We start from the raw sequence: 72,089 nt of genomic DNA on the forward strand, positions 1-72,089 counted from the left end.
AGGAGTTAAGATATTTAAGTTTTCTAACATTCTATCCATCTTTTTCATTTGCTTCTTATTTATTTTATGATTAAATTTATCCAGTGCTGAGGGAAAGTTTGACGTTTCTCATTTGTATACTTTCCTTTAAAATTTTGATGCCATTCCATTTGCTCTATACATTTTTAGTTCTGATATTACTTCATTGTCTATAGTGCCTTTTAGCAACATATAGTTTCTGGACTTACCTCCTTTTAATTAAATTTGTTTTTCCTTATCTGAGATTATGATTGCTATTCCTATCTTTTTTTTTAACTACCTACAGCAGTCTTTTAATTGTATTAAAGGTAACAGCTTTTTGTTTACATGGTTTTAATTATTTATTCAGTATTTTATTTTTCCCAATTGGATGTTAAAACCATTTTAACATTATTTTTAAATCCTAAATTCAATTCTCTTCTTCCTTCTTTTCCTTTTTATTGAGAAAGCAAGCAATTTTATATATGGTATACATATGTAGTCATGTAATATATATTTCATGTAAAACACAGACTAAAAAAGCTAGAAAAATAAAATTTAAAAACAGGATTGCTTGATCTTGATCTGTATTCAAATTCTATCAATTCATACTCTGAGAATGATAAATTTTAGCCAAAAGTCCTTCAGATTTATCTTGAATCACTGTTGCTAAAAATAACTAAGTCATTCATAGTTGATCACCATACAGTATTGCTGTGACTGAGTATGATGTTTTCCTGGTTCTTCTCATTTCACATTATATCAGTTCATCAAAGCTTTTATAGTTATTCTTCCACTGAAAACATCCTCCTCATATACTACAACTTGTTTAGCTATTTATCAATTGGTAGGTATTCTCCCAAGTCCTATTTTATTGCCACCGGCAAAGAGCTGCTATAAATATTTTTGGTCTTTTAAGTCTTTTTTTTTCTTTTTTATATTTGTGGAGATATAATCTATTAGTATTGATACTTTTAGAAAAAGGAAAACTTTAAGAGAAAGGGAAAGCAAGGAATAGAATTAACTCACATTGTAAAACTTGGTCTTTTATTCTCTGGAATATCATATTCCAAGTCCTCCAATCCTTTCATGGAGAAGTTTCTAAAACTTGTATGATTTGAATTATAACTCCATGATATCTCTATCTACCTATCTACATATCCATCTATCTATCTATCATCTCTATATAAATATTTTTGCTTCTGTTTGTAATAATTTCTCCTTAACCTAAAAGCTATGGAATTTGGCAATAATACTCCTGAGAGTTTTGGTTTAGGGAGATCTCCTAGGAGGTGATTGGTGGGTTTTTTTTTAATTTTCTGTGTTTTTATTCTGAAATATTAACCAAGTTTTTAATAATTGATAATTTCTTGAAAAATTATGTCTCAGCTCTTTTTAATCATGAATGTAGCAGTTTTTATTTTGTTGTCTTCTGCATTTGTGTTTTGATCTTCCCTGTAATTATAGTATCCTTCCAGTGTCAAGATCTTTTGATGTTTGCACCTTTTTTCAGTCTATTTCTTGAATCTTAATTCTGTAATAAAGCTTGGCTCTCCTCCTAGCATGGAGAGAATACTGTCCTACCTTACAGATTTTTTAATGTCTGTTTTCAGAATTAGTTTTGGGAGTCTTTAAGCTAAAGTAATATTATCTAAGTAGCGGTGTGTTTATTCATCTCTTGGCTTTTGTTATGTTCCATGAGTTTCACAAACATTCTTATATGCCCTGGATCTATGTCCAAGATCATCATTTATCTGAAGTAACAAACTCTAGTGTGCTCCTGCTCTTTCTCACTGTGGGAGTACAACCTGAAACTGAGTATGAGCAATGAGGTACAGTCCTAACTGTAATGAGTATGCCTTAAATCCAAATCACTGGCTCTCACTGATTGGGCAATAATAAAACTCAGCAGAAGCCTCTATTGATTTTTTCTTGGATTTTGATAGATCAGAGTGAGGGTAAATAGCAATTATTTCTGTTCTGGACAGAAATCCTGAAGATTATTCCCTTCTAGTTTGGTTATTTTTTCAATAGGCAAACTAGGCATTCTCTTTGTCTCATTTCTTAATTAACCTTAAATTACTGAATGGATGTTGCCTCAGACAAACCTAGACCTGAGAAAAATCCTTAAGATAAAAAGACCAAGCTCCTCTATTATAGCTAGTGTCATATCCAGACATTCTGATCTATATATTGCCACTGGATTCAGATGACCCTGAAGAGTAAGAGTAATGACTTTGCACAGTTTTTTCTCACTTAAATACACATTCACAACTAAAATCATCACCCTTCTGATGTTATTGGTCCTCTCTGAGAATGAAGGATAAACAAAACAACAATTTGTCAACTTCTGGATGTTAAGGATCTATTGTATTTAGTATTTTTGAACCTCTTTTATCAAGAGATCAATTCTCTTTTAATAATTGTCTTGAAAGCTCACATTTTAGAAGAAAAAAGACCTCTACCATTATTATTTGATTTTTATTTTGTTCTTCTTAAAATTTTTTTATCTCCTCTAGAAATTCCTAGTGTCCTTGTATGTGATTTACATTTTTCTTTGAGGTTTTGCTTATGTTTTGAAGTTATTGATTCTGAGTATATGTCTTGCATTTCTCTGTCACCATATAAGTTATTGTTAGGTTCTTCTTATTCGCTCATTTTCCAATGTATTGATTTATTATGAACTTTATGTTGCTATTGACTCTACTCACCTGACCTAGTTTTTATGTGCTGCTACTTTTTCAATCAGTTCTCTGAAGTTGTAATTTTTTGGTGCTTCTATGGCAAATCGTTCTACATTTGCTTACTGACTTCCTTGTCTGCACTCTAGTCCTTATCCAGGTAAAGAAGCTGCACCATTGTCATCAAAAATACTTCTACAATCAAACTCCGATCCAGAATTTGGTAATGGTTAATAATGTTGTTAAATAGTGCCTGGTCTCATGGCCAATGGTAGCACAGGGATCACCTGTAATTTCTCTTTGAATAAGTATCCAGGGCTCCATTGAGTACTTCTGGTACTGTTTCTGTTGCTGCTGCTATAACCTTTGTTTTCAAGGTTCACCACTGGTGCTCTCCTGACTAGACTTAAGTTTCTGTATACCTCTATTTAAGTCTTCTTAACATTCCCTAAGGTACAAAAATGATTCACTGTCACTTTTTTATTTATATCATGAATTCAGTTTGACAGATGTCTCTTTGTGTATATGCACACATTCATGTCTATATATTCATGCAATACATACATGAATACACATAGCCATACATATAATCTTCAACTTGAAATTCCCTATATAAATTAAATCAGAAAACCAGTCTCTGTCCCCATTTTCTTTTTTTTCCTTTGACATATGTTAAGAAAAAAAAATTAAAAATAGCTGTCAATAATTCCTCAAGACTCTCATTTGAAATATCCACAATTGTGGATAGATTACTGGATCTGTAATCAGAAAGATTTGAGTTCAAATCCATCTATGACACTTGTTAGCACACCCCACTGACCCAAAGCAAGTCACTTGGACATTCTCAATTTTGAGTTCTTAAATTTGTAAAAAAAAAAACAATAATAATTACAGGTATTTCGGGAAGATATAATGAGATACTTTATATATAAACCTTTGTTAAAGTATTAAATACATATTAGTGGAAATTTTAATCAGTATAAGATATCATGATATATTATTATCATCTGAACATACTCTTACTTGTTTTGTCCATGTCTTCTACAGAGAGAATTTTTATAATTGCTCTAAATATTAATATTAATAAGTATATTTGAATATAATTGATTTCTTTTAATCATATACATTTTGATTTAAACTTTTGGGGTTTTTTTTGGTAACAATAATAAAAAGAGAGTAAAACATTGCCTTACAAATGCAAAAAAGTCATTTTATTTTCTAGTCCATTCATTTTTTCAATCATCTCTTTCGCAGTGGGAATTCTTATTAATTTTAAATGAAAGAAGTAAGATTGTTCAACAAGGCTTTGCAAAACATTAGAAAAGTAATATTTATCTTCTTTCAAGAAATTGTCTTTGACTATTTATGTTAATTTATTTGTATATTCTTATTTATGATGTGGTAAAAGGCTTGTAAGAGAATTAACATTTAAGTTCTTAACTTGTGTTATGGAATGCGTTGGGAATCTATTAAAGTTTCTGGGCCTCTTCCAAGAAAATTTTTAAAAAATACTTAAATCAAAATGTATAGGATTAAGAAGGAAATCAATTATGTTTAAATGTAGTTATTAAAATTCAAAACAACACTAATTAGAAACAAGTTCTCAAGTGCCAATGCACTAAAATATAACATAGTTTATGAAGGAATTTGGGACTAGCATATGATTAGAAAGCTGAATGTTCTAATATTATTACCATGTAAACAGGCAAAGATTAAAAGTATTGTTTGAAAATTTATTTTAATACAAATCATTGGGATAAGCCATTAAAGTCATCCAGGAAGAATTATCCTTAACTGTTTTTTTTTTCCCTACTTCATTTATTTTATTTAGTTTTCAAACATTATTCCATCTATCTCCACACTCAGTGTCAAACATATTTGAATTCAATTTGGAGAAGAATGAATTCCTATTTACACCACTCTGAACACCAGAACCTAAACAATGAGAAAATGAAGCTTCATTGGAACCTCTCATTGGCCAATCAGTGAGAGCCAGAATTATTTTGGTTTAAAGGCATATTAAAGTAGCTCCATTTATAGTTAGAATATTTGTTTTTCATATTACTATAAATAGCTATGATTACTTCATCTGAAAAATGTATTGTTTAAAACATTTATTAATTCAGAAATGTATCTTTTATTTTATTTATTTTTTTAACAAATTTGACTCAGTTCTCTATATATTTGAAAAATGAGGCTCTTAACAATGAAATTTGCTTCATTTTTTTTCCACAAATACTTTTGTTAATTGTATTTCCCCCATTTATTCTGGTCCCTCTCTCCTTTCATCCTATTGCACCCCCAAAATATTTTGGTACTTACTTCCAATTGGTCCTCCCTTCTAATAGACCCCCCATCCTTCTACTACAATTGCCCTATAGTGTAAGATGTATTTCTATTCCAAAATTAAGTATGTATGTAATTCCCTCAGTGAGCCAATTATGATAAGAGAAAGGTTCACTAATTCCCCCCTCCTCTCATCCCCTCTACTGTAAAATCTTTTTCTTGCCTATTTTGTATGTTATCACTTACCCCATTCTACATATCCTTTCCCCTTTCTCCTACTATATTTCTGTTTCACCCTTAATTTTATTTTTCTACATGCCATCCCTTCACATTCAAGTAACACCTTCTGTATAGCTATTCTTTCTAAGTGTCTTGATAAAGAGAAAGTTCTTATGAGTTACAAGTATCATTTTCTATTGTATAAAGGCAAACATTTTAACTTTAATGACTTTCTTATGATTTTCCTTTTCTGTTTATCCTTTTTATTCTTCTTTAGAGATCTGCTATAAAAAATCAAATTTTGTATTCTTAACAATAATGCTTGAAAATCTTTTATTTCATTGAGTATCTATTTTTCCTTCTGAAGGATTATACTCAGTTTTTCTGGGTAGATGATTCTTCATTGTTATCCTAACTCCTTTGCCCTCTAGAATATCTTGTTCCAAGCCCTCTGATCTTTTAATGTAGAAGCTACTAAATCTCACTTTATCCCGACTGTAGCTTCATAATACTTAGATTGTTTCTTTCTGACTGCTTTCAATATTTTCTCCTTGACTTGGAAACTCTGGAATTTGGCTATGACATTCTTAAGTGTTTTCTTTGGGGAAATCTCCTTCAAAAGGTTGTCAATTTCCCATTTATTCTTTGGTTCTAAAATATCAGGGCAATTTTCCTTAACAATATTTTGAAAGATGATATCTAGATTCTTTTTTTATCATCATTTTCAGGTAATTCAATAATTTTTAAAATGTATAACTTAGATCTATTTTCCAAGTCACTTTTTCCCCCAGTGATATAGTTTACAGTCTTCTTCCCTCTCCCTCCCCATTCTTTTGGTTTTGCTTTATCTTTTGATGATCTCTCATACAATTATTAGCTTCCATTTACTCAATTCTAATTTTTAAGGAGTTATTTTCTTCAGTGAACTTCTGTGCCTCTTTTCCTATTTGTCCAATTCTAGTTTCAAAGGAGTTCTTTTTTTCAGTGAATTTTTTCTATTTGGCAAATTCTGATTTTTAAGTCATTCTTCTCCTCATTGTGTTTGTGTACTTTCTTTACCATGTAGCCCAGTCTCTTTTTAAAGTGTCTTTTCTTCTAAATGTTTCTTTTTCTTTTGTTTTTCATAATTTTTTGCAGCACTTTCATTTCTCTTCTCAATTTTTTTCTCAATTTCTCTTACATGATTTCCAAAATTCATTTTGAGCACTCATATGGTTTGAGAAAAGTTCATATTTTTCTTGCAAGCTTTGGATGGAGGATCTTTGACTTTATTATTTTCTGGGTGCATTTTGATCTTCTTTGACATTTCAGTAACTATGACAAGAATTTTTTTTTTCATTTTGCTCATTTTCCAGCTTATTACTTCATTTTGAACTCTTTATTAAAATAGGGCTCTGCTTCCTGGATAAAGAGTTCACTGTTCCAAATTACAGGAATTTTGTGCAGCTGTTTTCGGAGATACTTCTTAGGGACCTGTAAATTTTCAATTTTTCCAATGTGGTATGATATATATGTTTACTACTCTTATGATCTATGTTTTATTCTGTGAGTGATCAACAAGCATTCTTTTCTGTCCTAGAACTCTGGGAAGGAACCCATTCATCTGTGCAAACAGGCTTTAGTTTGCTAATACTCTTCCTCATCCTGGGATTCTTACCCAGATCAAGATCTTATTTAGAGTATGGACAAACAATAGAGTCCTCACTCAATGATAGAAAAGAGACCCCTATAATTCCCTTCTGACCAGTTGTTGTATCCCCTTACCATATATGGACTGAGAGTTCTGGAAGCTACCATTGCTGCTGAAAATGATGACTCAGTGGGTCCTAAGAGCTGTTCCTGGTTTTCTGGTGTTGAGATAGACTGCTCCACTCTCACTTTGGAGTAACAAATCTTTCCTATGGACCATATAATTTAACCTTGATATTTTTTTTTTTTAATTTAATAGCCTTTTATTTACAGGATATATACATGGGTAACTTTACAGCATTAACAATTGCCAAACCTCTTGTTCCAATTTTTCACCTCTTACCCCCCCCCTCCCCTAAATGGCAGGATGACCAGTAGATGTTAAATATATTAAAATATAACTTAGATACATAATAAGTATACATGACCAAAACATTATTTTACTGTACAAAAAGAATCAGACTCTGAATTATTGTACAATTAGCTTGTGAAGGAAATCAAAAATGCAGGTGTGCATAAATATAGGGATTGGGAATTCAATGTAATGGTTTTTAGTCATCTCCCAGAGTTCTTTTTCTGGGTATAGCTGGTTCAGTTCATTACTGCTCCATTAGAAATGATTTGGTTGATCTCGTTGCTGAGGATGGCCTGATCCATCAGAACTGGTCATCATCTAGTATTGTTGTTGAAGTATATAATGATCTCCTGGTCCTGCTCATTTCACTCAGCATCAGTTCATGTAAGTCTCTCCAGGCCTTTCTGAAATCATCCTGTTGGTCATTTCTTACAGAACAGTAATATTCCATAATTTTCATATACCACAATTTATTCAGCCATTCTCCAACTGATGGACATCCATTCAGTTTCCAGTTTCTAGCCACTACAAAAGGGCTGCCACAAACATTCGTGCACATAGAGGTCCCTTTCCCTTCTTTATAATCTCTTTGGGATATAATCCAGTAGTAACACTGCTGGATCAAAGGGTATGCACAGTTTGATAACTTTTGAGGCATAGTTCAAACTACTCTCAAAATGGTTGGATTCGTTCACAACTCCACCAACAATGAATCAATGTCCCAGTTTTCCCACATCCCTCCAACAATCCATCATTTTTTTCCTGTCATCTTAGCCAATCTGACAGGTGTGTAGTGAGTATCTTAGAGTTGTCTTAATTTGCATTTCTCTGATTAATAATGACTTGGAGCATCTTTTCATATGACTAGAAATAGTTTCAATTTCTTCATCTGAGAATTGTCTGATTCATATCCTTTGACCATTTTCAATTGGAGAATGGCTTGATTTTTATAAATTAGGTTAATTCTCTATATATTTTGGAAATGAGGCCTTTATCAGAACCTTTGACTGTAAAAATATTTTCCCAGTTTATTTGCTTCCCTTCTAATCTTGTCTGCATTAGTTTTGTTTGTACAAAAACTTTTCAGTTTGGTATAATCAAAATTTTCTATTTTGTGATCAGTAATGATCTCTAGTTCTCTTTGGTCATAAAGACCTTCCCTTCCACAGGTCTGAGATGTAAACTATCCTATGTTCCTCTAATTTATTAATGATTTCATTCTTTATGCCTAGGTCATGAACCCATTTTGACCTTATCTTGGTGTACGGCGTTAAGTATGGATCAATGCCTAGTTTCTGCCATATTAGTTTCCAATTTTCCCAGCAATTTTTATCAAACAGTAAGTTCTTATCCAAAAGCTGGGATCTTTGGGTTTGTCAAAGACTAGGTTGCTATATTTGTTGACTGTTTTATCCCTTGAACCTACTCTATTCCACTGATCAACTAATCTATTCCTTAGCCAATACCAAATAGTTTTGGTAACTGCTGCTCTATAATATAATTTTAGATCTGGTACAGCTAAGCCACCATCATTTGATTTTTTTTCATTAATTCCCTTGAAATTCTTGACCTTTTGTTTTCCATATGAACTCTGTTGTATTATTTTTCTAGGTCATTAAAATAGTTTTTGGGAGTCTGATTGGTATAGCGCTAAATAAATAGATTAGTTTAGGTAATATTGTCATCTTTATTATATTTGCTCGCCCTATCCAAGAGCATTTAATATTTTTCCAATTGGTTAGATCAGACTTAGTTTGTGTGAAAAGTGGTCTGTAATTTTGCTCATAAAGTTTCTGATTTTCCCTTGGCAGATAGATTCCTAAATATTTTATATTATCAGTAGTTACTTTAAATGGAATTTCTCTTTGTAACTCTGACTGTTGGATTTTGTTAGTGATATATAAGAATGCTGATGACTTATGTGGGTTTATTTTATAACCAGCAACGTTGCTAAAGTTGTGGATTATTTCTAATAACTTTTTAGCAGAATCTCTGGGGTTCTCTAAGTATACCATCATGTCATCGGCAAAGAGTGATAATTTGGCTTCCTCATTGCCTATTCTTATTCCTTTAATCTCTTTCTCAGCTCTTATTGCTATAGCTAGCGTTTCTAATACAATATTAAATAGTAACGGTGATAGTGGGCAACCTTGTTTCACTCCAGATCTTATTGGGAATGGTTGCAGTTTGTCTCCATTACATATGATGCTTACTGATGGTTTTAAATAGATGCTGCTGATTATTTTAAGGAAAAGTCCATTTATTCCTATACTCTCAAGTGTTTTTAATAGGAATGGATGTTGGATTTTATCAAATGCTTTTTCTGCATCTATTGAGATGATCATATGGTTTTTGTTAATTTGGTTATTAACATGGCCAATTATATTGATAGTTTTCCTAATATTGAACCAGCCCTGCATTCCTGGTATAAATCCTACTTGATCATAGTGTATTATCTTGGAGATGATTTTCTGTAGTCTTTTGCTAATATCTTATTTAAGATTTTAGCATCAATATTCATTAGGGAGATTGGTCTATAATTTTCTTTCTCTGTTTTCAGCCTACCTGGTTTAGGTATCAGTACCATGTCTGTGTCACAGAAGAATTTGGTAGGACTCCTTCATTCCCTATTTTATCAAATAATTTATATAGCATTGGGGCCAATTGTTCTTTAAATGTTTGGTAAAATTCACATGTAAATCCATCTGGTCCTGGGGATTTTTTCTTAGGAGTTGTTTAATTGCCTGTTCTATTTCTTTTTCTGAAATGGGACTATTCAAGCAATTTACTTCCTCCTCTGTTAATCTGGGAAGTCTATATTTTTGGAGGTAGTCATCCATTTCACTTAGGTTATCAAATTTATTGGCATAAAGTTGAGCAAAATAACTCCTTATTATTTCTCTAATTTCCTCTTCCTTGGTGGAAAGTTCTCCCTTTTCATTTTTAAGACTACTAATTTCATTTCCTCCCTCCTTTTTCTAATCAGATTTACCAAAGGCTTATCTATTTTATTGGCTTTTCATAGAACCAACTCTTAGTTTTATTAATTAGTTCAATAGATTTTTTACTTTCAATATTTTTAATTTCTCCTTTTAATTTTAAATTTCCAATTTAGTATTTGATTGGGGGTTTTAATTTGGTCTTTTTTAGTTTTTTAGTTGCAAGCCCAATTCATTAATCTTTTCTTTCTCTGTTTTATTCAAGTAAGCCTCTAAGGATATAAAATTCCCTCTTATTACCGCTTTGGCTGCATCCACAAATTTGGTATGATGTCTCATCATTGTCATTATCTTGAGTGAAATTATTAATTGTATCTATAATTTGCTCTTCACCCAATCATTCTTTAAGATGAGATTGTTTAGTTTCCAATTACTTTTGGTCTATTTCCCCTAATTTTTGTTGAATGTAGTTTTATTGCATCATGATCTGAAAAGAAAGCATTTACTATTTCTGCTTTCTTGCATTTAATTTTGAGGTCTTTATGTCCTAATATATGGTCAATTTTGAATAGGTTCCATGAACTGCTGGAGAAGAAAGTATATTCCTTCTATCTCCATTCAATTTTCTCCAAAGATCCAACATACCTAATTTTTCTAATATTCTGTTTACTTCTTTAATTTCTTTCTTATTTGTTTTGTGGTTTGGATTTGTCTAATTCTGGAGTGCAAGGTTGAGATCTCCTACTATTACAGTTTTGTTGTCTATTCTTCTTGCAACTCTCTTAACTTCTTCTTTAGGAAGCTGAGTGCCATACCACTTGGTGCATATATGTTTAATATTGATATTGCTTCGTTGTTTATGCTACCCTTTAGCAGGATGTAGTTTCCTTCCTTATCTCTTTTAATTAGATCAATTTTTACTTTTGCTTGATCTGAGATAAGGATGGCTACCCTACTTTTTGACTTCACCTGAAGCATAATAGATTTTGCTCCAGCCTTTTACCTTTACTCTATAGGTATCCCCTGCTTTAAATGTGTTTCTTGTAAACAACATATTGTAGGGTTCTGACTTTTGATCCAGTCTGCTATCTGCCTCCTCTTTATAGGGGAGTTCATCCCATTCACATTTACGGTTAGAATTACTAAATCTGTATTTCCTGCCATCCTAATAACCCCAGATTGTGCTTTACTTATTCTTGCCTCCCCCACCCTCTTTCCCCTTTTAAACTTATGTACCTCTCTTGTATCATGATACTTATCCTCTTTGTAATCCCTCCCTCCCCTTTGAGGTCTTTCCCCTTCCTTCCCTTATTACTCTTTTTCTTTTCCTTTCCTCTCCCCGTTTTTAATGGGGAGAGAGAATTTTCTCTAAAACAAATGTCAATTATTTTTCCTTTGAGCCAACTCTGATGAGAGTAAGATTCACACAATGTTCCTCCCCCTCTCTAAATTCCCTCAGATATGATAAGTTTCCTTAGCCTCTTTGTGGGATGTGGTTTCCCTCTTTTTATTCCTCTTTCCCACCTTATTCTGCCATCATCCCTTTTCCATATCTACTTCCCTTTTTTATGTTATATCAGTACTATCAAATTTTATATGTATTTTTTTTTGTATATCCACAATAGAAATACAATTCTCAAGAGTTATTTTTACCTTTTTCTGCATCTCTTGAGTTCTATTCTTGGAGATCAAATTTTTGTTTAGTTCTGGTTTTTCTTCAGAAACAAATGGAATTCATTTGTTTCATTAAATGTCCATCTTCTTCCCTGGAAGAAAATGCTCAGCTTAGCTGGGTAGTTTATTCTTGGCTGCATCCCAAGTTCTTGTGCCTTTCGGAATATCATATTCTAGGCCCTTCATTCCTTTAATGTAGAGGCAGCCAGATCTTGGGTGATCCTTATTGTGTGTACCTCAGTATTTAAATGGTTTTTTGGCTGCTTGTAAAATTTTTTCCTTAATCTGATGGTTCTGAAATTTTGCCACAATATTCCTTGGGGTTTTTATTTTAGGGTTTCTTTCAGAAGGTGTTCGATGAATTCTTTCAATGCCTATTTTACCTTCTGATTCTATTACATCTGGGCAGTTCTCTTTGATGATTTCTTGTAAAATAGTATCTAGGCTGTTTTTTTCATCATAGTTTTCGGAAAGTCCAATAATCCTCAGATTATCTCTCCTAGATCTATTTTCCAAGTCTGCCATTTTCACAAGTAGATAATTCATGGTTTTTTCCAGTTTGTCATTTTTTTGGTTTTGCTTGACTGATTCTTGCTGTCTCAGTGCATCATTAGTTTCAATTTGTTCAGTTCTAATTTTTAAAGAATTATTTTCTTCATTAGCTTTTTTACTTCTTTCTGTATATGTCCAATTGAGTTTTTGAATGTATTGTTTTGGTCTGTGAATTTTTTCCATTTCACTAATTTTTTTTAGTGAATTATTTTCTTTTCAATTCACAGATCCTACTTTCTGAGTGAATTCTTTATTTTTCCAATTCACAATTCTTACTTTCCTGTGATTTTTTTATTTTTCCAATTCACCAATTTGCACTTCCTGGGAATTTTTTAACTTTTCCAATTCGTATTTCAGGAAGTTGTTGCTCTCTTGTAAGGCTTCTCTTTCCTTTCCCCATTTATCTTCTAACTCTCTTTTGAGACTTTTAATGGCCTCTTCTATGAGAGCATTATGTACAGGAGGACAGTCTGATGCATTTTTGCTGTTTGAGGTCTCTTCAGGTTTGCTGACCTGCTCTTTTTCTGCATAGAAGCTGTCGATCGTTCTTTTCATCTTTTTATTCATGTTTTAAAGCCTTTAGGGTCGGTCTCCTAGGCAAGGGGGTTACCAGCCTCCTCTGCAGAGCAGGGAAAGATTTAAACCGATTTCCGGCTCCGAGGTATGGGAGTGCTCTGGGTGAGAGTTTTCCCTTCCCCCAACAGGAAGTGGATTCAGCACTGGCCGAGCTATCAAACTGCTTAGTAGGGCTGATTGGGTTAGCGATTGCCCTCGGCTAGAGACTAAGGGGTGAAAGTGTCACTGCCCCAGGCCGGAGCCTCTTGTGGGACTGTGAGTTTAGCAGCTGACCGCGGACCACAGACCACGACCGAACTCGCCAGAGTCCCGACCCAGGACGCAGACCGCCCTGGAAGCTCTGCCCCACGTGTCTCTGCCCAATGCACAGATTACGGCTCCTGGAGCAAGTCCTCCTGCCATGGGACTCAAACTGCCAGGAAAGCTCCGTACTGCGAGTTGGAGGCTGCTCGCATGCTGAATCTGTGCCTCACCTGCAGTTTGAAACTCTCTCAAGGGAAAGCCTAAGTTTCTGCTCCGTCTGTGCTGAGATCTCCCTGGCACCACTCAACCTTTTGGAGACTGCATTTCTGGCGAGGAGTCCTAATTTCTATCCTGTTACAGATTCCCTGGCAGTCAACACTATTTTTGGGAGCTGCGATTAATATCTTGATAAAGGCCGGTAGAGAGAGCTTAGAAAGTCGCGTGTTCTATCTCCCATTCTTGAGCATCCGCCTAACCTTGATATTTATTGCGGAGTCTCGAAATATTGATACAGCAGATGCTAGATTCAATTACTTAGAAGGTCTATTACTAGTGTCTATCTCAGGATCTGGGACTCCTGCGCCATAACTCTCTTGTACATATGTCATCTGAAGTTGAAGAGACTTCACAGCTATCTATTCCAAGTTCTTCTGAGATAGAAAACTATTTTTACTCTTGATGGTCTAGAATTTGTTTAGAGTCATTATTTTAAAATATTTGGAGGGGTTTGGGAAATAACTCAAGTGGATTTCTCCCTTTACTCTGCTATCTTGATGTCATTTCTCTATGAAAAACTATAAACACTAAACAGAACATTTAGTATTTATTCATGGAAGTATTACAAGTTTACAGAATCAAAGGAATAAAATACAAAGAAAGACAAAGTTTTCTTTCTTTCCTTCTTTCCTGATACTAGATGCAAAGTGATGGAATATGGAACATTAGATGAAATTTTTCAGTGCTCCATTTCGTTCAATACTGAAATCTTACTTCTTTCACATGAAGAGATGTACACAGCTTTTTAGAATGAATTACTCAAAATCAAGTATTTCAGGACAATTCCATTTTACCAACTCTTCTTGCTATGATTCCTGAATCTCAGAAATGATTCACCTTGTTTTTTCCGGACAATAGCCATGAAATTCTTTCAAATACTCTTCCCTTTGCCATTCTGAGCAAGAGAAGCCTTTTCATAAGAGGTAATTTTCCTGGCATGGCAACTTTCACATATAATTGAAAGTAAAGCTTTTAATGACAACTCATTAAAATATGTAATTCAGGTCAATTTACATTGAAATTACACAAACATTTCAAATGCATGCTATTCAGAGTTACATAAACAAAGTAGCAAATCTGGAAAGTTAATTTAATAAATTTTTTTTTCTCCATTGCCATTATAAATGAAATCACCTCATGTGCACTAGTTTAAATATTTTGGAAATATTTTCATTCCCTTCCATCCTCTAAATCTACTAAATTGTTAGAAATATAGATTTTATCACTGTTAGTACTCTTTCTAAAATATAATTTATTAATAAATTAATAAGAATTTCTGAATGATTCAACTAGTATGAGCCATAGAATTAGGCACTGAGAACATAGCACAAAGGAAAAAAAAAAACTGTGCTTTCAAGAAGCTTATATTTTACTAATGGGAAATCAAACAATTAATCAATGAACAGATATACACTTATTAAATATTTTCTCTGCCTTTGGCTCTGAGGACTAAAGGTTGGTAGTTTTTATTTTTCTTTGTATCGCCTGCATCACAGAGAGTCCCTGCAATTAAATAAATGCTTGATAAGTTGCACTGAATTGGAATTAATTTAAATGTATAGAATAGAATAGCTTTAAAAATTCATAAGGCAATATGAAACTTCAATAACATACTCAACATCTAAAAAATGCAAATAAGTTATCCATGCAAAATGCCAAATTCGTCAAGTACTTACTAAAATTTACTAACGCCATTAAGTGGACCTTATAAATACAATACTAACATTAATGATAGTTATAGAGCAACTTTACTCTCAAAATATTAACATGAGAAGAAAACAGAACATAGTTTGGTTTTCTACCAGAAGATGATTTTGATCCTTTTAAAAAAATTCAACAATTGCATTTTCATTCTTGAATTCAGAGGAAATCAAAGTATCATTCTTAGTCTAATGAAGAGAGAGAGCTAATTTTAATGCTTTTTTTCTCTCCTATAATGTATTCTTTCCTTGAGGATGATTGTGTCATGGCAATGCCTCAAAATGTATCTATCATTCAACCTAATAACAAAACATTGAGGAACATAGAAAAAACTGAATGGGCAATCTGAGACATACTTCCATAAAGCCCCACTGTAGACTTTTCTATGGATTTATAATCATTTGAGAAAAAGAGATATTTCCTGAAGCTTTTAAGTGAACATGTTCTGCCTCCAATTTGAAAGATCAAAGAGTATTTGTAAAAGAGCAATAAAATCCTATGGATTTTTTTCTCCTTTTTACACACTACCCCTATACTTTTTATAATCTGGGATATTTCCTTCTTGGGGTTCACTGTAATACTGAAAAATCACTGTTGCGCTAACTATAATTATCTATAGAATGTTCAGGAATCCTGATGATTTCTGGTCACTGTGTATAAATGAAAAGTGAAATAAACATTTTAGGTTCTATAATGAGGAAAATACAACATATTTCAAGCTTGAGTAATTTAATACTCTTCAGGCATCTCTGATTCTCTCCATGTGGATAGATACCTGTTTTTATAAGAATGCTAATTATTATTTTCCCTTCCTTCCAGCCTTGAAATTTATCATAATTTTTGAAAAGTGTTTAGTGTATGCAAATATTTCACTCTAAGCTGAAACTAGGAATGAGTTTCTTCACACTTGGCCAGGGTAGTCATCAGAAAACACACATGGGTTTCTCCAGTTGAGTCACGCTAAGCTTTGGTACTATTTGCTAGAATTTGGGTTCAGGTAGAATGCATTCAAGAGCCCAGGGTCACATACAAAATGCAATAAGACATCAGAGAAAGAATCAAGACCTATTAGTAAAGCCCCTTCTCTTTATCATCATTTTACTTATCATCATCATAATGGTTGTCATTATTATGAATATTCATAATATCCCTGGAAGGCACCTTAGAGAACATGTTTCAATTTCTACATTTCAATTTTATTTTAAGGTAATTCTATTTTTCCAAATACATGCAAAGATAGTCTTCAACATTCACCTTTGCAAAACCTTATGTTGCAGATTTTTCTATCTCTCCTCTCCCCTCCCCTCTATAGTAAGCAGTCTTAAAAATGGAAAATATGTACAATTCATCTAAACTATTTTCATACTTTTTTTGTCACGCTGAGCAAGAAAAATCAGATCATCAATTCTGATGAACATGGCCCTCTTCAACATTGAGATGATTCAAACCAGTTCCACTTTTGCAGTGATGAAGAGAATCATCTACACCCAGAGAGGGAACTATGGGAAATGACAGTGGAATACAACATAGCATTCTCACTCTCTCTGTTGTTATTTGCTTGCCTTTAGTTTTCTTTTTCAGTTTTTCATTTTATTCCTTCTTGGTCTGATTTTTCTTATGCAACAAGATAACTGTATAAATATTTATACATACACACACACATATATATATACATATATATTGGATTTAACATGTATTACCTGCCAACTAGGGGAGGGGTTTAGGAGAAGGAGGGGAAAATTTGGAACAAAAGGTTTAGCAAGGGTCAATGTTGGAAAAATTATCCATGCACATGCTTTGCAAATAAAAAAAAACTTTAATAAAAAATAATTATCATAAAAAAGAAAAATGAGATCAAAAGGGGAAAACCAACCATGAGAAGAGGAAAAACAAACCAACAGGCAAACAACAATTAAAACAAAAGGTGAAAATACTATGATTTGATTCACATTCAGTCTTCATAGTTCTCTCTCTGGATATGAATGACACGTTCCTTCACAAGTCTATTGAAACTGCCTTGATTCACCTCCTTGTTGAAAAGAACCAAGTCCCTCTCAGTTGATCATCGTATAATCTTCTTGTTACTGTGTCCAAGGTTCTCTTCCTTCTGCTCACTTCACTTCACTTCACATCAGTTCAGGTGAGACTTTCTAGGCTTTTCTAGTATCATTATTTCTTATAAAACAATAATATTCCATCATATTAATATACCATAACTTATTCAGTCATTCCTCAACTGGGAACCATCCACTTAATTTAAAATTCCTTGCCACTGAAAGGATTGCTACAAACATTTTTGCACATATGAGTCCTTTCCCCCCTTTTTTTATGATCTCTTTGGGATGCAGACTCAGTAGGGACACAGGTGGATCAACAAGTATGAATAGTTTTATATCCCTTTGGGCATAGTTTCAAATTGCTCTTCAGAATGAATAGATCATTTTACAACTCCACTAACAATCCAGGAGAGTCACAGTTTTCCCACATCCCCTGCAACACTCATCATTGTATTTTCCTGTCACATTAGCATTTATCTAATCAATAGTGATCTGGAGCATTTTTCATATGACTAGAAATGGCCATATCCTTTGACCATTTATCAATTGTGGAATGGTTCATATTTTTACAAATTTGAGTCAATTCTCTATATATTTTTAAAATGAGGCCATTTTCAGAAACACTGGCAGTTATTCTCTCGCATCCTCCACCAGCTTTGTACTTCCCTTCTAATCTTGGCTCCAATAGTTTTGTTTGTGGAAAAAACTTTTTAAAAAATTTAATGTAATAGAAATCATTCACTTTGTATGTCATAATGTTCTTTAGTTCTTCTTTGGCCATAAAGTCCTACCTTCTCCAGAAATCTCAGAGGTAGACTGTCACTTGTTCTCCTAATTTGCATATAGTATCCGCCTTTATGTCTAAATCATCATGAACCCATTTCAACCTTATCTTGATACAATGTGTTGGTCAATGCCTAGTTTCTACCATACTATTTTCCAGTTTTCCTAGAATTTTTTTTAGTGAGTTCTTATCCCAGAAGCTGGTATCTTTGAGTTTATCAAATACTAACTTACTATAGTCATTGATTACTGTATTTTGTGGACCTAACCTGTTCCACTGGTCTACTACTCTATAGTTTTGAGGACTACTTCTTTATAATATAGTTGTAGATTTGATACAGCTAGACCACCTTAGTGGTCTAAATTTTAAAATTATTCCCATGACATTGTTGACCTTTTGTTCTTCCAAATTAATTTTGTTAAAATTTTTTCCAGCTTTATAAAGTAATTTCTGACAGTTTGACTGATAGGACACTGAATAAGAAGATAAATTTATGTAGAATTATCATTTAATTATATTATCTCAACTTACCGTACTTGATATTTTCCAATTGATTAGATCTAACATTTTTTGGTATGTGAAAAGTATTTTATAATTGTCTTCATATAGTTTCTGGATTTCTCTTGGCAAATAGATTCCCAAATATTTTATATTATCTTGTTATTTTAAATGGAATTTTTCTTTCTATCTTTTGCTGTTGGACTTTGTTACATATAAAAATGTGAATAATTTATGTGGATTTATTTTAAATTCTGCAACTTTGTTAATGTTATTAATTTTTTCTTGCAGTTTCTTAATTAATTGTCCATGTTTCTCTAAGTATATCATCATATCATATGCAAAAGTTGAAAATTTGGTTCCCTCATTACCTACTTTAATTTCTTCAATTTATTTTTCTCCTATTGCTGAAACTAACATTGCTAGTACAATATTAAATAGTAGTGGTAATAAGGGTCAGCATTGTGTCATCCCTGATCTTTTTGGGATGTTTATCCCTGTTACATATAATTCTTGCTAATGGTTTTAGATAGATGCTACTTATTTTTTTAAACAAAAAACTTCATTTATTCCAATGCTTTCTAATGTTTTTAATAGGCATAAATATATTTTGTCACAAGCTTTTTATGAATCTATTGAGATAATCATATGATTTCTATTAGTTACTGATATGGTCAATGATGGTAATAGTTGAAACAGCTCTACATTCCTGCTATTAGCCCCACTTGTTCATAGTGTATTATCCCCCCTGATAAGTTGCTGTAATCTCTTTCCTAATATTTTATTTAATTTTTTTACATCAATATTCATTAGGGAAGTTGGTCTGTAATTTTCTTTCTTTGTTTTGGTTCTTCCTGTTTAGATATCAGTAACAAATATTTAGTAGAATTCACTTGTAAATCCATCTGGCCCTGGAGATTTTTTCTTAGGGAGTTCACTGATGACTTCTTCAATTTGTTTTTTCTAGATGGGACTATTTAAGTCATTTATTTCTTCTTCTGTTAACCTGGGCAATTTATACTTTTTTGGTAAATATTTATCCACTTCAGTTAGACTGTCAAATTTGTTGCCACAAAATTGAGCAAAATATCTCCTAATTATTGCTTTAATTTATTTTTCATTGGTGGCAAGTTCTTTTCATTTTTAATGCTGACAATTTTTTTTTAATTTTCTTTTTCTAATCAAATTAGCCAAAGGTTTATATATTTTGTTGGATATTTTCATAAAAACAAATGTTAGTTTTATTAATTAGTTTGATAGTCTTTGTTTCATTTTTTAATATCTCCTTTGAGTTTCATAATTTGGGGGCTTTAAATTTATTCTTTTTCTAGCTTTTTAAATTGCATGCCCAATTCATTAATCCCCTCTTAATTTTATGTATGTAACTACTTAGAGATATAAAATTTCCCCTAAGAACTGCTTTGGCTGCCACCCATATGTTTTGATATGTTATCTCATTATGGAAATTTCCTTGAATTAAATTATCAATTGTTCTGGTGATTAGTTGTTTAGCCACTAGATTATTTAATTTCCAATTACTTTTTGGTTTATTTTTCCATGGCCCTTTATTACATGTAATTTTTATTCCATCATTATAAAAAGGTTGGATTTACCATTTCTGTCTTTCTGCATATGATTTTGAAGTTTCTATGCTCTTTTGCATAGTCAGTTTTTGTATAGGTATAAAATATCACTGAGAAAAAACATTCTTTCATAGGACAACACTGATTGTGCTGGGATGGACAGTGCTGCAGGCTTTCTCTCTCTGTGCTGAATAGCCTGGCCAAATCCCACCTGTTATATTGGTGTTCTGAGGCTCACAATTTTTCTTCTATAGTTGTGTTGGTGGTCCCACAATTGGTCTGCTAATCTACTGGCATTCTGAATCAGGACAGAATAGCCAATGCTGCCGTATTTTGGCTATTAGCCTCCTGCTGGATTCCCAACTTCAGGTCTTCTTGCTTGGGATCTACTTATACCATGCCTGCCCTGGGCTGCATGTCCCCTTTTTCAATTGTGATAGACCTTTTCTGAAGTCTTTCTAAGATATTTTATGCTGGAAAATTATTACACTTTGAATGTTGATGGATTCTGTCACTCCAAAAACCATTCAGAGGCTTGAGCTAGAGTTGCTTCTGAGGGAAGATGGGGAGAGCTCAGGCAATGTTCTGTTTCCTCTTTACCATCTTGGTTCTGTCAGTGTCTTTATTTTATGAATGAGAAAACTGAATTCCAGTATCATTGAGGAGATTAATAATGTCATAATGATTTGTAAAGGGCTGAAACTCTTAAAAGGTATGCTTGAATCAGACAACCCAGAACTTAAGGCTAATTACCTTTTGGACAATGACTCTATTAGCATATATTTGGAATTGCTCTTCTCTCACAGTTAATGCTGGCTCAATATTTGGGGTTAAGAGAGTCGTAGGGAAGGATTAGGGGGTGGGATGAGAGAGGCGAGAAAACCTCACTTTTCAGCAGGATGGGGAAGAGAAAAGTTGATGGTGGACCTGTGGCAATTTGTCTGTCTCCTTCATTTCTCCCCCTAAAGACCAAGGACTTTTCCTTATCCTGACTCCAGCTGTTCCTGAGGCCTCCAGGGAGCTAGCCTGGACTTTACAATGAGCCAATACAGAATTTGAACCCTGGCCCCTTTACTCCAGAACCAATTTTTGCTAGAATATACACTAAGAAATCTCATAGTAATCACTCTTCATGCAATGGTGGTCAATGTAATTTTTTGAAGACTATACTGTAAGGATACAAATTCTAAGAGACCAAAGTAAGTTGAAATTATTTTAACAATGGGCCTAGACAATAGCAATTAATCAACCAAATACCTTTTAGTTTCCATAAACTGTGCTATACTCGGAAGATTCAAATATAAAAAATAAAATAATCAATACACCAAAGCAATACACATATCCACACTGACACACATGCATATACATGCTGATGCATGCACATGCACTACATTTAGGGATAAAGATATACATAGATATAAATGCGGACATCTACATGCACACATACACATGTACATATATATATATATATATATATATGTATACACTGCAATACAATATATATATGTATATATGCACATGAACACATATATGCATATATATGTGTGTATATGTATTTGTGCACGTGTGTACAACATACACACACACACACACACACACACACACACCTGTCCGACAAAGTACTTTGAAAAAGAAATACAAAGACCAATCTGATATTCATCATCACTTTGACCAAATAGTGAAGAAGTTTTGGACCACAGCATCACATGAACTCTTTTGAATGGAGGTCTAGAGGACAAAGCAAAAACATCCTCCCAAAGCCTCCAATATGAAAGCACTCATTTGCTAGTCATTTCTTATTATCTATACTCCTAAAACTTGACGCTTTCCTTCCATTTATAACTTCCTGTTCTTTGCTGTCTTCCTTCATTAGACCCCTAGAGTATAGCAAGCTACTTGAAGACAAGGGTTATCTTTTCTCTTGTCTATATCTCTAGACCTACATAAGGTGCCTGGTGCAAGGTTGGTGTTTAATAAATATTTACGAAGATGAATTAAATTAAGCTAGACACCTACTAAAATTTAATGGGATTATGATATGTACAAATAGACTGATTACCCAAAACAATGGCATCATGTGCATTTGAAGCATAATTGTAGTAATCTATTACCAAAGACTGTCATTCTTCTAATGCTCTTGCACAGAATAGAAACTTAATAATTATCCATTTATATGAATGATATTTATGGATATGGAAATTCAGACATCATAACATTAAGGTCACTTATGTGTTTTATTTATGCTCACTTCTTTCTCCACTTGACCATATCACTTAATCTGAGAAAATATAAAGGCTTCTTTCTTTAAAAGTATTTCCATAAATTAATTTACATCCAGAAATTATGTACATATTTAATTAGTTTTAAAGACAATCTATCATAGGTATAAAATTGGCTCCATTTGTCATTATCTTCCTACTGTTTATTATTCTAGCCTAAACAAAAGAATAGAAGTACTCCTTTGTGTTCCTCTTTCCTATTTCCAACATATAATTGGCAAATAATCTCAAGGTGTTTTATTTACTGCCATCATTCATTAATAGATTCTATATAATAATTTATAACCAAGAAGCTCACAATTTCCAGGAATATTTCCAAGAAATACCTATCACCTATATATACCCAAACAGTTGTCTACCCATTTTAATGTATTATTTGCATATTCTCTAAATGCAGTTAAGTAAATCTATATGTTTATTCCATGTTTATAAATTTGTACTAAAAAATCTACAGAATTACAGAATCTCAAAGTCAGAGAAAAAGTACTCTATACCAGCTCCTCCTTGAGGAGGAATCTTTTATCTCAATTGCATTGATGAAAGGTAGTATACTCATTCAGCATCCCTCTGATGACCTATCAGATGGAATATCTTACAGTTAGATTTATCTTACAGTTAGGTAGCTCTATGTTAGGAAATTTGAACTTAAATATAATGAAATATATTTCCCTAGACAGAACATTAAGTTTTTTTTTTTAATTCTATTGTGATTCAATTCCTGGTAACTAAGTAAAACAAGCCTAAACTAAACCCACACCACACATCACACAACAGTAGGTAGGAACTATCAGAACTATCTTATCTTCTTCACTTCTGAAGACCTCCAATTTCTGTAACTGATATTTATTTGATATGGTCTTGAGTTCCTTCTTCAACCTTGTTAGTATTTTGTGGACCCAATTCAGTTTATGAGGTCTTTAAGGAAAAGGACTGTGATTTTACTGTATTTTGTTTTTCTTTTTTTTACCTTTCTTTGTAGACTTAGCATTCATCACAGTGTCTGGAAGAAATTGAGCTTTTAATAATTATGTGTTGACTTGCTGAATAAATTGAGCTGAATAGCAGAGGCATCTGATAATATGGAATTTTTAATGTTTTACTTTTTTGGACATTTTTACCTGAAAATAGCTTGTCCTTTCCACCGATTTCCTGAAAATTTCATTAAAATCTAACTGAAATATAACATTTTATTCATCTATTTAAAAAAAATCTCTGAGGGGCAGCCAGATGGTACAGTGCATAGAGTGCCAATCCTGAAGTCAAGAGGACCTGAGTTCAAATCTGGCCTCAGACATTTAATACTTCCTAGCTATGTTATCCTGATTAAGTCACTTAACCCCAATTGTCTCAGAAAAAAAAGAAGGAAAAAAAAATCTCTGAGAAGGCATCCATACATAGCCTTTACTAGAACATCCAAGATGTACAAGCAGCCATATGCACACATACATCTATATGTACCCAGATTTAAAATTCCCTTTTTTTAAAGCTACAAATTATAGAAGTACCAATCTCCTTTTATAAAAGGAGTTTCTTCACATAGTATTTCATTAAACAAATTAAACCAGAGATAAAGTATCTATGCTTGTCCCTATGTTAAAAGACATTAAAAGCAGTAGCCCTTGTTATTATTATTATTAATGGGAATTGAATGAACCACATAGAATCCTTTTCCCCCCTCTCTTTTCTGTATCTAGTCCAATTCTTTTTCTATTCCAGTATGGGAATTGTGCCTAGTCCAATTTATGCCTTATGAGAAAAATGTATTCGATTAATAGAATTGTAAGATAACTTGATTCCATTATTTCAATCTAACCTTGAAGAGCTGGGAAGATGGACCACCTGGTACATGTTCCTTAGAAATCCTTAAATAAGTACTTTGCTTATGCTGACCAGAAATTCAGTCAGATCCAAAGAATCACACAAGTAGTTTCCTCACAATTATATATCTCAAGCAACCCCAATGTCTTATCTGAATGATTATCCTATACTGCTCAAATACTGTTTCTTTGTTCCTTTGACTTAATACAGATACCTTTTTTTTAATGATTTCAGAGAACTGTACCTGGTTTTTCTCTCTTTCCCAACCTGAAAAACTTCTAATCATTCCTCCAATTAGAAATTTTATTACCCAATCTTATATACTGGTCTATATCCTGTTAGTTATTTTCTTTTAAGGCATAAAAATCTTTCTACTCTGTATTCCTGGTATAAGGCCAAGCTGAGGAGGTCTAGTCATTATTTGTAATGAAATCAGCATGTTTTGCTTCATAAATCAATATGTTCAGAAGCTCAAACCTTTGTTTCTTCAGTCGTTTCAGTTAGTCCACATGTCATGGTACAGAGGTAATCTCTGATTTAATGATTTAGTTTTTGGTATATTCTTGTGAATTCATCCATATAAGGAACTCCCAGTATGAAAATTTTTTCTAACCATGCAAGTCAGAAAATCTTTTGGCACTTAGCAATTTATCAGTCATGGGAAATTGATTAGATATTCTCTGTGTGCTAAGCGCTATATGAAGACAAAGACAAAATTGAAATCACTTACAGTACTGGAGATCAGTTTGGGGCAATGACTAGTCTTCAGCTACCCAGTTAAAATATAACAGGATCAGGACTTGAAATTCCATTTTCCTAACTAAAAAACTAGCTCACTTTTCATTTTCTATTGTGGCTGCTCCAAAAAAATTTCATGGCAAGTTATTTTGTTTGTTTTATCCTAAAATCATCCAAAAGGCAGCTGAGTGACAGAATAAATATATCAGTGGACTTGCAGTCAGAAGAACATTAGTTCAAACTCAGTCTCAGATACAAAGTAGTAGTGTGATTGATCCTGGGTAAGTAATTTAGCCTCTGCTTCCTCAATTTGTTTTTGATAAAAGTGGGGATAATCATAGGATCACTTGCCAGGGCTGTCATAAGAACAAATGAAATAAGACTTGCATCATGTAGGTAACTACCTTTAGGAAAAGTAACATCTGAATTCAAGACTTAAATTTAATATATATTGTCTGTATACTCATGGGCAAGAAACTTAAACTTTTAGATCCAGAGATAGAAAAAATACCAGAAAATACATAAAAAGAAGACAAGGCCATATAGAAATAATTGTAAGATGAATAAATTAAAGTACTGTCCCCATTGACTATATATATATTAGAAATAAATAAAAGCAAACAAAGTAAATCAAAGACAAAGATATAGAAACTACTGGGATAAGATGACAAGCATCATGTAATGAGAGTGAAATCAGAATGTAGAGAAATGATTTTCACAGTGATTACAGCAAAATCAATGAAAACATTCAATCAAGAAGATTTTTGTGTTATTTTAACAATCCTCAGTGGACTCATAAAAATATTTTTAAGTTGTGTGTGTATGTGTGTGTGTGTGTGTGTGTGTGTGTTCATATATATGTGGAGGCAGGCAGGTGGTGTAATGCATAGCATCCCAGGCCTGGAGTCAAGAAAACTGCTCTTCATGAAGTCAAATGTGGTCTGAGACACTTACCAGTTTTGTGATCTTAGACAAGTCACTTAACATTATTGCCTCAATTCCTCATCTTTCAAGTGAATTAAGGAAGGAAATGGCAACCCCCTTCAGTATCTCTGCCAAGAAAATCCCAAATGGGGTCTCAAAGAGTAGGACACAATTAAAAAATTACTCAGTAGCAATAGTGTGTATGTGTGTGTATGTCTGTGTGTGTCTCTTAGTATATTTGTGCATGTGAATTGCCACTTCTAATAGAATTACAAATAGCTTAAGGGCAAGGATTTTTTCCTTGGCAAAACCTTTCTGAATCCTCTCTGGCTGACCTCCTCTACTTTTGCTCCTTGATGCTGGCTTTAAATATCTGGGCTCTAATAGATGAGATTTCAATATAGTTTTCTTAGAACTGGCTATTATATTTAATTATTTTCCATCTCCAGAAGGTAGTATGGTACTTAGTACATATTAAGCATTTAATAAATGCTTATCATTCATTCATTCACATAATAATTAAGTTTTTTATGACAAAGTGATGAAGGAAGTTCTTTGGTGCTAATATTTTTTGATAGATGGTCTCCTTATCTTTGTATTTATTTTAATATAAGCCCGTTTATGGTCACTTATAACAGGGGGGACCCAACTGAACAACTTCAGGGCCATAAGAAGTCAATCTGTGTCTGACGATCTTCCTTGTAGATCGTATAGATTGTTAGATTCAGAATTAGGAAGACACTGAATGTGAAATCAGCCTCTGACACTTCTGAAGTCTGTGATCTTGTGTAAATCCTACCACTGTGGTCTCAATTTCCCCATCTATAAAATGACAATGACAGACACAGATACAGTTCAAAAGAAATGATATTATGCAATATACTTTGAAACAAAAAAATTATTGGCCCGATACACATTATGTGCATTCTTTCTGACCATGGACAACATATGTTATATAAGTACTAGATAGCTAGGGAAGGTGGGGAGAAATTAGATGACTATATCTAAATAATATAATAAAGAACTGATGAAAAGAGAGAAGAAAAACACAGCTTGTGAAAAGTATAATTGATATTTACTTAGAGATTTTTCCAGAATTGTATATATCCTTTTCACTATCACTTATTTTTAGATAACACTTAGAAAATTAAAAAAAAATCATTAGGCTCATTCTTGCATCATATTTGCTAGTTTTGTTGTTATTGCTATTATGTTGTTGCTTTATGTCCCTCTGTATCCTCAGGTCCCTAAGCACCACCCTTTGATCCTTTATTTCTAGCCCCAATATTTCATTATTCCTCTGTCATTAAATACTAAATAATTTTTTTAAATAACAGCTTTTAACTTTCAAAATATTTTCAAAGAAAAGGAACCACATGTGCAAAAATGTTGGTAGCAGCTCTTTTTGTGATAGCAAAGAATTGGAAATTGAGTAAATGATCATCAATTGGGAAATGGGTGAATAAGCTGTAGTATATTGAGGCAATGGAATATTACTGTTCTATTCAGAATGATGAACAAGGTGATTTTAGAAAGGCCTGGAAGGATTTATATAAACAAAAGCAGAACAAGGAATTTATTGTACACAATAACAGTAAGAATGTACAATGGTCAACTATGAAAGTCTTGGTTCTTTGCAGTGGTTGAGTGATCCAAGACAATCCCAATAGATTTTGGATAGGAAATTGTTGTGGCCAGTTGTTGCACCTGGCTTTTAAGAGCTTATGGTGTATTAGCCCTTTGATCTCAGAGGCGAGATGATTGAGACAGGGAACTTACAGGGTGTGAAAAGAGCTCCAGTTTATTATGCTGGACAGCTTTATTGATATATATTTTTGCAAGTGTGATCAGCATGTGGACAATATGCAATCCCTGATCACCATTCAGATAAATGCCATCTGCATCCAGACAAAGAACCATGGAGACTAAATGTAAAGCAACACATGCTATGTTCACTTCTGTTTCTTCTCCTCCTCTCCCATGATTTTTCCCTTTTGTTCTGATGTTTCTCTCCTAACATGATTTGCAAAACAATGAGCACTGAAAATAAATAAATAAAATTTTTCTCCCTCCCTTCCCCCCAACCCATCCAAAGACAGAAAGTTATCCAACATATGTTAAAAATATGCAGTTGTTTTATACATATTTTCACATTTATTATGATGTACAAGAAAAATTAGATCAAAAGGGGGAAGATGAGAAAGGAAAAAGTGAATAACAAAAAAGTGAAAATACTATGTTGTGATACATATTGAAACACTACAGTTTTCTTTTTGGATGCAGACAGCTCTCTCCATCAACAGTCATTTGGAACTGACCTGAGTCATTTTAGTGTTGCAAGAGCCACATCCATCAGTGTTGATTGTCACAATAGATGACTATCGTCTTATCAATTCCACTCAGTTAGCACCTTGTAAGAATCCTTGTTTCAAGTACAGAGTTCTGGCTCATAACATATTTCCCTTCATCTATGACTAGAAATGGATTTAATTTCTTCATCTGAAAGTTTTAAGTTTGTATCCTTTGACCATAAAATTGAATTTTTTTCTGCTTCTCATGAATCCATACATTATCTAAAGACTAATAATACAATTCTTCTTTAACTAAATAGATTTTTGCTTTTTCATATTCAGAAATGATTAGGACCAAGAAAGATTTATTTTTTTATAAAAAAAAAACAAAAACTTTTTTTAGGTTCTTTGTGAAATTTAGGAATGTTATCTGACATTCCCTTGCATTTCTAGTCCAGTTTTCTTTATTTTTAAATTTATTTTATTTGAAAAAAAAAACAGAATAAGAAAAGAAAAAGCAGAAAAACAAATAAAATATTTTTAGCTTTGAAAAAAGCAAATACTTTGTATTTGTAAACCAAAAGAGAACATTTTTACGTACTTAGCAGAACATCAGGGAGGATTCAAAATACATAATAACAAATTACTAGATCGAGGAAGTATATGTATGTGTGTGCGTGTATATATATATATATATATATATATATATATATGTAGAAAAATTGTATTCTTGAATGTACATTTTTTCTTTACTTCTTTGTAAATTATTCTTTGGTTTCTGCTATGTACCTTATTTACTTTATTATTTTTTCCCATTTCATTCTCTTCTCTCTAATGCTTCTGTGTCTGTTCTTCTTCTACACCTCATTTGTATAAAATTATTACTATTTTTACCTTAATTCTGCCAATCTTTCTTTTGAACTACCCTACTGGTGATGTGAATCTTAAACATATTTTTACATTTACATTTCACATGTAAAAAAATGAAAACATAAACAATTGGTCCATGTTTAAACCGTATGTGCATGTTGAGTTCCTTAAAATTGATCTTTTATATTGAATTTTATATGTCAAATTTTCTGTGAAATTTGGGTTTGCTTGATAGAATGTCCTGCAAACTTGAAAGTTCAATGAATGTCCGTTTTTCTCCTTCAAAATTATAGATAACTTTGCTGGATATGATAGTTTTGGCCACAGGCCCAGTTCTTTGATTGTGGGTAGATGTGATGCCAGGAATGGTGGTCTTTTATTGTAGCTGATGATAAGTGTTGTACAATTCTAATTGTAGCTCCAGGGTATTTGAATTGTTTCTTTTCTTATTTCTTGCAAAATTTTCTCTTTTATCGGGGGATTTCAAAATTTGGCAATAATATTCTCGTGTGTTTTCTACAAAGGATCTCTTAAAGGTAGTAAGGTGGACTTTTTCTATTTCTACTCTCCCTTCATGTTCTGTCATTCCAGGACAATTTTCTTGGATCATTTCCTGCATTATTGTTTCAAGGTTTACTTTTTGTTCATAACTTTCTGGCAGTCCAATTATTCTTATATTTTCTCTTCTAGATTATTTCTTCAAATTTGTCATTTTGTTGTAATGATATTTTATATTATTTTCTATTTTCTTTATAATCTGTTTTGTTCTTTCTTGTTCTCTCATAGCTTCACTGGATTTACTTTGCCCAGTTCTAATTTTCAAAGAAACATTTTCTTATTTGAGATTCTTTTCTACCTTCTTTTCTAGCTGATTACCTTGTTCTTCATAATTCTCTTTGGGTGCGGAGCCATTTCGCATTACTCTTTGAGGAAGAAGCATTTTTTTTTTAAATTTCAGTGTCCTCCTCTGAAGATTAGCCCTGATCTTCCCTATTCCAATATGTTTCAATAGTGGGGGGTATTTCTTCTTTGCCAGTTCACTTTTTTTTAATAAGAGATATTAATGTAAGCACTTCTCATTGTGGGATGTTGTGGGGGTGATAGCTCAAGCATCCCTTCAGTTCTCCCCACTGATCAAGAAACCCAAAGCAAAACTCCCCACTCCTCCAAGTGCACACAGTCAACAGTCTTCTTGTCCCCCTATCTCTGTACTGCAGATGAGCTGGTTCCCTCTCACCCAGGAATGTGTCTCTGCTGCACAACTGGCTCTGGTATTTCTAATCAGCTAGGTTCACTTTATATTCTTGATTCAAATCCCAATTTAACAAACGATGTGGTAAGTGAAAGTCTCTGTACTTCTTGTTGAGGTTCCAGTCACACATAGCTAGCCAGAGGATTGTCAACTTGGTGTCTCAGTAGAGCTAGGTGAGTGGAAACATGATCAACATGATTGTGCATGACTAACCTATATCAGATTGTTTGCTGTCTTGGGGAAAAGAATAAAAGAGGGAGACAATGAGAAAAAATTGGAAATCCACTGCACCATCTAGAAGCCCTGATATATCCTTTCAAAAGAAATGGAAAAATAGGTTTGGTGTGGTCCTAAATCAACAAAGATAGAAGAAATGAGAGACTCACCATATTAGTACTGAATAATGCAAACTACCAAAAATGTGTATGGCACTTCTTTTGGTGGTCAAAATGAATTAGAAACTGAAAAGGTATACATGTTAATATAGGAACATCTGAACGAGTTATGGTATTTCAATGTGATATAACATTGAGAAATATGGAATGGGAGATTGAGAATATCTGTATAGACAGATTGAGAACATCTGTATGAACAGATGCAGCCTGAGGTCAGCAGAACTATCAGAATGGTATATCCTAGGACTTCATAAATTTTTTACACTCACAACCTCTTTTTGCCTGAAAAATTATGCTTTTCATATATAATGTTTTTCTTCTTTTTTTTAATCAGTTTTTGTTATATATTTTTAGATATAATAATCTAATTGCATCCTCATCTCCCTTATCTATTCAGAATATTATTTATAAAAACTTATATTTTTGCTAGTCCCCATTCCGTTACAGGATCTCATATGGAATCACAAACCAGAGGTTAATAAGCTGGGATTTATACAGACATAACAATAATGCAAGACAACTTTGAAAGACTTAGGAATTCTAAATAACATAGTAAGTAAACATGATTTAAGAAAAGGCATGATAAGACATACTGCTTATTTGTGCACAAATTATAGATTAGATTGAGAAATAATGTGTGTACACACACACACACACACACACACACACATATATATATGTATACACACTTATATGGATGTATATGTCCATCAGGCACCTCTATGTATATATGAAAATAGAAGATATATTTCTATGTATATAAAATTCTATGTGCCAATACACCATATTGACATATATATATATATATATATATATATTATACATATACATTTACACACAAATATACATTTATGTATACATGCATGTTGCATTTATATATATGTACACACACATGTTTATAGCTGTGTGTGCATGTGTATTGCCTAAAAAGATTTTTTTTTTTAATTTGTGGTATTCTCTTCTTTTGTATAATATAATGGTTCTCTGGGAGCAGGTTTCTTGGGTACGTTTTCAGGAGGCAGCCTTAGTTTCAGTTCAAAATAACAATCACCTCAAATGCAGCCAGCTGATAAAATCCAAACGTTTATTTTCTCCTTCCTTGGGCCCAGGTAGCTTTAATAGAGACCTATCTCTCAGCTTGGTTCCAAGAGCTCTTGCATCTTGTCCTTTGCCTCTGCTTTCTTCAGTCTCCAGCCAGCACAAAGGTGGAAGATGGAATGAAGTGAAAGGGAAAAAAAAAGAATTTCTGTTGACTTTTTAAAAATAGGTACAGATTCTTCAAACCAGACATTCATTTGAAAGAAAAACAAAGGAATGTTGATTAAATAGGGTTGTTTACCAGGAATCATTTAATATTTGCAAACAGAAAACAGATATGGTGAGAGTAAAGTTGGAAAAAAAATTGGCCTTGTCAATCATTAGAAACTTTCCAAGGTCATTACTACTATATAAGGTTTTAGATAAATCTTAATAAGATAATGTAAAGTCCAGGCTAGCTTTCTGGAGGCCTTAAGAACAGGTGGAATCAAGATAAGTAAAAGTCCTTGGTCTTTAGAAGGAGAAGTGAAGGAGAAAAACTGCCACAGGCTCCTCACCAAGCTTTCTCTTCCTAATCCTGAGGAAAAGTGGGTCTGGCTTGTCTCACATCACCCTCTAATCCTTCTTATGATTATCTGTATGCACCAAACACTGAGCTGACAGTGAGAACAGTGGGAAGGGCCATTTTTCCAAACATATGTTAATAGAATCATTGTCCAATAGGTACTTAGATATAAGTGCTCCATTGTCTGATTCAAGCACACCTTTTAAGAGTTTTAGCCCTTTACAAGATAACCCAGAGTTTCTAAGCATGCCATCCTATAAGTCTGGAGGTGAATTGTAACACTGAAAATCTCATAAACTCTGAGATAAAAGAAAAAGGTTTAGAAATCATCTTGCCCAAACCCCTCATTTTATAAACAAGAAAATGGAAGATCAGATAATTTCATTTCTTTCTTTATATTCTAAACACCTAAAAAAAGTATCTTTCACATGGAAGATACATAATGGTTACTGAATTTATTTTACCCAGTATCTCATGGTGGCAAACACAAGATTTGAACCCACTTTCTGTGTTTCTAGTTTTAATTATCTTCCTATCCTAAAAAAGGAGGACAATAGTAGTAGTTGTAGTAATAATAATAGGAACATGTAAAATAGACACAAAAGAAAACTGTTTTTACTTCTACCTACATACTTAGTCATACATAAAGTTAATTTTCTTTTTTTCCTGAACTTGTACCTCAATAAATAGAAAAGGTTAATTTTGGTCTATCTAGGTCTTTTGGAACCAAGGCTATCAATTTGTAAAATGATTGAACCCTACCAAAGAGGGATACAATCTTTGTGTTTGTGGGACAGATTTAAGCTATAAGGAAACAACAAGCCTCAACTCTGACTATAAATTATTGGCTAAAGCAAATGAGCCAGCCATATATGAAAGGGGGGAAATTACTTTAATTAATATTCTTCATTATTTGCTTAGCTGAAAACCTTGCTTTCCCTGAAGAAATGTAATTGTATTAGATGCCAATATATACAAAATATTAGTGTCAGTTCCTGAAGAGAATTTCTAAAATGTTTCAACTCTAAATTTCTTGAATAATACTTTTTGACCAAAATTTTGAACACTTGACTTGTATTCTAATTACTCGAGTGCATATTTAAAGCAATGTTAATTTTAATTTGAAACAATAAATATGTCATAGTGGGCAGTGGTATGTGTCTTTATGTATGTGTTTATGTATTTGATTTTGCATGTGATTGTGTGTACAACTAAAAATATATAGTTATGTGGAGAAGGAAAAGAAAGCATACTCATGAAGTATTGAAATGAATTTAACTTATTCCCTGCAGTAGCCCAGAACCATATAACAACTACTATGAAAATGATGTACTGATGGCTAGCCACTTAGGAAATGAGCATTGTTGATGATAGCAATGATGATGATGATAAATGAAAGTGAAATCCAGAGTGCTTTATTAAGCACTTTGGCCAATGCTCCCTAATCATAATTACTCAGGAAAAAAAAAAAAATCTACATTTGCAAAAACACTGCTGGATATCACTCTCTGTTGCTGTGCTACCCTTATCTACTTTCACTTAACTACAGTTTTGAAAACTGTCTAAAAATTATTATGGCAGGAGCCACTACTTCATATGGATTCTGTCCATGAGAGATTTTTTCCCTTATTACCTTTAGCAACTCATCTCAATTTAATTCAATATGAAATGTGTAAGACATCTTTTGTGTGGTGTAGTAGAAAATATCATGGACTTTGTAAGCATATTATGTCTTTTGATATCATATTCTAGTGTTTGCTACTTGTGTAACCTCAGATAAATTTCTTAAAAGTTTTGGATCTCAACTTCCTCATTGTGGGGAAGATCAAATCAGATATTTTTAGAGTCCTTTCAGATTCTAAACATATGCCCCTATTAAGTAATGACTTTGGTACCTGTATAGAAGTTCATCTGTCCTAAAGTTCTGACTTCCTCAAGGAAGAAAATTAGCTGGTACTTTATTAAGGAGGAATTACAACCCTTAACAGAATCATTTGTAGAAATGCTTTTGTACTTTGTAAGGATGAAGAGGTTAAGTGTAGCATAATATGTTCCCAGTACAGAGGGGATTCTAATAAAATATTAAGTTAAACAAACTTTCACATTTAATTTCCTACTAGCCCATTCTAGATAAGAAATATTTCTTTGGAAACTTTCAGGGGTAGATCCAAGATGGTAGAGTAAAGCCAGAAAGCTGCTCAAACTCTGCTAGTTTCCTTCAAAAACTACATGAAACCAAGCCTCATAACAGAATCTGATGGAATGAAACCAATCTCCAGCTTAAGATAATTTGGAAAAACTTCAAAAAAGGTGTCTCACTGGAGTGAAAGGGATATTCAGTCCAGGTCAGACAGTCTGGGAAAACTAGTGTGAGGGTCTCAATCACAGTAGATCAGCAACTCAAACCCTGAGTCCTGGCTCAGAGAAAAATAAACCAGTAGGGAGCCCTCAGTCCCAGCTCAGAAGGCAAATTCAGAGAAACCAAGTATAGAAAGAGCAGATAAAGCTAATCCTTGCAAGTACAAGGGACCCCTCAAGGCTCAGAATTGGACAGGACACTTGAGGCAGTACCTCCTTTACCCCAGGAGCAGAGCTCAATTGAAAAAGTGAAAATAAATAAATAAATGAAATAAAATTCGCGAAAAAGAGGCAAAACAGCCTTCTTCAAAGGATCATCAAAGAAAACTGCCCCAATATTCTAGTAGCAGAGTTGTAAATAGTCATTGAAATGCATCCATCAAATTTGGTAAGAGATCCCACAAAAACAAAACAAAACAAACAAAAAACAAAACAAAACAAAACAAAAAAAACTCAAAGAACATTCTTTTAAAACTCCAGAACTATAATATCAAGGGAAAATACTGTAATCTGCAGACAAAAACAATTCAAATATCAAGGAGCAACAGCCAGGATTTCCTAATATAGCAGTTTCTACAATAGAGGAATAGAGAGCTTGGAATACCATATTCCTCAAGGTAAAGACCTGGAGTTATGACCAAGAATTAACTACATAGTGAGATTGAGCATTATCTTTCAGGGGAAGTGATGAATCTTCAATGAAGTAAGAGACTTTCAATCATTTTTATTGGAAAAAAAGAATAGAACAGGATTCAAGAAAAGCATAGAAAGGTAAACAGAGGAAAACTATATATTATTTAAAGGTTAAACTGTTTACATTGCTAGGTGGAAAAATGATATCTGTAACTCTTGAGAACTGTATCTGTGACTGTGGTATCACAGAGATTGAGGGTATGAATGTGAATGTACTATGATGTGATAATATCAAAGAAAAAGTCATTGTCATGAAAAAGAAAAGGATTGTACTGGGAAAAGAGGAAAAAGGAGGTATAACGGGAAACTTTAGATCACATGAAATGACACAAAAAGCCTATTACAATCTAGGGAAAGCGAGGGGGGGGGGGATGAGCATTGTCTGTAGCTTGATTTCATCAGTTGAGGCTCTAAATGAAATAAGTTAATCATTCACTTAGGTATAGAAATTTATCTAACCCCATAAAGTAGGAGGAGAAAGAGGGGGGGAAGGGAGGTGCTAGATAGAAGGGAGGGTAGAAACACTAGGGAAAAAAGTAAGAAAAAGGGGAAAACATGATAAAAGATAATATAGTGGTAGGGTGGGTTAAAAAAAACAATACACTACTAAGAAAACTGGGAAAGGATAATAGAAGATTAGGTAGTGGGTGCGGAGGTTAACAAAAGGACACAAAACACTACTAAGGACAGGATAGAAATAGAGAACAAAAGTATGTACAGGGGAGAAAATTGGATGGAAGAAAATACAGATCTGGTAGTAATAACTGTGAATGCAAATGGGATGAACTCTCATCAAACACAATTGAATAGCAGAGTGTATTAAAAAAGAGAATCCTACAATATATTGTTAACAAATATTACATTTGACACTGAGAGACACATACAGAGTAAAGGTAAAAGGCTGGAACAGAATTTATTATGTTTCAGCTGAAGTTAAAAAAAAAAAAAGGCAGGAATAGCATTTCTGATCTCAGATAAAGTAAAAGTAAAAATTGATCTAGTTAAAATTGATAAGGAAGGAAAGTATATCTGGATAAAGAGTACCATAAACCATGAATTATTAATGATATGAAATATTGGGAAAATATGGGATAATTTACCTATAAGATCTTTGGAGAAGGGAACAATGTGTGACCAAAGAAGAACTAGAGAACATTATGAAAGACAAAATCAATAACTTTGATTATATTACATTAAAAAAAGATTTCATACAAACAAAACTAATATAAACAGGATTAAAAGGGAAGTACAGAGTTGGGAAAAAAATTACAGCCAATGTTTCAAATAAAGTTCTTATTTATAAAATATATAAGTAATTTTATAAGAATACAAGTCATTCCCCAACTGAAAAATAGTCAAATGATATGAATAGACAATTTTCAGATGATGAAATTAAAGCTATCTATAGTCATATAAAAAAATGCTCTCTCTAAATCACTAAGGATTAGAGAAATTTAAGTTAAAAAAAAGACTCTGAGATATCACCTCATATCTCTCAGATTGGCTGAAATGACAGGAAAAGACAGTAATAAATGTTGGAGGGCATATGGAAAAACTGGGATACTAATGTATTGTTGATGGAATTGTCCCCACCCATTTTGGAGAGAAATTTGGAAATATGCCCTAAGGGCTATAAAACTGCATATCCTTGGACACAGCAGTGACACTACTGCTTCTGTATGCCAAAGAAATCGAAAAGGAGGGGAAAAGACCCACGTGTGCAAAAATGTAATTCTCTTTTTGATACCAGAGAATTGGAAATAAGTAGATGTCTATTATTTGGGGAATGGCTAAACAAATTGTGGTATTGGACGTAATGGAATATTATTGTTCTATACAAAATAATGAACAAGTTGATTTTAAAAAAGGCCTGGGAAAATTTACACAATGTTGAATGAAAGAAGCAGAACCAGTAATATATTGCACACAAAAACAGCAAGAATGTGTGATAATCAACTATGAAACATTTGGTTCTTCTCAGTAGAAAGCCCAATAGACTTTTGATAGAAAATCCTATCAGAATCCAGAAAAAGAACTATGAAGATTGAATGTAAATCAACACTTCCAATGTTCATTTTTTTTCCTGTTTTTTTTTTCTTCTATCTCATGTTTTTTATTCCCTTTTATTATCATTTTCTTTCCCAACATAATTCATAAAGCAATGTGTTTTAAAAATAAATAAATGAATAAAAATCGAGGAAGAAAAGATATATTCCTTTTTAGCTAGCTTTAGGGTTACCCAACCAATTTAGATCTTCATTTTTCTAACTTCCCATTTTCTACATATAGCACATTAGGGGTGATACTGGAGGAAATGCAGATGTTTGACATGTAGATCTGAATGAAGCAAAAATTCTACTTCTATCAAAATTTAATAAGGATTTTAATTTGAATTATCCATGTTAAATCTAGCAGGTAAATGAAATCAGAGTTAGATTATATTTGTTGGAGAGGAAGGGACATAATATTTCATATATATATATATTCAGAATCACATACAATCCCCCCCATTTTATTGTTGCTTTTCATTTTCAACTATCCTCAAATGTGTTTATAGCATGTATTATTTAATTCAATTTGATTTTAATAGAAATACATTTAAAAATTGGATGCAATTTTTCTCTGGCCTCAAGGAATAATAAAAACAACCCTATTATTTTGGTCTGGTAGCTGATAACAGATGTCATTAAACAGTAAACATACTTCAGGTCGACAAAAAGCTGGGGTGGAAAATAACTAGAGGGAGATGCTATGGGAGTTTATAGCTCAAACCTTTCTTTTTCTGCTGGTAGGCAAGTACTAAAAAGTGGCGCTTTCTCAAAATCAAGCATATGTAGTGCTCAGTTTGTCAGGAAATAATTATAAGGAAAGACACAAATATAAACAGATGTGCAACTTTGTATTCTAAAGCCAAATAAGTTCCTCCATATCTTCTGAATAACAAGTAGAGAGAGCAGCTAAGTATTTGGTCAAAACAATAAACAATAAACAAAAAAAAAAAATTTGCTCCTCTGAGATTTTTTCTGAAAACATATTTAAACCAAGGTTTTTGATACCTGAAATTAAGTGATAAAATGCCAGTTTTAAAGTTGCAATGGACTTCAGATATCATCTGATCAATTCAACTCACTATTTTGGGGTTTTAGGTAAGAACCGAGTAGTTAAATGACACTGGGAAGCACACAGCAGAGGTTGGATTTAAGTAACTTTAGAATCAGTGTTCTTTCAATACTAGAGCATAGTGCAAGCATGTATTCTATTCAGAGTGAATTTGTACCTTATAAAGCATGAATGATCCATTTTTAGATTTGAGTAAATTCTTTTGTGCCTTGTGAAGAATATCACAATTGGAGATGACAGTATACTTTATTTTCATAGGAAAAGGTATAGTCCACTAAAGTTTCTTTTGTTGTTTAATTTTCTCATTTTTTCCAAATAAAAATAAACATAATTTCTAATGTTAATTTTTGTAAGACTTTATGCTTCAAGTTTTATCTCCTTCCCTCACTTCCCACTCCCCTCTCAAAGACAGGAAGTAATCTGATATGTTATACATATACAATACATTAGAACATATTTCCATATTACTTATGTCATACAAGAAAATATCAGACCAAAATATCAAACCAAAACATGAAAAAGAAACAAACACAATAACAATAATAACAAAGGTGAAAATATTATGCTTCAATCCATATTCAGTATCCATAATTCTCTCTCTGGTTGTGGATGACATTTTCCATCCTGCCTATTGGAACTGCCTTGGATCATTGTATTGTTTAGAAGAGCCCTCTATCATCACATAATCTTGCTGTTATGTTTTCCTTGTTCTCCTCATTTCACTCAGCATGAGTTCATGTAGGTCTTTTTAGGCTTTTCTGAAATAAGCCTCCTCATTATTTTTTTGTAAAACAATAGTATTTCATTAAATTTATATCCAATTACTTATTCAGTCATTCTCTAATTGATGGGAAAACACTCCATTTCCAATTCCTTGACATTACATAAAGAGATGCTACAAACATTTTTGCACATGTGGATCCTTTCCCCTCTTTTATAATCTTTGAATTCCACTAGAGAGTGAGAGAAATGCTGGTATCCAGCTTACAAAGACAAGGAACTTATATTGAATTGGGGAAACAGCATGTACACAAAGAAGTAAATAGAAATTAGATAGATAAAAAGAGTAACAGATAGAAAAATAAATAATAAGTAGAGAAATGACAAACATATAAATAGATGGTACATAAATAAATGATAGATGACAGATGATAGATAAAAACATAGATGTAGATAGATAATACATAAATAGATGAATAAGTGGATGGATAAAAGTTATGGGCCAGAATTCTGAACTTGAAACAAAGATTCTTACAAGGTGCTAAATCAGTGGAATTGATAAAGACAAAGGTTGTCTAGTTTAGCATGGTGTGTAATAGTTCTCTAAGTTCAGTATGATTAATTTAGTCATACAACAAATATTCATTTTCTAGTTATATAATGATTAATTTATACTCAGTGTAGAGAATATAAACTGGGAGCCTCAGCCAGATTCATTCAGAACTAGGGAAAACAAGTGAATTGGAATCTGAAGCACAAGCCCTTGGACTCAGATTCATTCATTCTATCTCACACCCTGTGGTGGCAGACCTGTCCTCCTGCATTTTCTCTGCTGAAACCAAGACTCCATAAGGTCTTTAAGAAAGCTAACCTGGCCTCAGGCAAGGAGACAATAAAGGATTTGGACTTTTAACACCTGGCTAATCTTGTGGTGATTACTCTACCAGGCTGCTCCAAAACCATCAGAAAACTACTGAGAACACTACAGATAAATGATAAATAGAAAGACTGATAGATCTTTCAAATGATAGATAACAGGTAGATAAATGTAGATAGATGGCTAATAAATGTAGATAGAAAGAGACAGAGAGAATAGGAAGATAGCAAATTTGGTACAGAAGGAGAATAACTTTTACTGGATGTTTACAGGATGAATATTTTATTCACTGAATATGAATAAAAAGGGCATAATGAAAATTTATATTTAAGTCTTCTGTGGCCTACTTTTCTTGAAGCCTTTTTTAATAGTTTATCTTTCCAGTGTTTTTCTTAAATACAATAACTCTCTGGGAAATGATAAGAATGGAAGGACAAAGTAACTTGAATTTAGAGTGAATATGTTTTTAATTCAGAAGCATTCTGATATGCTACATTGATAATATTTTGCAACAGTTTTAGCCATAAATTCAGTTTGCCTTGAGTTGATTGAAATTTCAAATGCACGCTTTTGTTTTTTTTAAAACTAAGATGTAAGATAGGTAAAACTGGCAAATAAATAAAAAAGAAGACATGGCTAATGGATAGATATAGAAATAAATGAATTTAGAGAGTAACAGATACTTTCAAATTTATCTATATCAATTTGCACCCATGAATTTTATGAAAGATCATAAAATACATAATTCATCAGCAAAGTCAGATTGCTCAGATATTTGATCAAAATATTTATTTTTCTAAGAATATAAGTATTCACATGTGCCTTAGTCAAACTTGCTGAAGTGGGGGCAGTTAGATTTTGCAGTTAATAGAGCACTGGCTCTGAAGTCAGGAGGACCTGAGTTCAAATTTAGACTCAGCCATATAACACTTAGGAGCTGTGTGACCTTGTGCAAGTCAACCCCAATTACATTGCAAAAAAAAAAAACAAAAAAAAACAGTGAATAGAAATTTTAAACATCTATAGAAGTGTAACTACCAAATAAATGGCTAGAGGAACATTTAAATTTTATATCTGAAAGTACTTAAGGGGGGAATCTACTCATCAATATTATCAAATGACTAACTCTCCAACATTTTACTGAATTCCTCTGGTGAAAGCACCCTAATTTTTAGGTCTTGAAGTTCCCTATTCTACATTAAGGAGACTTTAACTTTCAGCAGCAGTTCTCTTGAATTGAACCTAATCTCCACACTTTGAAATTTCCACTCATTGCTTTAGTTTTATCCTTTGGATTAAACACACACCCTGAAATTACCATTACCATGTAACTTGTCTTCATAAACTTAGAAAAAGTAATCATAAATCATGCTCTCCTTATCTTTTATCCAGGAAAACCAAAACAATTCTTTAATAACAACTCACATGGCATTGTCTTGAAGATTTAAAAAAAAAAGGTTCACCCTATTAATATTAAATGAATATTCTTTGTAAAATTTTATACAATTATCCAGATACAGTCTGAACAGGCCAGCACAGTAGAATGATCACTTCCCTTGTACTAAATAAACATTATGCTCTTTAGAAGTTTGGTACAAGAAAACACATACCTGCAATATTTCAGCTTGATATCTAATATGCCAAAATCACCATTAGCCAAAGGGTGGCAGGGAAATGTTTTAAATTTTAGTTTATGCACAATTCATCAAATGTTGATGTTGCTTAACCTTAATCAGTAAAAAAAAAAAAAAAAATCCTGAAATACAGCTAAATTTACCTTTCTGCCATGTAGTAAATAGCCTCCCACAAATATAGAAGATAAAACAAGTATGCAGAGAAAACTAGCCTACTCTAGTGAAGGAAGAGAGATGCAAAGGTATCCTTTAATAAGCACAGAATCTTTTATACATTTTCACATTTATTTAATTCAAATATTTTGAAGACTTTAAAAAAAGGTTCCAATTAAATCAAGTTACTAAAATAGTAAATTTAATTGCTGTTTTAACTTTTTGCCTCTGTCACTTGTTAAAAATTTTAATTATAGCCTCTTTATTTTCAAAATACATGCAAATATAGTTCTCAACATTCATCCTTGGAAGACTTTGTATTCCAAATTTTTCTCCCTCCCTTCTCATTCCTCTTGCCTAGACAGCAAATAATCCAAAATAGATTAAACATGTGCAATTCTTCTAAATATATTTCCACATTTATCATGTTGCACAAGATGAATCGGATTTAAAAAGAAAAAGAAATGAGGAGGGAAAAAAGCAAGCAAATAGCAATAAAAAAGCTGAAAATACCAGGTTTTGATCCACATTCAGTCCCCAAAGTTCTCTTTCTAGATACCGATGGCTCTCTCCATTACCAGTCTATTGGAATTGGTCTGAATCACCTCATTGCTGAAAATAGCAAAGTTCATCAGAATGGATCATCACGGGGCGGAGCCAAGATGGCAGAGAAGACACAGGCTTTTCTCTCTTCTTACCCTCTTATCAAATTTATCGAGCCTCAAAAATAGTCTTGACTGCTCAATTGCAAAAGATAAGAAGTAGAACAACTCACCGCTGATGAAATCTGCAGTCTCGCCAAAAAGGTTGGTTCCGGGGCCAGGGGGAGATAGCGCAGAGGGAGAGAAATTAGGTTCCAGGAGAGCCTCAAACCGAAAGTGAAAGCACAGATCTCAGCAAAGCTTGCAGCCCCAACCCGTAGGGCTTTTCCTCCGGGGAGGTGATCCTTCACGGCAAGGACGCAGCCCGGTTAGCCTCCAATCTGAGCAGTGGGGAGCCTGGTTAGGGACAATAGAGCTTTTTCCAGGCCGATTTGATCAGGCAGAGATGCTGGGCAGAGGCAGGTCTGGGTCTGGGGCTGCTAATACTACAGTCCCACAAGAGGTCGGCCTGGGTGGGGGAACTTTCACCCCTTTGTTCCCAGCCGAGGGCAACCAACCCACACAGCCCCAACTGGGATTCCTAGCTCGGCCAGTGCTGAATCCACTTCCTGTTGGGAGAAGGGAAAACCTCACCAGAGCACTCCCAAACCCTCTGAGCCGGAAACGGTTTACATTCTCCTTCAGAGGAAGCTGGTAACCCCTTGCCTAGGAGACCACCCTAAAGGTTTAAAACATGAAAAAAAAGATGAAAAAGAACAATCAACAGCTTCTATGCAGAAAAGACAGGTCAGCAAACCGAAAGACCTCAAACAAAAATGCATCAGACTGTCCTCCTTACATGATGCTCTAAGGAGACGATTAAAAGTCTCAAAAGAGAGTTAGAAGAAATGGGGAAAGGAAAGAGAAGCCTTACAAAGAGAGCACACACTCTGAAATACGAATTGAAAAGAAAAATCCAAAGTGCAGGGAAACAAAATTGGTAAATTGGAAAAAATAAAAATCTCAGGAAAGTAAGAATTGTTAATTGAAAAAAAGAATTATAGAAAGAGGATTTGTGGAATTGGAAAAGAAAGAACTCCAAAAGAAAGTAGGATTGTGAATTGGAAAGACAAAGAAACTAAGAAAGTAGGATCGGAATTGAAAAAGAAAATAATTCACAAAAAAAAAAAATTATGAAATGGAAAAAATTCCACAGACCAAAACAAACATTCAAAAACTAATTGACATATACAGAAAGGAAAAAGCTAAAAGAAAATAATTTTTAAAAAATTAGAACGAACAAATTAAACTAATGATTCATTGAACAGCAAGAATCAGTCAACAAAACAAAAAATGACAAACTGAAAACCATGAATTATCTATTGCAAAAAACGACAGATTGGAAAATAGATCTAGAGAGATAATCTGAGGAGTATTGACTTTCCGAAAAACTATGATGAAAAAGAGCCTAGATACTATTTTACAAGAAATCATCAAAGAGAACCCCAGATGTAATAGAATCTGAAGGTAAAATAGGCATTGAAAAATTATCAATTTCTGAAAGAAACCCTAAAATAAAACCCCAAGGAATATTGTGGCCAAATTTCAGAACTATCAGATTAAGGAAAAATTTTAAAGCAGCCAAAAAAAAAATCATTTAAATACCAAGGTGCCAAAAATCACCCAAGATCTGGCTGCCTCTACATTAAAGGAAAGGAGGGCCTGAATATGATATTCCGAAAGGCACAAGAACTTGGGAGCAAGAAAAACTACCCAGCGCTGAGATTTTCTTCCAGGAAGAAGACAGACATTTAATGAAACAAATAAATTCCATTTGTTTCAAGAAAAACCGAACTAAACAAAAAATTTGACTCCAAGAATGAACCAAGAGATGCAGAAAAGGGAAAATAACTCTTGAGAATTGTATTTTGTGTGGATATACAAAAAGAATACCTGTAAAATTTGATTGTACTGATATAAATAAAAAGGGAAGTAGATATGGGGGATGATGGCAGAAAAGGTAAGGAGGGATAAAAGAGGGAAACCAATCCCCAAAGAGGCTAAGGAAACCATCATATCTGGGGAATTGAGAGGGGAGAAATTGTGAATCTTACTCATCAGAGTTCCAAAGAAAAAATAATTGACATTTGTTTTAGAAAAATTCTCCCCATTAAAAACGGGGGAGAGGAAAAGGAAAAAAAAGAGTAAAAGGGAAGGAAGGGGGGAAAGACTCAAAGAGGGGAGGGGAGGGGAATAAAGAGGATTAAATCGTGATACAAGAGGGGTACATAAGTTTAAAAGGGGGAAAGGGTGGGGGGAGGCAAGAAAAAAAAAATCTGGGGTAATTAGGGATGGCAGGAAATACAGATTTAGTAATTCTAACCGTAAATTTGAATGATGAACTCCCCAAAAGAGGAGGGATAGCGATGACAAAAATCGAACCCTTAAATATGTTGTTTAAAGAAACACATTTAAAGCAGGGGAACCTATAGAGTAAAGGTAAAAGGTGGAAAATCTTTATTTCAGGTGAAAGTCAGAAAGAGGGTAGCCATCCTTATCTCAGATCAAGCAAAAGAAAAATTGATCTAATTAAAAGAGATAAGGAAGGAACCACATCCCAAAGGGAATAAACAACAAGCAAATTTATTAAAATATATGCACCAATGGTATCACCAACTCCTAAAGGGGAGAAGTTAAGAGGTTGCAAGAAGAAATAGACAACAAAACTGTAATAGTAGGAATTCAACCTTGCCCTCAGAATTAGACAAAAAACCACAAAACAAATAAGAAAGAAATTAAAGAAGTAAATAGAATATTAGAAAATTAGGTATGTTGGATCTTTAGAAAATTGTGGAGATAGAAGGGAATACTTTCCAGCAGTTCATGGAACCTATTCAAAATTGACCAAATTAGACAAAAAGACTAAATTAAATGCAAGAAAGCAGAAATAGTAAATGCTTTTTTCGATCATGATGCAATAAAACACATTCAACAAAAAGTTAGGGGAAAAGACCAAAAGTAATTGGAAATAAACAATCTCATCTTAAAGAATGATTGGGGAAGAAAATTATGAACAATTAATAATTTATAAGATAATGGCAAGATGAGACATCATACCAAAATTTGTGGGATACAGCCAAAGGGTAAAAGAGGGAATTTTATATCCAGAGGCATTGAATAAACAGAGAAAGAAAAGATTAATGAATTGGGCTTAAAACTAAAAAAATTAAAAAGACCAAATTAAAAAACCCCCAATCAAATACTAAATTGGAAATTCTAAAATTAAAAGGAAAATTAAAATATTGAAAGAAAAAACTATTGAACAATTAATAAAAACTAAGAGTTGGTTCTATGAAAAAGCTAATAAAATAGATGCCTTTGATAAATCTGATTAGAAAAAGGAGGGAGGAAAATTTAGTAGTCTTAAAAATGAAAAGGGAGAACTTTCCACCAATGAAGAGGAAAAGAGAAATAATGAGTTATTTTGCTCAACTTTATGCCAAAAAATTTGATAACCAAGTGAAATGGATGAACCCCAAAAATAGACTTCCCAGACTAACAGAGGAGGAAGTAAATTGCTTGAATATCCAATTTCAGAAAAAGAAATAGAACAGGCAATTAAACAATCCCAAGAAAAAAATCCCCAGGACCAGATGGATTTAATGAATTTTACCAAACATTTAAAGAACAATTCCCCTAATGCTATATAAATTTTTGATAAAATAGGGAAGAAGGAGTCCTACCAAATTTTCTATGACGCAGATATGGATGATACCAAACCAGATAGGCTGAAAACAGAGAAAGAAAAAAGACCAATTCCAAGAATATTGATCAAAATCTTAAATAAGATATTAAAAAGATACAGAAAATCATTCCAAGATAATACACATGATAAGTAGGATTTATAAGGAAGCAGGGTTGGTTAATATTAGAAAACTATCAATATAATTGGCCATGTTAATAACCAAATTAACAAAACCATATGATCATCTAATAGAAGCAGAAAAAGATTTGATAAAATCGAACATCCATTCCTATTAAAACACTTAGAGTATAGTAATAAATGGACTTTTTCCTTAAAATAATGCAGCACTATTCAAAAACCATCAGTAAGCATTAATGAATGGAGAAAACTCAACCATTCCTAATAAGATCTGGAGGAAACAAGGTTGTCCATATCACTGAATTTTAATATTTGTTAGAAACACTAGCATAGAATAAGAGTTTTAAAAGAGAAAGGAATAAAATAGGCAATGAGGAAACCAAATTTTGCCATGAATGAGGAACTTAGAGAACCCCCGAGATTCGCCAAAAAGTTTTAGAAATAATCCACAACTTTGGCAAAGTTTGGGTTATAAAATAAACCAATAAGTCATCACATTCTTATATATCACAAAAAACCAACAGTCAGAGTTACAAAGAGAAATTCCATTTGTAACTAGATAATATAAAAATTTAGGAATCTATCTGCCAAGGAAAATAGAACTTTATGAGCAAAAATTATAGAACTTTTCACACAAATTAAGCTGATCTAACCAATTGAAAATAAAATGTCTTGGATAGGGCGAGAAAATAATAAAGATGACAAATTACCAAACTAATCTATTTATTTAGGCATACCAACGACTCCCAAAAACTATTTTAATGACCTAGAAAAAATAACAACAGAGTTCATATGGAAAACAAAAAGGTCAAGAATTTCAAGGGAAGTAAGAAAAAAAAAATCAAATGAAGGTGGGCTGTACCAGATCTAAAATTATATTATAGACAGCAGTTACCACAACTATTTGGTATTGGCTAAGGAAGGATTAGTTATCAGGGAATAGACTAGGTTCAAGGGAAAAACACAACAAATATAAAACCAGTCTTTAAAACCCAAAGATCCCAGCTTTGGGATAAGAACTTACTGTTTGATAAAATTGCGGGGAAAATTGGAAACTTATGGCAGAAACTAGGCATTGATCCTACTTAACCCGCGACACCAAGATAAGGTCAAAATGGGTTCAGACCAGGTAAAGAATGAAATTAAATAAATTAGAGGAAACAGGATAGTTTATTTGAGACCGGAAGGGAAGGTCTTTATGACCAAAGTAAACAAGATCATTGATCACAAAACAAAATTTCGATTTACAAATTGAAAAGTTTTTGTACAAAAACAAAACTAAGGCAAAAGATTAGAAGGGAAGCAAAAATTGGGGAAAATATTTTACAGTCAAAGGTTTGATAAAGGCCCATTTCCAAAAAATATAGAGAATTACTCTAATTTATAAAAAATCGCCATTTCCAATTGAAAATGGTCAAAGGAATGAACAGACAATTTCAGATGAAGAAATTGAAACATTTTAGTCATAGAAAAGAGTCCAAGTCATTATTAATCAGAGAAATGCAAAAAGACAATTAAGATACTCCACACACCGTCAGATTGGCTAAGATGACAGGAAAAAAATAATGATGATTGTTGGGGGTGGGGAAAACTGGGACATTGATTCATTGTTTGGAGTTTGGAACAATCCAACCATTTTGGAGAGTAGTTTGGAACTATGCTCAAAAAGTTATCCAACTGTGCTACCCTTTTGATCCAGAGGTTACTTACTGGGATTATATCCCAAAAAGATTATAAAGAAGGAAAGGGACCTGTATTGCACGAATGTTTGTGGACCCTTTTGTGTGGTAGAAACTGAAACTGAATGGATGTCCACAGTTAGAATGGCTAATAAATTGTGTATATGAAAAATTGAATATTACTGTTCTGTAAGAAATGACCAACAGGAATTTCAGAAAGGCCTGGAGACTTACGAACGATGTATGAAATACAGGACCAGGAGACAATATACTTCAACAAAATAGATGAACCATCCTGATGGATCAGGCCATCCTCAGCAACGAGATCAACCAAATCATTTTAATGGACAGTAATGAACGAACTAGTATACCCGAAAAAAGCCCTTGGGAGATGAATAAAACCAAATTGAATTCCCAGTCCCATATTTATGCACACCTGCATTTTGATTTCCTTCAAAGTAATTGTACAATAATTGAGTCTGATTCTTTTGTACAGCAAAATAATGTTTTTGGTCATGTATACTTATTGTGTATCTAAGTTATATTTTAATATATTTAACATCTACTGGTCATCCTGCCATTTAGGGGAGGGGGTGGGGGGGGTAAGAGGTGAAAAATTGGAACAAGAGGTTTGGCAGTTGTTAATGCTGTAAAGTTACCCATGTATATATCCTGTAAATAAAAGGCTATTAAAAAAAAATGGATCATCACATAATTTTATTGTTGCTGTGTAACATGTTCTCTTGGTTCTACTCACTTCATTTAGCATCAGTTCATACAAGTCTCTCCAGGTCTTTCTGAAATCATCCTACTCGTTGTTTCTTATTCAATAATAATATTCCATTTTATTACCATATCTGTTAGAACTTTTTGAAGATAAAAATGTCAATAAATTCAGAAAATGTTAATTCATTAGGCTCATTATTCATTTACAAGACAAAATTTTTATTTATGACATTCAAATGAATACTTTTAGATCTAAATCTTCTTTTTATAAACTTGTCTTGGAAAAATTTAAATCATTTAAATTCACATATTCACATCTATGTGTATTATATAGAGGCAAAGAATCATTGTAGGCAAAGCTGGCAAGCTATCCACTATGTAATACTGTTTCTGAAATAATGACAATGACAACACATGTATGTATATAAATTTAATACACACAAATATATGCATATATGGATGTGTAAATTTATACTAAAAGCAATCTAAATAAACTTTTAAAATTTATGCTTAAAAATCAAATCATTTAAAAATACTGTTGGAAGGAAATGTCTGTGTAGGGGGTCTAAGTATGGTGGTATAGATAGATATAAATTCAGATGTAGATATAGACATAGATAAAAGCATGGGTGCATATATCTTTTTGAACCTAGTAATTTTGTAATCAAAGCTTTATATATATGTATGGATAATTTTCAGGATTCACCCTTATAAAACCCTGGGTTCTGAGTTCTAATTTTTTCCCCTCCTTTCCTCCCACCTTCTCCCTCAGTTGGCAAGTGATTCAATGCATGTTAAACATGTGTGATTCCTCTCTCTATATTTCCATAATTATCACTTTGCACAAGAAAACAGATCAAAAATGGGAAAAATGAGAAAACAAAATGCAAGCAAACAACAACAAAAAGAGTAAAAATACTATGTTAATGTCCACATTCAATTCCCATTGTCCTTTCTCTGCGTGTAGAGGGTTCTCTGCATCACATGATCCTCTCATTCTTGAAAAGAGCCACACCAATCAGAATTGAACATAATTTGATCTTGTTATTGCCATGTAAAATGACCTCCTGGTTCTGCTCATTTCACTTAGCATCAGTTCATATAAGTCCTTCCAGGCCTCTCTGAAATCATCCTGCTGATCATTTCTCATACAACAATAATATTCCATAACAAATATATGTTCAAAAATATAAATTACCCAAATTAACAAAAGAGGAAGTAAAATACTTAAATATTCTATTTTAGAAAAACAAATTGAACTAGCCATCAGTGAACTCCTTAAAAAAAATATTTCCATGGCCAGATGAATTCTACTGAACTTTTAAAAAGCAATTGATTTCAATAGTATGTACATTATTTGCAAAAATAGGTAAAGAAAAATACTGTCAAGTTCCTTCATGACACAAATATGGCATTGATACTTAAACTAGGAATGGCAAAAACAGAGAAAGAAAATTCCATACCAATTTCCCTTGTGAAGATTGATGCAAAAATTTAAAATAAAATATTAGCAAAGAAATTATAGCTAATTATCAGTAGAATAATACACTATGACTTAGTGGGACTTATACCAAGAATGCAGGGCTGTTTCAATATCAGGAAAACTAGTACCATAATCGACTATATCAATAAAAAGAAACAAAAAAAACCCCAGAAATCATAAGATTATCTCAGTAGATGCAGAAATTGCTTTTGACAAAAGACAGCACCCATTCCTATTAAAAATATTAAAGAGCATAGGAATAAAGGGAGCTTTCCTTAAAAAAGAACAAGCTGTACCTACAGCAAGCATTATTTTTTTAATGGAAAGAAACTGGACACATTCCTAATAAGATCAGGGATGAAAAAAGAATGCCCATTATCATAACTATTATTCAACATCATACTAGAAATTTTGGCTTTAGTATTAAGAAAAAGAATTCTAAATTCTAAATAATTTAGAATAAGCAATGAGGAAATAAAACACTCTTTGCAGATGATATGATGATATATTTAGGAAATCCTAGAAAATCATCCAAATATCTAATTGAAACAATTGGCAATGTTAGCAAAGTTGCAATATGTAAAATAAACCCACACAAATCATCAACATTTTTATATATTACAAAGTCCATCAGCAATAAATAGAGAAATTCCATTTAAAATTACTGTAGACAAAATAAAATACTTGGGGGTCTACCTATCATAATAAACCCAAGAATTATATGAACACAATTACAAAACACTTCTCACACAAATAAAATCAGATGTAAACAATTGGAAAAAATAATAATTGCTCATAGGTAGGCAAAGCTAACATAATAAAAATAAGAATTCCGCCTAAATTGATCTATATGTTCAGTGCCATACAAATAAAACTGTCAAAAACATTATTTTATAGAAACAGAAAAAATAATGACAAAAATCATCTGGAAGAACAAAAAGTCAAGAATATCAAGGGAACTCATGGAAAAATAGAATAGATGGTGGCTTGGCAGTATCAAAGCTAAAACTATATTAGAAAGCAATCATCAAATTAATTTGATACTGGCTAAGAAATAGAGTGATGTCAGTGGAAAAGAACAGATGCACATGACACGATAATCAAGGGTTATAGCAATCTAGTATTTGATAAATCCCCAAAGTTCAGCTTCTTGAGTAAGAACTCACTATTTGACAAAAATTTCTGCGAATACTAGCAAATAATATGTCAGAAACTCAGCATAGATCTACATTTCTCACCCCATACTAAAATAAGGTCAAAATGGATACATGATTTGGGCATAAAAGATGATTCCACAAACAAATTCGTGAACAAGAGTTAATTTAATAATCAGATCTTTGGAAACAGGAGAAATTTATGAACAAACAAGAACTAGAGAACATTATGAAAGGTAAAATGGACAACTTTGCTTACATTAAATTAAAATGATTTTGCACAAAGAGAAGGAACAGATTCAATCAACAGAAACAAGAAAAGATCTAATGAAGTCATAACGAATTGAACACAATTGAAATAACTGACCATGTATAGTGTGTGCAAATTATATTCAAATATGTATGGAAAAATGCATAGTACTTAATATAGTTCTACAAGATTCACATCTGTGATAATGGAGTATATAACAGCCAGCAAGGACTGGACAAGATTCATTCAACCTTCAGTCAGGTTCCTGGTAGCTGTCCTGGGAGACGGAGAGGCTTCGGAGACACAGTCAGAGAAGTTGAGAGCACTGGAGGTATGAGCTCAAGCTCTAGGTGCCAAGGAGAGAGAGATTCTTTTCCATCTTCATCAGCTTTGTGGTAGCTGACCTGTCCTTCTGCACTTCTCCACTGAAACCAAGTCTCCAGAAGGCCTCTAAGAAAGCTAGCTGAAGCCCCAGGCAAGGAAACAAAATTTTGAAGGAGACAATAAAGGATTTGGACTTTAAAACTTGGCTATTCTCTTAGAGATTATTCTACTGGAAAAGAAGGCTGCCCCAAAGACCTCCAGGAAAACCAAACAGAACACTGCACTTGAATATCAGAAAAATTCATGATCTGGTAGAAGCAAGTCCTCCTTCTGCCATTGCATTTCTCAACTATTCCATATTTTCCTGTCCTAGTGACTTCTCATATTTTCCCTTCAAAATTATTCAGAGTATATTTACTCAATATATCAGGGTCTTCCCCCTGGAGTTTTTTAGCCCAGTGAAGTACTCACATGTCTACCTGTTATCATGTGTTTTCATTTCATGATCAGAAAGCAAAGTTTTCAAGAGGTAAAGATATCATCTTCTCATATAGGAATGTAATCTTTTTAAGTATTAAAAGAAACAGTTATTTTTTCTTTCCTTTTTTACCTTTTTATACTTCTCATGAGTTCTATATTTGCAGATCAAATTTTCTGTTTAGCTCTGCCCTTTTAATCAGAAATATATGAATTTCTGTTCACTATTTCATTGAATGTTCATCTTTATTTTCCCTGAAAGAGAATGCTCAATTGTGCCAGATAGTTGATTTGTGGCTGCAATCCAAGTTCCTTTACCTTTAGGAATATCAAATTCCATGACTTTCCATTTTTTAAAGTGAAAGCTGCTAGGTCCTGACTAATCCTGATTGTGGTTCCTTGATAATTTGATTTTTTTTTTCTGTCTGCTTCCAATATTTTCTCCTTAATCTGATAATTCTGAAATTTAGTAATGATATTCCTTGAAGTTTTCACTTTGGGTTCTCTTTCAGGAAGTGATCAATGAATTCTTTGAATGGCTATTTTACCCTGTGTTTCTAATATATCACAGTTTTCCATGATTATTTTCTGAATGATGGTGTCTAGGCTCTTTTTTTCATCATGGTTTTCAGGTAATTCAGTAATTCCTAAATTGTATCTCCTGGATCTATTTTCCAGGTTACTTGCTTTTCCAATGAGGTCTTTTATATTTTCTTCTATTTTTTTCTTTTTTTTTGTTTGTTTTGTTTGACTGATCCTTGAAGTCTCATTGAATCATTCATTTCTATTTGTTCGGTTCTAATTTTTAGTGAATTATTTTCTTCAGTTAACTTTTTTATCTCCTATTTCATTTGAACAATTGAATTTTTAAATGAAATGTTTTGGTCACTGTTTTTTCAGTTTCACAAATTCTGTTTTTCAATGACTTTTTTTCCAAATTTGTTTTGTAAGGAGTTATATGCTTTTCCCATTTAGTGAACTCTATTTTGAAAGGAGTTAAGTGATTTTTCGATTTTACCAATCTATTTTTTAGGACTTTTCTTTAGATAATTTGTTTCCTTTTCCAAATTCTCTTTAAAAGTTTTTATTTTCTTTGCCCAATTTGCTTCTTGCTCTCTTTTATGATCCTTTTTTCAATTCTTCCAAGAGAATCTTGTGAGATAGGAGCTAACTCATATCAATTCATCTTATATTGGGGCATCATCTGGAGAAGATTTGCCTTTAGTGTCCTCATAGTCTGAAATCTGTTCTTCTCTGTTTCCATAAAAGCTATCTATGATCAAAGTTCTTTTTGCATTTTTGCTCATTTTAAAGCGTTGAAGTCTGCTCTTAGAGCAAAGGGGATATGTCCCAAGTTTCCTCTATAGGTGACAAGTGCCTTTTTGCTATTCTGGACCTGTGCTGCTGACTTCTTTCCTGTGGTGGTTGAGAATGGCCAAGTCCCATGTTATTCTGAGATCCAGAGGCTATTTGTAATTTATATCTTAGTTGGATGTCTCATAGCTAATCTGCTAATACACTGGCTTCTGAACCAGGACAGAGTAGTCAACACTACTGTATTTTAGCTGAGAGCCTTCAGCTAGATTATCCCCATGGTTTTCCATATTGCCCTGGGTCTCTGCATTGTGCCTGCATTTGGTCACTTTTCTCTCCCCCACTCCACACCTAATTAAAATAGGTCCTTTCTGAAGTTTTTTCCAAAATATCTTCTGGAAATTTGTTACACTACAAATATTTGTGGATTCTATCAATCTAAAACCAGTTTAGAGGCTTGATCTGGAATTGATCTGAGGAATGGCAGCAAGAGCTCAGATAAAAACCTGTCTACTCTCTGCCATCTTGGCTCCATCCCCTCAAAAATTTTCACAAATCTATTATGATAGATTAAAAAAAATGAGATAACATATTCAAAGAAAAACACTTTAAAATTTTATAATAGTATATGGATTTTAGTCATTATTGTGGGCAAACATTGATTTAGTCCCTAAGGTGAAGATATAAAATGAATGAAAAATACCACTAGTGCAACTTTGCAGGAGTTTAAGTGATATATATTTTTGATGGCCAATGTATAGATTCTTTATTCTTTTTTAATTATGCATATTTATCCCAAGGTGATTTTCCCCCCATTTATTCTTTGTGCTGGAAAGAATGAGAGGATGAGAAAATAAATGTTTATCAATAGAAACATAAAGTAAAATAATCTTAATCGGAAAAAATGCAAGAGAATGATATAATTATTTATAATACCATAATGAGATTAATGCAAATTGCAGATATAAACACTATACTCTGAGCAATTCTAGAAGAAATACCTCATCTCTGACAAGGGATTAGAAAAGAGCTCATGGAGTTGTATTTCAAAGGAAAGAAAATATTTCTACAAGCATATACATTGGGAAGTATTAAGATAACAATAATATAAACAAGCTAATGTTAAGAAAGTTCTTTCTGTCTGGCAAAATACTCTCTCATTAAATTGCCCACAATAAGCCTATACAATACAAATTATTAGTATTTCCAGTTTTACAGGTGCCATTGAAAGATGTTAAGTGATATGGCTATCATGAAAGAGTGAGGAAATAACTTATATGTGACTTCAATTCAGAACTTCAGAAGTTTATCTAACTCTTTATTAATTTTAATTCATTTACACTTCCAAAGTTTCTTTCTCCCTCAGCCCCCATACTTAATCATTTTGAAGGCATGAAATACAATACTCATTAGACACGTAAAAACATGAATTGAAAAGAAAAAAAAAATATGAACTTCAGTTTTACAGAGTCAATTGGTTCTCTGAGGGAAAAAATGTTTCTTCTTGCGTTCTTTGGAATCATGGTGAATCATTAATAGTTATATTTCTTTTACATATGATTATCTTTATACTATTGTTGTTACTATATAAATTATTCTCCTGGTTCTGTTCACTTTATTTTGCGTCAGTTTACATGTTTTTCTCTATTTTTTCTCTAAAATTGTCATCTTTTAAATTCCCAGAAGTGAAATAATAGTTTGTTACATTCATATCATAACTCTCATCACAACTGAGTATCCCCTGATCTTTCATTTTTTACTGATGTCAAAAAGAGTTGCTATAAACAAATTTGCACATATGGCTCTTTTTTTTCCCCTCTGATTGACTAAGCCATCTTGAATATGATGTCATTCCTTTTAAAATTATTTCTTATTCTAACTTTTGAGATAAGAATTCATTACTGGACAAAAATTGATGGGGAAATAGAAAACAGTATGGCAGAAACTAGGCACTGACCCATATCTAACATCCTTTACCAATATAAGTTGAAAATAGGTTCATGATTTAGATATAATGGATCATATTATAAGCAAATTTAGGAGAGCAAGGAATAATCTACCTTTTAGATCTTTGGAGAAGGGAAGGATTTATGGCCAAAGAAATAGTGGACATTGTAAAATCCAAAATGGATAATTTTGATTACATTAAAGTAAAAAGTTTTTTTGCACAAACAAAACCAATGTAGGCAAGATTGGAAGAGGAGTAGAAAGCCAAGAAATTCTTTTTACACCTAATGTTTTTAATAAAGGTCTCATTTATAAAATAGAAAAAGAACAGAGTCAAATTTGTAAGATTAATGTAAGTCATAACCCTGTTGAGAAAGTCAAAAGATATGAACAATTTCCTGATCCAGAAATTAAAATTATTTATTCACATGAAACATCACTGTTGATTATAGAAATGCAAATTTTAAAAATTCTGAGGTACAACTTCACACCTCTCAGATTGGCTAAGATTATAGGAAAAGAAAATGATAAGTGTTGGAGGGGATGTAGGAAAACTGAGACATTAATGCATTTTTAGTGGAGTTGTGAAATGATTCAAACATTCTGGAGAACAATTTGGAACTATGCCCAGAGGGTTATTCATTCCCTTTGAAAAAACAGTGTCACTATTGTCACTACTAAGGAGTTTGTGCTTGTGCAGAAATGTTTCTAGTAGCCTTTTTTGTAGTGGCAAGAACTGGAAATTGAGTGGATGCTCATTTGTTAGGGAATGACTGAATAAATTATATTATATGAATGTAATAAATAATGAGAAAGCTGATTTCAGAAAAGCCTGGACTTACATGAAATACTATTGAGTGAAGTGAGTATAACCAAGAAAACATTGTATAGAGCAACAGCAAGATTATATGATGATCAACTATGATGGACTTGGCTCTTCTCAATAATGAGTTGTTTCAAGCTAACTCATATATAACCCATAACTATCGCATGTTTTTTTTTTCTGATTTGATCTCTTTTTCTTGAGCAATAGAACAACTATGGGAATATGTTTAAGATAATTGAACAACATGTTTAACTTATATTGGATTATTTTTTTGTCTCGGGGAGAGGAGAGATGAGGAGAGAGGGAGAAAAAATTGGAACACTGAGTCTTGTGAAAATAAAGTTGAAAATGATATTTACATGTAATAGAAAAAATACCATTGGAAATATTAAAAAAATAACTTTAAAAACTTTTTTTCTTTCTTATCATTTATGGAGCTGGTTGGGACATATATTTGTTTATTATGTTCCCTATTAAATTGTGAGCTCCTTGAGTTCAGTAATTTTTGCTACTTTTTATTTCACCAAAGATGTCTGGCACATAGTATTCTCTTAACAAATACTTGTTCATTAACTGACTAGAATTGAGGAATAATTCATTCTAAAAAAGTAAGAACTGAGGATACAAATGCATGTAGAATAGCCCTCAGGAACCTTATATTCTACTATTGAGGTGAAAATTTCATCAGATATCTGATTGACTACCATATGTACAGGGGTTTACAAAATATACAGTGAAAGATTATGGCTATCACTAATATATTATGCTTTAAAGGAGCCAATAGAAAGAAGATTTGGAGTAAAGTGAGAAAATCTAGGTAGAGATTTTTACATTCAAATTTAACACCTTTGTGATCTTGAAAAAGTATTTTGCTTTGTTTGAGTCTTTTCTTTTTTGTATTGCGAGAGGACGGAATTGCATGATTTCTAAATAGTTCTTGTATGACCTTATGGAGGGCTTTTAACATCTTTGGATCTCAATGTTTTGTTGCTCCCAACATTAAATATCTGGTATTTTGAGTCTACTACTTACTTCTGTAAATCTGATGATTCGGTGAATCAACCTTTCCTAACTTCATTTATTTATTATAATTTAAATGATAAAAACTTGTTAGCATATAATTCTCTAATATTTGCTATTAGAATCTCTAGAGAAGTTCCTGTTGCAGTTGGAATCTTGGCCTTTCATCTATTTCAGTCAACAAAGAAATTATTTATTTAGCCTACAATTTATTAATCAATCAACATAAAAATCAAAAGTTGAAGATATACAGGGGTGACTGCTGTTTTTGATGTGTTAATTATTCTACTTCTTTCCTTTTTTTCTGGATTGGTGGTATCATTTAGAAGAATTACTTAGTGATATATGAAAATAGACATCTCCCAAATAAATCTCTGGAATGTTTTTCCCTAATAATTTTTACTTTGAATTATGTGCTAAAAGGCTATCACATCTATTTATTTCAACAATAAAAACTAGACTTAGAATTTTAAAATTAGGAAATTAGATTATTATGGAAAAAAGTATTTCCTAAGGACTGCTATTTTAGAGGGATAATCTCACTGAAATAGCAGCACTTAGGAAATACAGGTGCAAATGCCAGGTGCTACTAAGGGGAATCCTAAGTAAACTTCCAAAAGTTATAGAAATATTGTTAGATTGTCCAAATAATTAAGGAATAAGAATGTAATTGATTACAACTTAAGATCCTGAGGTGGTCTTGATAATTTTATCAGATATGTTTTCTGAATTCTACCTGTCCATCCAACATTCAGAAATTTCTGAATTGGAAAGTATATTGGAAATTATCAACCCAGTCCATATTGAAAAAAAAGAAACCCCTAACTAAGAACTGATTGTAGAGTCTTGGCCAGTTAATCATTAATGGGTAGAGGAAAAGGAATGAATTTTACAAATGCTTAAGGAAGATGATTCTATTTTAGCATCAAGGGGAAGTGATGAACATAATAGACATTCTAAAGGACTTGATCAGCCAATTGACTGTTAAGAAGTTATTCCTTCAAGTGGAAACTGAGTGAATGCCCATCAGTTGAAGAAACACTGAACAAGTCATGATATATTAATGTTATGGAATATTACTTTTCTATAAGAAATTATTAACAGGATGACTTCAGAAAGGACTGGAGATACAGGAAGTGATGCTAAATGAAACGAGTAGAATTAAGAGAACATTGTACACTGCAACAAGATTATGTGACGCTCAACTGTGATAGACTTGGCTCTTTTCAACAACGAGGTGATTCAAGCCAGTTCCAATAGATGTGAGGGAGAGGCCATCTGCATTCAGCACAAAGACTATAGGAAATGAATGTGCATCACAAAATATTATTTTCACATTTTTGGTTGTTTGCTTGGTTTTTTTCTCATTTGTTAACCTTTTAATCTGATTTTTCTTGTACAGCATTACACATGTGGAAATGTTAAGAAGAAATGCACAGGCTTAACCTATGTTGGATTAGTTGGTATCTACAGAAGTGGGGAAGAGGAGAGCAAGAGAGAAAATTTTGGAACACAAAATTTTGCATGAGAAAATACTGAAAAATTTACATGTATTTTGAAAAATAAAAAGCTATTATGCAAAAAAGTTGTTCTTTCACTGAACTGACAATTGTGACTTTGAGATTTCCAAATTATGCTTTTAATGCTGGACTCTGGGACTGAGTATTTTTTTAAAACTTGAAGATAGTTACTTTGTCCCTCCACATCTTCTCTTCTTTAGTATAAATATTGTCCCATAACCTTCAATGACCTGTCCAATGTAATTAAAGGAGACTTTCACTATCTTAGTTTTTTTCTTCAGCTAGATGTTTGCCAATTTTACCAACACCCTTCCTAAGATGTTGATACTTCCTTGTCACAAGAAACACATGAAAACATATGTTGGGATTTATTTTTCTAATAAATTGTTAAGCTTCTTCGTTATAGAACTGTATTACCACATTGTTTGTTGTAAATGTTAGATGGGGCCAAATTATTCTAATTTGTTTAAAGGAAAGACAACTGAGCAAAAAAAAATTGATATTTTATTCTTGTATACTGGAATTCATAATTTAATGCTATCACTATTTGAATAACAGAACAAATTAATTTGGCCCAAGAGGAATCTCAAGGGATGTGACTGACAATACCACCAAAGTCCATAAAAAGTGTTGGGGGACCTAAACATTTATGACCATAGGGATCATCATCTTTCCAGTTGAAGCATGGATAGATACACAGCTCCATTGAACGCAGTGGGAGTCAATTCACAATAATTTATATGGGTACATGTTGGAATCCTTACAAAGTGTTAACTCATTAGAGTTGATAGAGACAATAATTATCTAATTTAGCATGGTGCAGTATGATTGATCTGATCTTACAAGGAGATGTTATGGGCTAGAATTTGAAACAAGGTACTAAGTAGAACTGATAGAAACAATGCTTGTGTTCACACCTTTAGAGAGCTCATATAAGCAAGAAGCTCTTAGGGCCAAAGAGCACTCTGGGAGAGCCAGAAGCCCTCTCTCAAAGGCAAGACAGATTCATTCCAACTTTCAACTTGGTGCTGGCTGGAGATATTTGGAAGAAGAGAAGCCAAAGCTGGCAGAGGCAAAAGATTAGCGGCAAGAGCTCTTGGAACCAAGGAAGGAGAAAGGCCTCTAAGAAAGCTAACTAGGCCCAAGGAAAGAGAAAGACTTGGAAAGAGATAAGAAATAAATGTTTGGATTTTATCAGCTGACTGTATTTGAGGTGATTACTTTGAACCAAAACTAAGGCTGCCTCCAGAAAACCTCCCCAAGAAACCTGCTCAGAGAGAACCATTATATTTTAAAGAAGAGAACACCAAGGTACAGAATAGTATTGGATGGATCTGCTCTTGCTATCATATAATAAAATTGTGAAAAAAATAAGTGATTGAATAATAAATGTAGATAGGTGAAAATGAATAAAAATTTGAAACTATAGGGAACAATACTGACTTCACAATAGACTAAACCAAGTATATCTTTTTTAGATGTAGATTCTCCGAAATCATCAGGGTAATCACAATGGCTCAGCATGTAAAAACAACAATTCATTTCAAACAAGAGACAGAGTGAGAGAGGTCAGCCAGCAATAATGTCTTAATTAAATAGTTTAGCCCATAAAATGGTTTACTAAAAGCATTTTTATTGTTGTCATTTCAGAGGCTGTAGTCTCAGTCCCAGATATTATTGTTATAGTCTCCTCTCTGGGGTTAACAATCACAATTCATCAATATTCACCTGTGTGACACTGTCTTTCTTACTTAATAAATGCCCAATGGAGCCATAGGTTTGCACTCTCTGGCCTCTGGCTAATGAATAATTGGCATATTTTAGCAAACAAAAAATAAAACTACCAAACCCAAATAATTCTCTGTACTTACTAGAATGTAGAAAGGACACATTTATCTTCCCCTTAGGAAATAAAACTTCTACTTTTTGCTGTGTTATCTCCTTGTGTGATTCTATGAACATGAGTTAAATGTGCTCAGGTACATTACCAAGATTTTGGACAGAGGCCATCAGTAACTTCATTTTTCTAACCCTCTAGCAAATACATCAACAAACACATTGACTCATTTGGGACAATGCCTGGGCTGCTGCCAACTATTTGAGTTTTTACCTAATAATGGACTTTTCATGTTTACAATAATAATTCCCTTAATGGCTTTTATTGTACAGCATAGCTTGGGTTTAGGGAGCAGGTAGTTATTCAGAATACCTTAATATGACCCCCATACTTGCCAATCCATTTAGGGTATGAACTTATTTGTCAAACTAGAATGAGGCCTGACTTATCAGAAAAAATTATTTTACTTTTTGCTACTATTTATTACCTGATTTCATAGTTTGTCCCACCTACTTACCTCCTAGTACCTTCTGCCAATTGGAAGTCATATGCATTACTTGCCCCCCCCCCCATTTCCCCCTTATAGATTACAATTATTTTTAGTTTTATGAAATGGAAAATGATTTATAAAAGACTTATTAAATGTCAAGTACTCTTCTAAATGTTAGGGAGATTAATAAAAAATCCAGATAGTCTTTAATCTCACACTTTCAGTTATTATAACAGGTAATTCCTATGTTAGGTTCAGTCATAGGACAGATAGCAAGGCCTGGTAGTTCTTCAGGTATGTTATCTGGGTAGATGACAAATCCCAGGGGTATGTAAGATACAAATGCTAGTTAAATGACAATGTCCAATGGGACCTGGAGGGCACAGTGAAAGGGCAGATCATAAAATCAGATAGAATTTTTTTTCTAGTACATCTCAATGTTTTTTTTTTTTTTAATGGCTTTTTATTTCATAGTATTACAAAAAAAATTCAAGAATAGAGAAAGGCTCATCAAATAAATCAAATAAAATATAATTGATGTAAAATACTTTGAAATATATGTCACAAAATTTATGGTTTAATTCTATATTTATACCTAAATTACAGGGCTTAGAATTAAAATTTTATTACCCTGTTCTTTTCTTTTCCTCTTAACCATCTTCTAAAAGTTCTCACTCAAGATATTCTTGGTTAATGCTATCTCTCTTTTCTTTAATCTTATTTTAATATTTTATTTTTCCCCAGTTACATGTAAAAACTTTGGGTTCCACATTCTCTCCCTTCTTTCCTTCTCACATTCCCTCACATATAGATGTGTATTTATGAATATTTACCAAGTAATATAATGTGCTTTGGGGGAGAGACACTAGAGGTATCAGAAAAGACTTCCAGTAAGTGATGAAACTTAAACTCTGAAACAAAATGATGTAATGATCATAAGGGTGTAATTGAGAAGGGAATACATTACAACAATGAGGAATAGCCATCCAAAGGAAAGAAAAAAAAAAGAGATGAAATATCATGTAAAAAACAGAAAGATGGCCATTTTGATTTGGTTGGAGAGTGTTTTTTTTTAAGATACAATAAGGCTGAAACTAAATATCAATATACAAAATTTTGAAGAATTTTAAATGTGAAAAAGGAATTGGAACATAGAGGCAAGAAGGATTATATCACACCCTTAATCAATAAATTGGAATTTATTGATTAAGGTAATGGCATAATTAAATCTGTGCTTTCTGAAAATCACTATGGTTGTATTAGCATTCCTTTCCTCACAAAAATTTGCCAAATTTGCCTACATTAATTTTTTTTTTTTGCTGTTGTTTTCTTGACCAATTTTATAGATTTAATGTAACTATTTATTATTACTTTTTATAACCATGCACATCTCAAAATGTCAGTATAGTAGCTTTTCAAGCTCACCCTATTAGGCTCAGTAATTTCATCATATCTTCGAATTTGAATGTTTACAACTAAAGTATTAAAAGTAATACAGTTTAATCTCATAATATGATTGCTTTAAAAAATGAGTCAATAAAAAGAAATTAAGTTATCCAAAGTCACCTAAGTAGTAAGTGGTAAAGCTAGGACTACTTTTCAGCTATTGTCTTTTTTAGTGATCTTTTGAGGACTTTGGAGGAAGATTGTAGTATTCCTATGACCTATATTTAGTTCTATATTGTTTCTATGAACAATATTTATTGAATTAATATGGCTTAATTAATTAATTAATAACAACCCTTGGGATTTAAAAATAAATCAGAATGAATCTTGCAGATTGATATCTTTAGAAATGTGAGGTAAATAACCCCTAAATATGTATGTTATATGTGTGTACAGTTATACATATATTTTTCTATGTATATTATATATATATTACACAAAGTCTCTATAAATAAACATATTCATATATATATGGAGAGAGAGACAAAAACACAGAGAAATCTGGAAATGAATACATACATATATATTATTTTCCAGATATATATATATATATATATATATAAAGAGAGACAGACAGAGACATATATATATATATATATATATATATATATATATATATATATATATATATATATGTAAAGAGAGACAGACAGATAGAGACATAGAGAGAGAATGATAATGATAGGAAGTGCAGTTAGAAGGGAAGGCATTAACAACTTGCTGGATCAAGAAAAACCTCCTGAAGTAGGTTGAATTTAGAATAAGTCTTGAAGGAAACCAGGAAAACTAATAGATTAAGAGGTGGTGAGGTTAGGATATTTCAGGTATGGGTGATTTTAATACTTGTGCAAAGGCCCAGAGATGAAGATAGAGTGGAATGTTAAAAAGACTGAAATAGATCTAGCTATATGAGTTCTTAAGACAGAATTCATTAACATTTTTGTCTTTTTATATTTAATAACTTTAATTTGATATCAATGATTTTCTTTAAAATCCTATATATTTTATTTTATTCATCTGAAAGCATTGTTCTGAAAAGTTCATGCATTTTACCAAATGCCCAAGGAGTCCGTGACACACACCTACCCAAAGATAGGAAATGCTGACTTAAATAAATGTGTGTTAAAGAAAGGGTTCTATAATATTGTGAAAAGAAGTCACACAGGGTTCTTATTCTGCTTCTAATACTTGCAACTCATGCGACCAAAGACAAGTCACTTAATGACTCTGCTCCTCAGTTTTGTGAATGAAAGAAGTATATTAGATCATCTTTATATTGTCCTTTAGTTGCTTTGCTCTGTTAACCTCTGATTGAATCATGATTTCAATCATATCCAACAACTTCTGGAAAATTTCAAAGTATAATTATGAAAAACAGTCTCTTTGGTTGGAAGTTTAAGAAAGAGTGAATGAGAAACTCTTTTTTCTCAGAAATATGAAAATCTCATGGAATTTGAGAAAATGCATGCTTTTTGGGCAATCCCCCTTCTTTCTCAGGCAGATAATGATAACTCCCCCTGCCCCAACCAAATCACCAGGATAGACAAGATATTTGGAAGTTTTTTTTCTTTTTTTCTTGTTTGCTGAGGCAACTGGGGTTAAGTGACTTGCCCAGGGTCACAGTTAAAACCTCCTAATCAAATCATCAGGATGGACTTTTTTTTTTTTTTTTTTTTTTTTTTTGCTGAGGCAATTGGGATTAAGTGAATTGCCCAGGGTCACACAGCTAGGAAGTTTTAAATGTCTGAGACCAGATTTGAACACCCAAGTCCTCCTGACTTCATGCTCTATCTACTGCATCATCTAGCTGCCCCTGGAATTTTCTTAACTAGCTGTTGATGACTACAGCTTGAATCTCAATGCAATGCAAGACTTTTGAGTCTGACTTTGATTAAGCAATCTTACTTGCAAGACATGTATCCATCAACTCAACAGGAAATGTCTCAAACACCTCCACAGGAAGGAGAGCAGGTGTTCCAAGCACCCTCAGTGGCAAGTATTTGAAAAGGTTGCAGGCATGAGGTTTTATAAATTATTCTGACAGCTCTCCTACCTCTGTGAAATGAAGTTACTTACCAGAAATCCCTTCTGACAGTCAGAATTAGATTTCAGAATTAAAACATGTGTACATGCTATATGAAGAGGTAGTTATTGACCCCAAACAATTGAAGCTTGGCAAAAAACCTGGAAAAAATACAAGATTTAGGGAGAGAAGTCCAAGTATGGAAGGGTTTTTTTTCTCTTCCCCTCTTTTAGGTGACTGAACAAATTATGACAGATAACAGTTGCTCTTGATTTTTAAAGAATTATCTCTTTAAAACTTTGTTAAGGACCTGTAAAATTCTAAAACCCCAGCTTTTTAATCAACTACTAATCAAGATGTGTACTTTGTTTACTTGCTATCGGCAACAATGGAAAGTAGGGTGAATAGCAAATTATAGGACTGCTTGACTAGTTTTCTGTTTTCATTTAGGTTATACTAACTAAATAGATAGAAAAATAAATCCAATAAGCATCTGAATCTACTAGCACAAAATAGGAATGAAATAATAGTGGGAAGTTTGTATGTGTGTGTATGTACATACACAGAGACATATATGTACACATATAAGCATATATGCACATGTACAGATATATGTAAATTTATAGGTGTGAATGTATGGATACATGTGCATACATATACCTATCTATATCTATACCTATACATACAAGATGGCATAATGGACAGAGCACTGCCTTAGAATGAGGAAGATTCATTTTCATGAGTTCAAATCCAGCATCAGACACTCACTAGCTGTGTGATTCTATGCAAATCATATAATCTGTTTCCCTCAATTCCTCTTCTATAAAATTAATTGTAGAAAAAAGAAGGCAAATCCTAGCTTTAACAGAAATGAACTCAAAAAAGCTACAATTAAATGAACAGCAATTAAGCAACTTTCATGTGAAAAGAACTGCTAAAAACTAAGATGTATAGAAATGTATACAATGAAAACCCTTCCATTATGTCCTTATATGTAACTAGAATGCTAATCAGAAATTTTACATCCATATAAATGGAAAATTAGTTTCTTTGTTTATTTAGTAATTCATTTATCCATTTATGGTTCATTCATGTGCTACTGCTACTCTCGTTATTATAAAGTATTTGCAGATGTGAAAATAGAACATACAAGAGACACAAACATGCAACTCTATCCTTTACAACCAGAATGACTTTCTTATATTGATGCCATCATTATAGTACCTTAAGCATTACAAAATGTTGCATTGATGTAATGCAAATCGTAATAATTATACACATGCATATCATATATATGCATATATACATGTGTGTCTATATAAATATATCTACATATGTATACACACATATGGAATAGTAAATATTCTACTATACATTATAATGTGTGAGCATATCTAGCAACTAGAAGACATAGTGCATGGAGCTCTAGCTCTAGAGTCAGAAAGACTTGAGTTTAAATCTCTCCTTAGACACTAAATAGTTATGTGGCTCTATGCAAGTCATTTAACCCTCTTTGCCTGGGTTTCCTCATCTGTAAAAATAAGTTTAAGAAGAAAATTACAAATCATTCCAATATTTTTGCCAAGAAAACTACAAATGAGGTCATAAAGAATTGGACAGGGCTGATTTAGCTAAACAACAACATACAGAATGCATATACATATATACATAATACATACATACATATATTATCTATATATACACATATAGACAAAGATACCTTATAGATACATGTGCATATATCTATTTTTGTATCTATACATACATTTGTGTACATATACTCATGTGTGTGTTCATGCATGTATGTGTGTGTCCCAGAGCATGTGGTTAAGATTCTCTGAGTGTCTTCTGAAATATGTTAGGACTGAAATATGGATAGGCATTAAGCATTGACCTACTATGCAGCTGAAAATAGTCTCTTTTTATCCTGGCTGCATAATCAAAACTGCTGCAATTTTTAAAATAGTCTGGCAGGAGACACAACTTTTGAGAACTTTCTATTTGAAAGGAGGGGCTATCAACTATGGTATTTTGCAAAAAGCATTTGGCTTAGAACTAAAAGGAAAACCTTTAATTCTCCATCCTATTTTATGGTCATGTCTTGTGGAATAGATTGTGAGTCTCATATTAATCATTAAGAATGAATACTACATAAAATGTTCTGCCTAGTGTCTAAATTACCCAAAATATCTAGTATGCATTCTGAGCTTTTATAAAAAAAACTGGATTATGTCCTTGGGTTATTTATTAAAAGAGCTAAGATAGCTCTTCCTAAATAATGATATTTTCTTCAAGGAATTTATATAATTGGACAAATGGAAGGAGAAGATTTCAGACATATAAAACAAATGCATGGAAGCTTTTGCGACCCACAGAGATTTCTTTTTTGGATGCCAATTTTAATTCATCTAAGGGAGAAAAATATTGAATTTTATATTGTCTTAGCCATGTTCTGGCTTTTAAAAACAAAGAAAAAGTTAAGGGTCAGAGAAGTTTGTTCCAAGATCATATAGTAGAAAGAATCACATTTGGATTTGAATTTAAGCTCTTTGATTCCTGGTGTGGTGCCTTAAAATTGGAATATAGGGATATTGGGAGCTATGTTATTATTTTATGTCTGTTTATTCCACCTTTAACATATTACATATATGACTCAACAAATCTCTTTTCCTCTCATTCAGTCTTTTTTGAAAAGAGCAAAATAGATCTAACTTCTATATTAAACTGGATTTGACTTTTTATAGGAGTTCAGATTTTAAACAATGATTTCCACGTTTCCCTATTGATCCCCTAAGTAATATTCTAAATTAGGCAAAAGAGATGTTTTTACCAAGTTTTTTTAGATGGAAAATGCGCTTTAAGAAATGTGAGAAAATCATGCCAAGTAATATAACTTGTCACATATAAACATATATATGACTATATGCATGTGTCATATATACATAATATGACATATATGTTGTGTGTATATATACATATGTATATGTATATATATATATATATATATATATATATATATATATATATATAATATATATACACACACACATAGACACACACACACACATATACACAAAGTCTTTCCTGCTACTTAAGGAGTCACAATGCTTTAGAGTATTGGTGAATGATATGTTATCCAAGATTTCAGGAATTTGAACTTTATGGAATCCACTATAAATATCTCTCTCAGTTGTTCTTTGTTCTTAAAGAGTACCAAAATATTATGACTGTGTTGGGGTCAAAGTACAGTGGTTGATCAGAAAAATTATGAGCTCAGAAGACTTTATCCCAGGTCAAGCACAAACAATGCAAATGAACGTTTTCAATGGAGATGTCGCTTAACTTGAACATTTCACATTTCTTTTGAGCCACTGCAACAGTGCTTTGGTTACAGAAAACAGGAAAATCTTTGATGTTGGAATACCAAATTGGGTAATCTTGCACCAGTGTTTCTCATGTTATACAATTGATTCCAAAATTCTTCAGAGAGACTTTAAAAGGGTTCTTCTATTGCTTCTTCTGACCTTGTGAATGCTTGTCTTGAGTGAGTTTTCCATAAAATTGTCTTTTAGGCAAATGTACTTTTGGCTTTTTAACAATGTGACCAACCCTTCTGCCTTCCCTACTCCATTCCTCCAGAGTCATGAGTATATCTAAGTTGTGAGTATTGCTTACATTCCAGCCTGAGTCTCTTTGTTAAACCTTTCAATCTCCAGATAACATTAAGAAAAGAGAATCCTGGAGAATTCTAAGAAAAACAATGTTGAGAGGGGGTGGAGCCAAGATGGCGGAGAAGACACACACGACTTTCTAAGCTCTTCTCTTACCCTCTTTATCAATATTATATCGAGCCTCAAAAATAGTCTTGACTGCTACAATTCGTAAAGATAAGAAGTAGAACAACTCACCGGCCGAAGAAAATCTGCAGTCTCGCCAAAAAAGGTTGGTTCCGGGGCCAAGGGGGAGATCGGCGCAGACTGGGAGAGAAATTAGGTTCCGAAGAGAGTCTCAAACCGAGGGTGAAGGCACAGATCTCAGCACAAGCGCGCAGCCCCAAACTGCAGTACGGGGCTTCTCCTTGGGGCAGTTGTGATCCTGCACGGCAGGAGGACGCAGCCCGGGTTAGCCTCCAATCTGCACAGTGGGGAGCTCGGCTTGGGGCCATAGAGCTTTTACAGGGCCAATTTGCATTAGGCAGAGACACTGGGCAGAGTTTGTGGCGGTCTGCGGTCTGCAGTCTATGGTCTGCGGTCTGCGGTCTGTGGTCTGCGGTCAGCTGCTAATACTCACAGTCCCACTAGAGGCTCCGGCCTGGGGCAGTGACACTTTCACCCCTTAGTCTCTAGCCGAGGGCAATCGCTAACCCAATCAGCCCTACTAAGCAGTTTGATAGCTCGGCCAGTGCTGAATCCACTTCCTGTTGGGGAAGGGAAAACTCTCACTCAGAGCACCCCATACCTCGGAGCCGAAATCGGTTTACATTTTCCCTGCTCTACAGAGGAAGCTGGTAACCCCTTGCCTAGGAGACCTACCTAAAGGCTTTAAAACATGAATAAAAGATGAAAAGAACAATAGACAGTTCTATGCAGAAAAGAGAAGGTCAGCAAACCTGAAGAGACCTCAAACAGCAAAAATGTATCAGACTGTCCTCCTTACATAATGCTCTCATAGAAGAGCATTAAAAGTCTCAAAAGAGAGTTAGAAGATAAATGGGAAAGAAAGAGAAGCCTTACAAGAGAGCAACAACTTCCTGAAATACGAATTGAAAAATTAAGAATTCACAAAGTAGGATTTGTGAATTGAAAAGACAAAGAACTCGCAAGAAAGTAGGATCCGTGAATTGGAAAAAACAAAGAACACGCAAGAAAGTAGGATCTGTGAATTGGAAAAAGAAAATAATTCACTAAAAAAAACAATTAGTGAAATGGAAAAAAAAATTCCAAAGACCAAAACAATACATTCAAAAAACTCAATTGGACATATACAGAAAGAAGTAAAAAAGCTATTGAAGAAAATACTTTAAAAATTAGAACTGAACAAAATTGAAACTAATGATTCATTGAGACAGCAAGAATCAGTCACAAAACAAAAAATGACAAACTGAAAACCATGAATTATCTACTTGCAAAAACGACAGACTTGGAAAATAGATCTAGGAGAGATAATCTGAGGATTATTGGACTTTCTGAAACTATGATGAAAAAAAGAGCCTAGATATGATTTTACAAGAAATCATCAAAGAGAACTGCCCAGATGTAATAGAATCAGAAGGTAAAATAGGCATTGAAAGAATTCATCGAACACCTTCTGAAAGAAACCCTAAAATAAAAACCCCAAGGAATATTGTGCCAAATTTCAGAACCATCAGATTAGGAAAAATTTTACAAGCAGCCAAAAAAAACCATTTAAATACCGAGGTGCCAATAAGGATCACCCAAGATCTGGCTTGCCTCTACATTAAAGGAAAGAAGGCCTGAATATGATATCTGAAAGGCACAAGAACTTGAGATGCAGCCAAGAATAAACTACCCAGCTAAGCTGAGCATTTTCTTCCAGGGAAGAAGATGGACATTAATGAAACAAATGAATTCCATTTGTTTCTGAAGAAAAAACCAGAACTAAACAAAAAATTTGATCTCCAAGAATAGAACTCAAGAGATGCAGAAAAGGTAAAAATAACTCTTGAGAATTGTATTTCTGTTGTGGATATACAAAAAGAATACATGTATAATTTGATTGTACTGACATAACATAAAAAAGGGAAGTAGATATGGAAAAGGGATGATGGCAGAATAAGGTGGGAAGGAGGGATAAAAAGAGGGAAACCACATCCCACAAAGAGGCTAAGGAAACTTATCATATCTGAGGGAATTTAGAGAGGGGGAGGAACATTGTGTGAATCTTACTCTCATCAGAGTTGCTCAAAGAAAAATAATTGACATTTGTTTTAGAGAAAATTCTCTCTCGCCTCATTAAAAACGGGAGAGGAAAAGGAAAAGAAAAGAGTAATAAGGGAAAGAAGGGGAAAGACTCCAAAAGGGGGAGGGAGGATTATAAAGAGGATAAGTATCGTTACAAGAGGGTACATAAGTTTAAAAGGGGAAAGAGGTTGGGGAGCAAGAATCAAGTAAAGCACAATCTGGGGTTATTAGGATGGCAGAAATAAGATTTAGTAATTCTAACCGTAAATGTGAATGGGATAACTCCCCATAAAGAGGAGGCAGATAGCAGACTGGATCAAAAGTCAGAACCTACAATATATGTTGTTTACAAGAAACACATTTAAAGCAGGGGATGCATATAGAGTAAGTAAAAGGCTGAGCAAAATCTATTATGCTTCCAGGTGAAGTCAAAAGAGGGTAGCCATCCTTATCTCAGATCAAGCAAAAGCAAAAATTGATCTAATTAAAAGAGATAAGAAGGAAACTACATCCTGCTAAAGGGTAGCATAAACAACGAAGCAATATCAATATTAAACATATATGCACCAAGTGGTATGGCACTCAACTTCCTAAAGAGAAGTTAAGAGAGTTGCAAGAAGAAATAGACAACAAAACGTAATAGTAGGAGATCTCAACCTTGCAACTCTCAGAATTAGACAAATCAAACCACAAAACAAATAAGAAAGAAATTAAAGAAGTAAATAGAATATTAGAAAAATTAAGTATGTTGGATCTTTGGAGAAAATTGAAATGGAGATAGAAGGAATATACTTTCTCTCAGCAGTTCATGAACCTATTCAAAAATTGACCATATATTAGGACATAAAGACCTCAAAAAAATGCAAGAAAGCAGAAATAGTAAATGTTTCTTTTCAGATCACATGCAATAAAAACTACATTCAACAAAAAAGTTAGGGGCAAATAGACCAAAAGTAATTGAAACTAAACAATCTCATTTTAAAGAATGATTGGTGAAGCAGCAAATTATAGATACAATTAATATTTCACTCAAGATAATGACAATGCATGAGACATCATACCAAATTGTGGATGCAGCAAAGGTAATAAGAGGGAATTTTATATCCTTAGAGGCTTACTTGAATAAAAACAGAGAAAGAAAAGATTAATGAATTGGACTTGTAACTAAAAAACTAAAGACCAAATTAAAAACCCCAATCAAATACTAAATTGAAATTCTAAAATTAAAAGGAGAAAATAAAATATTGAAAGTAAAAAAACTATTGAACTAATTAATAAAACTAAGAGTTGGTTCTATGAAAAAGCCAATAAAATAGATAAGCCTTTGGTAAATCTGATTAGAAAAGGAGGGAG

Source organism: Sarcophilus harrisii, chromosome 2, assembly GCF_902635505.1.
Source record: "Sarcophilus harrisii chromosome 2, mSarHar1.11, whole genome shotgun sequence".
Taxonomy (NCBI): domain Eukaryota; kingdom Metazoa; phylum Chordata; class Mammalia; order Dasyuromorphia; family Dasyuridae; genus Sarcophilus; species Sarcophilus harrisii.